Raw genomic sequence first — 72089 nt, 5'->3', positions numbered from 1 at the left:
GTACAACAATTTTTATGTCAATCCAATAAGTTTTGATCACTCAAACATGGCTAAGATCACAGCTCACTCAGATTTTCAATAAAGGACATATTTCAATCACTCAAGCTATCCTTCATCAAATGTGAATCAAACTTGAAATCAACTTATTTGAATACTTTCACAAGACATAAATCCATTCAATCCACTTACTAAATGTCATTTTATGAACTTATCCAACACAAATCAATCCAAACTTGATTACTAAACTATTTATCCATTCAAACATCTCATAGCAAGTAATATTGCATATTTATCCAATTCAATCAACTCATATGCACCAAAATGTAATGATCAACAAGAGATATACCTTAGTTAGCTCATGATCATCCACCTAGCAAGCTTCAACTCAATTATGTGCAAGTCATCAAATATATCCAATGAATCACTAACAACTTGAATTATAGCACTTGTACGATGTAGCACATTTGGACTTCACTCAATTATCATGGCATTGGGTTTGGATGTACACTAGGTGTCATATCTTGACTCAACATATGATGATCAATATGAAATCAATTGAATCAAGTCTCAAATGCCGATGGCACCTACAATCAATCATCCACTTTTTGATAGTACCCAAACAAGTTTGGGCCCTCTCAAGTTAGGAGCAACATACTTAGGCATAGCCTTAGTATGAGTAGCGGGATGTTTTGCAATTACAACCAATGAGGTACCATTGCCATCCTTCCTAAGCATAGAATCATCATCAATTGAAATAGGCTTAGGAGTGTTACCTAGGGGACATAAATGTGCCATGTGTCCCCTTTCCCGGTATGAATAGCACTTTCTCTTTGATTGAGCCTTCTCTTCCTTGCTCATGTGGTGCTTCTCATTGCCTTGCCTCTCATGAGTTGCTTGAATCTTTTTCTCAAGCTTGGTAGGACACCTCGATGCAAAGTGTCCCATATCTTCACACTTGAAACACTTGATGTGAGCATATATCTTCTTCTTATCATGTGTCTTGCTCAACATCTTGGCATCTTGAGTTTGCATTGGATGCCTTGCCTTTCTACCCCCTTTTTGTTTTTCTTTCTTCTTTTCTAAGTCCAAGCATTTAATCGTCACCATCATCATGTCATGATCTTCATTTACTTAATCACTTGGAGTAGTGCTACTTATCTTATAATCACTTTGATAAACTAGGTTAGCACTTAGGGTTTCATCAATTCACCAAAACCAAACTAGAGCTTTTAATTTCCCCTTTTTGGTAATTGATGACAACCCTTACATAAAGATATGAATTGAAATTTAATTGAATCCATGTTGCTTGTCCAAGCATATTTACCATGTGTAAAAGGATATGGACAAGTTTCATGAACCCCAAATGGTAGCAATTGCTCCCCCTACATATGTGCTAAGAGTTTAGATTATAGCTTGCACATATGCTTAGATAGGAAGTATAGGAGACAATGTCTACCAAATGATGCTAAGGTATAAGAGATGGACCTTTGAAGCGTGATACCAATCGGAGTGCACTAATATACCATCCTTAGCACCATTAGTAACTATACATACACAAAAACTAGAATACCACATGACATCAACATTAGAAGCAAGGGTCTAGTTTCTATAAAATAAACATAAGTCTAGTTACTTAACCTATGCATGCTAGTTTTTCATTTCATCATTCAAACCTACAACTAGCATACACCACACAAGCATGGATATTGAAATTTAAAACTTGTGCCATGCTAGAAAATATATGAAATGCACATTTAAATGCAACATACAAGTTTATGAGCTTGCTCTCCTTACAATGTTATTTCATTTTATTGAAATTTAAAGCTTGTGCCATGCAAGCAAATATATGAAATGCACATTCAAATGCAACATACAAGTTTATGAGCTTGCTCCTCTTACAATGTCATTTCATTTGTTTGCTCCCCCTATCTTACTATCTTTGTCAATTTCTCTTTCCCTTTGTCAACAATTAGCACAAAAGGCGAGCTCAAATTTTAGATAGGTTGGGGTGAAACCATGTGAAGTGAGGATCATTTTCCCAATTTGGTTCAATCTAGATCACTTGCAAAAGATATTTCACTCGGTTTGATCCAAGGGCAAGCTTCTTCACACCTCTAAAAGAGGGTTATCATGCACCATGTTGAGTTAAACACTTATAGCTCATTTTCTAGATCAAGCACTAGGTTTACAAGCCCACAAACATGTCATATGCTACCACTAGATCATTTCAAGAATACACGCAATAGTGGTACCATACAAGCATCAAATTCATTTGATTTTCATGAATGAGCTCAAGGCAAAGGTGAAATTGATAGGAGTTTTTTGGTTTAGTGATCAGGACACTTAGAGAGTGTGATCACATTTAGGATCGATAGCCGTACTATTAAGAGGGGTGAAACTTGTATCGAAATGCGGTTATCAAAGTGCCACTAGATGCTCTAACTCATTGCATATGCATTTAGGATCTAGTGGAAAGCTAATACCCTTGAAAATATTTATGAAAATATGCTAAGACACATTCATAAGGTGATACACTTGATGGTTGGCACATTTGATCAAGGGTGGAGAAGTTGGTAAAATGAAGGAGGTGATAGTCACTAAGAAAAAGTGACCGGACGCTGGTCACGCAGTGACCGGACTCTGACCCTGCGTCCAGTCAGTAGGCGCGTAGTGTTGGCCGACCTCGGTCCCCTGATCGAACGCTGAAGAGGCTGAGGGACCGGACGCACAGTGGGTGCGTCCGGTCACCTAGTGACGTATGCTGACACAAGCAACAAAGAGAGACCGTGTTGATCGGACGCTGGCCTGGGTCCGGTCATATGCCACCGGACGCGTCCGGTCATGAAAAACCATCTCTAAAACCTTACTAGAAACGACCGGACACAAGTGATGGTGTGTCCGGTCACTTCGAGCAGCGCGTTCGATCACAACTTAAGTGCACTGATAACTGTTGAGATCGTACGATCAGCATTTGAAGTTGGGGACACATGGCGAATATCTAAGGACCGGACGCTGGGGTCCTACGTCCGGTCAAACCGATCGGTGCGTCCGGTCGCCCCGATTTTTCAGGGGGCAGAGGAGCCAACGGCTCTATTCATGGGATTCTCTATTTAAGCCCCATGGTGGGCTCAAGCTCATTCTCTTGGTCATTTGCATTGACATAGCAACCTTATGAGCTTAGCCAAAGCCCTCCCATTCATCTCCATTATTGATTCAACATCTTTGTGAGATTAGGAGAGAAACCAAGTGTATTGCTTGAGTGATTGCATCTATAGGCACTTGGTATTCGTGTTTCACTGCGGGATTCACTTGTTACTCTTGGTGGTTGCTGCTACCTAGTTGCCTTGGAGCAGTGAGGATCGTCGAGCGGAGGTCGGTGATTGTCTCCAGCTCCGATCGCGATGATTGTGAGGGGTCTTGTGCCTTTCTCAGCGAAGCACCGAAAGGTAACTCTAGTGGAGTGCTCGTGTCATTGAGTTACTTCACTTCTGGGTAGGTTCTTGCGGTGTCCAATTGTGTGGACGAGGTTCGTGCAACCCCTCTTAGCCACCGAACCACCAAGTGTTGGTCGACACAATAGGGACTAGCGTGTCGGCAAGCACGTGAACCTCAGGAGAAAAATTGGTTGTCTCTTGCCCGTTGGTATTCTCCCGGTGATTGATTTAGCATTCATATTGTGATTGGTTCACTCCTCTACACGGCGGTATAATCACCTTACTTACTCATTTACATTCCCGCAAACTAGTTGTAGCAAGTTCTTTAGTGTAGCTAGAATTAGGAGCTTACTTTGTAGCTTAAGTTTATCTAGTGGAGCTCTTTAGTGTAGCAAGTGTGAGAGCTCTTAGTGAGTAGTGACTTAGTAAATTATGTGTCTAGTGATCATAGTAACTAAAATTGTTGGATAGGTGGCTTACAATCCTTGTAGAGCTAGAGCAAGTTTGTATTTCGCTATTTATCATACTAATCAAATTGCTCTAGTTGATTTATAGATTTTTAAATAAGCTATTCACCCTACTCTAACCATATTAGGACCTTTCAAGGTCGCTAAAATGCTAAAAGAATATAAAGTTTCGTCTGCATATTAATCGCGTACCGGGTTTGTCGCCTCACAAAAGTCATATGATTCTTGTATGGTGTCAAATCAAGATTGTTTTTATATTAAAGTTGATGAGATCTACAAGTTTTTCGTTTTGAGATTTTTCATTTGAGATCGCTAATATACTAAAAAAAAGTTTAAGGAGCATATTAATCGCATACCATGGCTTGTCTTTTTAGAAAAAAAAAATTCATGTGTTCTTATATGATGTCGGATAAATATACCTTTATACGAAGAGCTACACCTTTCGTTTAAAAGTGCCTTTATCTAAGATAAATCATATAAGAAAGATATTATTTTTCTAAGAAGGCAGATCTGGTATGTGATTAATATGTTTCTCTAAATTTATATTAGTTTACGAAGCATCTTATTTTTTCGTCCCACCTCTCCTAACTATCTAGGTGGTGGAGAGTTTCTTGATGCATACTCATGGATTCTTGATGCATACTCATACGAGTAACGTGTTAGGACAACTCGTGTCTATCAATGATAGATATCATCTAATTTCAATACGTATTGGGTCACACCCTACGCATCTATGTAATACGAACTTATGTCCAGTGCTTATACAAGTTAGAACAATTGCTATACGTGTTATGTTCGGTTGCAATGCATGTTTTGGGTAGTAAAAACACCTACTCGACCGCTCCGGAAACGTTCTTTTGTTCGCATCTGTGAAACGCCCGCTCGGCCACCCGTGAAAACTCCCGCTTGACCACCGGTAGAAACGAAAACACTGTTTCCCCGTTTTGTAGTCAGCCCCGTGCATTTTTTTTCTTTTATTTTACTATTTTTTCTTTTGTAAACATAAATACTAAATAAGAAACAATATTATAGATCGATCTTTGAACTCTTTAATGTTGGTTTTTTATGTTGTTTTGATTAGGAATAAAATTTATTTTTATTATAATCTGGATCAATTGATCCAACTAACAATAAAATTGTAAATTGAAATATTGAACCATTTATTATCCAATCTAATCTAAATAAATGTATCTTCGAGTTATATGCATATACCAGCGTAATACTCAACAAGGGTTGGGATGTAGAAATCGATAGAAATGTTTATCACAATCATCAACCGACGGACCAACCATTCACACTATATCAATTAACTCCTTACCGACTATAATTAAATATTAGAATTACATACTTTTATGGGTAAGAAATTCACGTAACTCAACATTTAATTCTACCAACACGTGATTAAAATAAAAAATAAGATTATTATGATATATTTACGAGTAAATAGCTGCCTTATAATGGAAGAAAAAACTTATCAAAAATGTATTTTAATTTGATTATGATGGATCATAAATTATAGTTTTAAAATTTTATGGAAAGGGTGAAAATATAAATAGATATGTAACATCTCATCCTTGCTGTCTATGCCCCGTTTGGATCCTTGAAATTAAATTTCTTCTAATGATTATAATTTAGGCACAGATTAATTGAGCTAATATAGTTGTACGTGGAATATATTTATATATTATTGTTAGCTATAAATGAAGATATTTAGGGAGCGATTTAAACAATATGCGATAAGTTGGAGAGTAAAAACATATCATGGTGATGTATAGAATCAATTACATCTTCCACACTATGAATTTAAGATGAAATAGGCTTATATGGGAATATAGAAAAGTTATAGAATGTCAAATTTTAAATTAAATAATCTAATCTATTAAGTAGATTCTAATTCCTCTAAAATAAAATGATCCAAACAGCCTTTTTTTTCTCCCCTAAGGGCATGGGAAAAAATTGCCTGTTTCGTCAGCTAATGTGGCCTCGGTGTTCACATCAGGTCATCGACCCCTTCCAAGACAGGGACGGCATGCTTCGTGCGCTGCCAATGCCAGCTACCGATCGCAGCGCCCATTCACGCTGCTTCGGTCCGTTTCCTTCTTCCCGTGCGGCCGTGACCGTGATGATGATCAAGCCATCAGCTGAGTTACGTGCACCAGCACATACAAGTGGACCCAGCAAAAACAGGACCCAGCTGTCATTGACCGAGAGCAGGACTGGCAAGGTGTCCGCACGTTGGCTGCCGGGACCACCGCCTCGATGAGCAGTCACTCTCGCCTATAAATGGCCAAACGGGCCGGTCCGACAATGCCCGGCCCGAGCTCGGGCCAAGCCCGACCCGTGCCGTGCCCATCCAGGTCTCGTGCCTGGCATTCGGTCCAAGCATGGCCCTACGGGCCAAAATCTGTGCCGTGCCGGTCTAGTAAGCACGGCCAAATCCACGGGCCGTGTCAGCCCACAGCCCGGTGCCATTAAAACACCTCAAACTGCTTCTCTCATCCAACACTTCTCTATTTTCCTAATCACATTTCACAATTCATTCACATTTTAGTATTTTACATTCACAAGTAATAAACTTATCACAATCACATATTCTCAATTCTAACAAAAGCTACCAAAAGGAGACAAGAGAATTAAAATAACTGAATTATTTGTGCAATGCTGCCTCATTAAAAATCTTTTTAGGTAAAACTCACCGTTGTGAGAAACCCTAGAAAGAGAAAAAAAAAGTGCAACACATCTCTTAATAAGTCTTCCATCATTGTTCAAAGGTCCCAAGTCACACTGTCACAGTCACAGATGACAGATACAAAATGGAGATAACAGATTAACAGAGCACTCTCTCCTCTCTCAACACTAATTACCAGCTGCCCTAGATGTACCAGCCCCAGATGAACCAGCCTCAGCCCCAGATGAACCAGCAGTACCAGCAGCCCCATCTGCATCTTCATCGAGGTATAGATTCTTAAAGGAGTCCTCCAACTCTTGGTTGTCAACAACATGTTGTAATCTGCTTTCTAGGTCTAACACCCTGAGCAGTACAGTAGTGCTTAAACATAGCAATTCTTTGATTAGAGGAATTTAAGAAGTTAATAGCAGTTCTAAAATCTTCTATGTAAGGTTTAAACTTTTTTAAACCAGATTTTACAATAAGATTAATATATGACAAGCACAACGTTGATGCATAACACTGTACTTACGCTTAGAAGGATCAACAGGTTCAGGTGTAGGATCAGGACCAAAATAACCAACAAACATAGGTGTCAAAGTTTTCATAGCCTTAACATTAGAAGAAGCATTGTCTAGGGTTATAGAGAAAATCTTATCAATGAGACCAAACTCCTCAACCACACAAGCAATTCTTTCTATAATATTTTTTCACCAGTATGTTTCACCTCAATTAACCTAAGCCTAATAACATTTTTCTGTAACTCCCAATCAGCACTAACAAAATGAGCAACAACACTAATGTAATCCTCCTTAACATTACCAGACCAAATGTCTGTGTCAGAGCAACAGAGGAAGCAGCAGACAACACAGAATTCTTAAACATATTACGACGTTCAGTAAACAGTTTACTCAGATATCTAGTGGTGGTCTGTCTAGATACATTTTATAGGTAGCTTTAGTGTAGATTTTTCTACCATTCACAGTCTCATAGATTTCATCAAAATCAGCCCACACAACAGATTTACGCTTACCAACACCAGATCCAAAAAAGAGGTACCAGCAACAGATGGAGTTGAGCCGTTGGAGCAGACCGGGGTCCCAGTCGTCGTTGCCCCTTCACCACCGCCGCCGTCCAGATTGATCGGAGCAGTAGAGCCGCTACCGACATGGTTATCGAACAAGGCAACAACGTCCTCATGGGTGTCGTCGTTGTCCTCAGGAGCCAGGTCTATCGCGATCAGATCGTCGTTGCCGGTGAGCGGCCAAATGATCTCGTCATCAGCACCAGCCATGGCGCCCTCAACCGCGGAGGGCTCTCCAGCACCGTTCCTCAATGGTGCGCGGGGCCACCTTGGTTGCTCTATGCCATAGCTAGAGGACGACGCATCGGCTACCGACCTGCGCAAAAAGATGGAGGAGGAAAAGAACATATCAGAATAGATCAATCATCATTCATCAATGTAAGAAGAGGAGGGTTAGGGTTAGGGCTAGGGTTAGGGTTAAGGTTTGTACCTGCGCAACCGGAGTCCAGTGCTGGAGAAGACGAGGGCCACCCAAAGAAGACAACATACCAGTTAGAAGGACGATGAGCGGCGGAGGAGGGGCAGACGGGGACACGAACTCACATAATCACCGAGATCTAGAGGGGAGATAGGGACAGGGAGAAAAGAGAGGCGGAGAGGGAGGGGATCAGGTAGGAGAAGTAGGGAGCTGCTCGCCGACGACAGGCGGATCGTCGAGGTCACCTCATCGGAGTCGGGGAGGATGGAGCCGAGAGCCCGAGACGGCGAGGGCAAGACCGCGAGAGCGAGGCAAGACGAGGCGCGGCGGGATGAAATGAGCTAGGGTTCAGGGTGAGGGAGAGCCGCCGTGACGCGCCGGCTTATATATGAGGGGGGAGGCGGTGACGCGGGGGAGCGCGTGGGCCGTGTGGGCGCTGGGCCTTGGGGGAGGAGAGGAGAACTGAGGAGGGGGAGGCCAAGCCATTGTCGGGACGTCTGTTGAAGGCTGGGCCGTGCCGTGCCAGCCCACGGGCCTGAGCAGCGGCACACGCATGGCCTGCTCCCTCAGGCCGGGACAGCCCGAGCCCGCTGACCATCGGACCGTGTCATGCTTGGTCCGGGTTAAAATTACGTGCTTCGTGTCGGACCACCGTGCCTCGGGCTACATGAACAATATTACTCTCGCCCCCCGCACACGAGGAATGCGGCGGCGTGGTCCCCGTTTCACGGTGACGATTGGTGGGGCCCACCCTTTCCGGGTCCCGGTGGGGGAACCTTTTATGCGCCGTGCTGTTCTCCTCCCCCGCAGTCGACTCGACACTGCTGTAGTCCTGTTCCTCTTCCGCCTCAATCTCACTCCTGCAGTCCTGCGCTTCCTCGCCGTGCGGTTCCTTCACCCTGATCCTTCTTTGGCTTCGCGGTTCATGGCGATGTGGAGGGCCGCCGCTAGGCAGCTGGTCGACCGCGCGCTCGGCTCAAGGGCCGCACACGTAAGCCAATCCTCCCTACCCTACCTTTCTCGTCGTCTTCGTTTTGATCGGATATGGTTACCCTGTTTCTGTTTTTGCTGCAAATTTCTCGCGTGCTCGTTGATTCACCGTGGCTATTGCGCCGAGTTTATCAAAACGCGGCAACTTTCCGCTCGCGCTTCTCAGCTGCGGGTGCGGGACGGGCGAATTTTCACTCCTTTCAGTGTTGCCTGTGCTTCTTTTCAGGATTCTCTGTTCATCTCATGTACTATCAGTCTTTTCTTTCCCTTCCTTGTGTATGTTTTTTTCCTCTTGGATGAAATTTAATAGAGTTTAGTTCACATCAGATGTATTGCTTGTGCCGTGAATTTCAGATGATGGAGCGGTCCGATCTATCTATGACAAGAACTTTGAAGATGTATTCTCATTGATTGAATTCTTCCTTTGTTCTGCAGACGTCTGCAGGCAGCAAGAAGATCGTCGGGGTGTTCTACAAGGCCGGGGAGTATGCCGACAAGAACCCAAACTTCGTCGGCTGCGTCGAGGGAGCACTAGGCATCCGCGGCTGGCTCGAGTCGCAGGGCCATCAGTACATTGTCACCGATGACAAGGAGGGCCCCAACTGTGGTCAGTATAGCCCAGCCAACCCCCCTCCCGCCCCAACCCCCACCCCAAAACCAAGGATTGGAGTACTTCTCATTTATCTTAGGGCAGCTCCGACAAAGACTTATGAGCTAGCTTTAAGCATTTTATTTTATATTTCAATAGAAGAGAAAGAGAGAAAATATATCTCTTGATCAAGAGCTACTGAAACGTAGAAGCTAGCAAGCCTACCATCATGATTTTAGAACACCGAAATACTCTCTCGGTCCCAAAAAGAATGACATTATAATTTATAAATTTAGTAAAAGTCACCTCATAAGTTTGACTAAGTTTGTAGAGAGAAGTATTATTTGTGATCATATAAAAGTACTATGAAACTATATTATTGATACACTTTTTCTATAAATTTACTCAAACTTACAACAACAACAACAACAACAAAGCCTTTAAGTCCCAAACAAGTTGGGGTAGGCTAGAGTTGAAACCCAGCAGAAGCAATCAAGGTTCAGGCACGTGAATAGCTGTCTTCCAAGCACTCCTATCTGAGGCTAAGTCTTTGGGTATATTCCATCCTTTCAAGTCTCCTTTTATTGCCTCTACCCAAGTCAACTTCGGTCGTCCTCTGCCTCTCTTCACGTTACTATCCTGGCTTAGGATTCCACTATGCACCGGTGCCTCTGGAGGTCTCCGTTGGACATGTCCAAACCATCTCAACCGGTGTTGGACAAGCTTTTCTTTAATTGGTGCTACCCCTAATCTATCACGTATATCATCGGTCTGAACTCGATCCTTTCGTGTATGACTAAACCTGTAAGATATTTTTTTTGGGTATGGAGGGAGTATTTCTGAACTCAAATTGAACATTGCTGGTAATTCAGTGGATGAAGGTAACAGCATCCGCAGTCCATACTGGGTAGCTTGGCAGTATACATAACGTTGCAGATGTCAACTGCTTCTGTTTCTGTAATTGGAATGGAGATTTTTTTTTTCTGATCCATGGAAAGGGAGAATTTTTCTTCTTAATTTGGTAGGGCCATTCTGTGACCAAGTGTCTGGTTTAGCCCAACTGTTCGGAAACTGCAGTGGCATTGACTGTCATGTTGTCTTATTGCTGTATTACTTAAGATGCTTATGCATGTCAATTGTGTACCTATGCTTACTAAGATGAAATATGTTGATATACAATTTAGTATTTACTCACTCCATCCCGAAAAAAATGCAATTCTAACTACAGTGCTAAGTCAAACCATCTTCAGTTTGACTATTTGTTTTATAAAAAAACTAGTACTAATGGTATGAAACAAGTATCATTAGATCTATCATGGAATATATTTTTATAATGTATTCATTTGAAGTCATAACTGTTAATATTTAAAATAGTTTTACTTAGAACAGATCTAAAATTCAATTGTTTTTGGGACCGATGCAGTTCTGAGAAGGGCGGGCCTGGTGCAAGTGGTAGAGTCTTACCGCCTGTGACCGGAAGGTCTCGGGTTCGAGTCGTAGTCTCCTCGCATTGCACAAGCGAGGGTAAGGCTTGCCACTGACACCCTTTCCCAGACCCCGCATAGAGCGGGAGCTCTCTGCACTGGGTACCGATGCAGTTCTGAGTCTCCGAATCTTTATGAGGGACACAGGCCAGTGGTCTGGTGGTGTTGGCAGGTTATTTGTAAATCTGACTCTTGTAACGAGGGGAACAGACCAGTCGGTAGGCTGTGTAACCTGGGCTTGAGACCAACTGGCCCATCGCCTTTTTCTAGCCCATGGCAGAACTTTGATACAATTTTCATGAGACTCTGGTTCTCTACTTGTTTCAACTAAACGATTTCTGTAATTGTTTCCAGAACTGGAGAAGCACATTGAAGACATGCATGTCCTGATTACCACCCCATTCCACCCAGCTTATGTCACTGCAGAGAGGATAGAGAAGGCAAAGAATCTTGAGCTTCTTCTCACGGCTGGAATCGGCTCCGATCATATTGATCTTCCAGCAGCCGCTGCTGCGGGGTTAACTGTCGCTGAGGTCACTGGAAGTAACACCGTCTCTGTGGCAGAAGATGAGCTCTTGCGCATTCTGATTCTGCTCAGGAACTTCTTGCCTGGGTACCAACAGGTAGTTCAAGGCGAATGGAACGTAGCAGGCATTGCCCACAGAGCTTATGATCTTGAAGGAAAAACTGTTGGGACTGTTGGGGCTGGTCGTATTGGCAGGCTCTTGCTTCAGCGTCTTAAGCCCTTTAACTGCAACCTGCTTTACCATGACAGACTTCAGATTGACCCAGAGCTTGAGAAAGAAATTGGAGCCAAATTTGAGGAGGACCTGGATGCTATGCTTCCAAAGTGTGATGTGATTGTGATCAACACACCTCTTACGGAGAAAACAAGGTTTGTAACTTTGTATTCATCATGTACTTGTCATTTCCAAAATATTTTAACATACGTATTTTCTGAGTTTTGTTTGCTCTTTTGTTCAGAGGCATGTTTAACAAAGAGAGGATTGCAAAGATGAAGAAAGGTGTAATTGTTGTGAATAATGCTCGAGGAGCAATCATGGATACTCAAGCAGTCGCAGATGCATGTTCTAGCGGCCACATTGCTGGTACTTACTGCATTAATATGTTTTCTTTCTCCTTACACAACAGTGTTGCTACACAAGTTAGCCTGATTCTACTGAAGGGGTCCATGAAGTAATATTAGTTTCCTTAAGCTTGGCATGCTTTGTGGCTTCAGTATCAAAACTTCAAATGAGCCGTTTTGCTTTCCTGAAAAGACACCCTGACTACATTTTATCTGAAGAATAGGGAAATAATGCAATCTATATTCCTACATTGACCAGTACTTTCTGTAACATGGAGCATCCCATTCCCATTTCTCAGGATACGGTGGTGATGTGTGGTTCCCCCAGCCAGCACCAAAGGATCACCCCTGGCGCTATATGCCAAACCATGCCATGACCCCTCACATCTCTGGGACTACAATTGATGCGCAGGTCAGGTTCTGATTTTTCTTACCTGAGTTTGAATTCTATCTAATTCTAATACCTCATAGGAAACTAGGTCTGCTTCCTGCATTAGCTTAGTTAGGAGCACCGTTGCAATGTGTCATCAGGGTCTAACATGACAATGCCCTACCATAAACTATGACTAATTTATATATTGTTCAATTAGCCCCTCAGACATGGTTGCTCTTGCGTTTCTGTGACATCAAAAAACAATGGACATGGCAGCAAAAGTTTGGTTGTCATGATTGTACCAGTGCTGAATTTCTTGTTAGAATGGCAATCACCTTAAGGCTTTACTGGATTAAAATTGTACTGAGAACTGGAATAATTAGGTAATAGTGTGTCTGTGTACCTTGAGTCCTTGACGACATGTACAGTGCAGTGTGCACATGTACCATGGAGCCAGACTGCATGCACACTGATATGTTTTCTGTCAGTGCAGCTTGCACGATATTTGCTATTCATTCTCATACTTGCTGCTGACTATTACGGGCAAACAAACAATTCATGCAGCTGCGTTATGCGGAGGGTGTGAGGGACATGCTGCATCGGTATTTCAAGGGCGAGGACTTCCCGGTGCACAACTACATCGTCAAGGAAGGCCAGCTTGCCAGTCAGTACCAGTGACCGTGCGAGATGTTGCTGTGCTGTATGGCTTTTCTGGGGAGAAGCTGCGAGGAAGAAAATGCTGCCGCGTTACTGTATGATGAGTAGCTCTGAGAAACCTGTCAGCGGCCACCGGCCTGTAATAAAAGAATGCCTTGCTGGTATCTCACCGGATCTTTTTTTCCCTTCTCTGTCAACGAACTGCATGCGCACTGTCTTTTCTCGGCTGTGACATGATAGTGTTTGGTTCAACCTGCGATAACGCACATGGTAACCAACTGCGTGCTATGTCATATGTACTAATTTTACAAAAAGTTTTAATAATTGTTATAATCCATTTAAAAGTTCTGATTTTTTTAAATACATAGCTTTTATTATATACATGACAAATAGTATATTTCTAAATACACAGCCTTTATTATATATATATATATATATATAATATCTAGGTGCATAGAAAGAGTTATATTTAGAAAATCTAGACGATTTATAATTTGAAAGAGTTAGTAAATGCTAGAAAATTATATACATGCTATTTTTGTGTCACGCTAGTCCAAGCATGGCCCAAACTAAAGGTCTAGCCATGCCACCAACACGCCTAGACTTCCCTTAAAAAGAAACACGTCGAGATCCTAAACCCGAGGATCCCTCGTATTCGTAACGTGCTGATACAGGCCAAAATTGCTTTCGGCCATAAAAAACCATGTCACGACTCACCCTCGGGCCTTATTTGCATGCATGTATATTTACTTTAATACACGTGTGTTGGAGTGAAACAGAATGAAACTTAATTTAATTACACTCTAATCCACTTTAACACATTTGGATTAAGACCCGTACATACGCATCCAAACGAGACCTCAATTAGCATAGCCCATGCTGGGCTGTAAGCATGACAGGTCGCCCAGTAACCGCATGGAGGATGGCATTGGCTAGCGTCTCAACAGGTGAACACTAACATAAGGATGTAGTTCGACAAGCTGGGGAGGCCCTTGCGCTATCACGCTGAACATAAGGAAATGGAAAGTGAAGAATGCCAAGCCGACAGCGTTGTGGAAGTCACGCAAAGCAACCTGACTACCAGTTTCTCTACTTTACATGGCATTTTCCGGACACTAGGGGTACAGTACAGGATTTTTTTTATATACATGCACCCTCAACTTTCCCCATGTAGGGCGCAAACCCACACCTAGAGACTACTATGTTGTCCGTCCCTCTACAGCAACATCCAAAATCAGTAGTTACCCAGTTCTGTCAGCATCAGTGGCGTGGGGAGAAATTAAGGTGGAGCTAATTCCAGTAGTGACTACGCATGTATGAAAGGAAGTTCCATGTCTGCATGACAATATGAGCTCCAACTACCTACGTACAGCATGTGCACAATTGCAGGAACCAGTTTGCTTGCATGTATGCATGCAGATTTACTCGGAGGCAAGGGGGGGCAACAACCCAGTTTCGCCTTAACGTCCACCAGTGGTCAGCATTACTCACTCAGATGCTTCGGCGTTGTTGGCTCGGTTCCATCATCCTCAATCTTAGGTTGACCTTCCCCACACGACTCTGTTACACCCTTCTTCTTCAGTTCAGTTTCTCTGCACAAGTGGAGTAAATGGCGAATTTGGTCTCTAAGCTGAGATGGCTCCTCTGGTCGGAACCACCGTTTGCCAAACTAACAGAAAAGAGTAATGACAGAAGTGAGTCACAAACATCCATGTCCTATCTACGTACAAACAAAATGAGTGAAACAGCACAATGATGACTGACCATAGAATAGTCTTTCTTCTGAAACCTTTCAGGCGCCTCCTGAATAAACCGCTGCATATAGTACAGCACAAATAGGCCACAATCGTAATCATTTTCCTGCTGTGGCACCTAGCAACAAAGAAGGGATATCTATATGGAAATCCAGAAGATATACTATTTGGAAAGACGTGAGGATGTTTTGACAAGTGATAATGTATAAGAACCATGGACAACTAATACATATATCTAAAGAGAACAATTGTACCCTGTAAATTGGTGTGATTTTGCTCATGCTGTGTCTATAAATTTACTCAATTGCTTATCAGTGTGGATAAACTATAGGATAAGTGAATCTAGATCTGGGATTCACCATGGACCAACTCCACCATGGATCTCCCCATAAGACTGTTTGGCTAATGCAGCAGCTCCAGATTCACGCAAGGGCATTTTGGTTGGAATAGCCTGTTTTGCCCTTGGCTGTGGTGTTTCTCACTGTCTCATTGACACTCGAACCCAAAAGCATCGGCTTCTCCTTCTCCCATGCGTTTCTTCCTCGCGGTGGGTGGGCACGGCACCTGCGGACGGCCACGGCCGAGCGCGACTCCGGAGCGTGGCGGCAGGGCGGGTGCTGGGCGTGGCGGCGGCGGCGGCGGCAGCGTGAAAGCTCCGGTGGTGCGCGGCTATGGTGCCAGGAGCAGCCTGCGGTGGGGCACGGCTCCATTGGTGCTCGCGGTGCAGCTCTGGTTGGGGCTCGGGCGGGGGCTCCAGTGGGGCATGGCTCCGCTTGTGTCGGGCGCGGGCTGCGGACACGCAAAGAAGAAAGGAAATAGAACAAAACAAAGCGTTATTTATGTAACCAGTGGCAGTGGTGGGTAATTTTCCCCAACTCCACCAAAGCCCTGAGGAGCTTCACCAAAATGGTAGGAAATTTATGGTGGAGTGGAGTGGAGCTGAGAATAGTGAATCTAGAGCTAGTGAATCTCTACCAAACAGACCCTTACACAATACAATTTTTACCGATCTGTTCATTTTTAATGTTTTTTATGCCAAGGTAGAATATAGTTCTCTGTTCAGCAATATAGTTTCAAAAGGATGCTCTTTCTTCTCTGTTCCTTTATTTTTACAAGGAAAAATATAATTTCACTGGTTTCAGCAATATGGATTGTAATGACAGCATTTTATAATGTTTGTTGAAGCTAACCATTTGTAATGGCCATGACATAGCTAGTATTAGGATTATTGTATGACCATATTGTTGTACCTGGCTACTCGTACCACAGGTTATACTATTCACATGTAGGCCCTGTTTGGATTTATTATCAGATAGTAGTAATCTAGCTAATAGCACATATCTAATATTAGCTGGATAACAATTCACTATCTACCTGTTAGGTGAGAGGGAGTTTGGATACCCAGCTAATTAATAGATGCATGTGCCAATACGGTGAGCTCTCCTGCGTCCGTCAGTGCGTGCGTTCCCGTGAAGAACAAAACCAGGGGCGTTTTGGTGCTCCAGATGCCGATTGTGATTATCATCGTTTGCTTGAAGCTACAAGCACGCGTCCACGCTGATCACGTCCAGCCATCCAGCGCAGACGTCCGCGTTGTTGTTGATGACAAAGATGCCGCCGACGAACGCGCCGGCCGGCCAGCGCAAACGCCCACACTGATGACGAAGATGCCACTGACGAACGCGTCGTCGTCCGTGCGTCCACGTCTGGCTTTCACAAGACCTACCCGTGCTGCAGATGAGGATGACGCGGCACCGCAGCGGTGCAGCCAGAGGAGGCGAGCACCCCGGCGGCGCAGGTTCCTCGTGCACGAGCAACGCACAATAGAACAATAGAACGGCGCAAGTTCCTCCCCTCTTGGTCAGAAGCAAGACGGAGCCGCTTATGCCGCTGCTCGCCTCTGCTCGGCGACATAGGTCGTCAACGGGGGAGGTGTTGGCGGCGCTGCGGAGGGTGGAGCGCGAGATGGAGGCCGCCGCGAGGCCGGTGCCGGCGGGGGTGGTGTCCGGCTGCTGCTCGTCATCCCGGCGGCGGGGCAGCAGGTCGGCCTGCTCCAGAAGCTCACCGCCTTCGACATAGTGACAACCACCTGCAGGGGCACAGCTGACCGCTACCATCTCCAACATGACCACCGCCCAGTCAGGAGCTCGACGTCACCCCAACCGCCTCGAGAGCACCGTGCCCGCCGGCATCTGCGCGCTCGCCAGCCTCAGGAATTTAACCTACGCCGACAACTTCACCTCGCGCCCGCCCTGCGCCAAGGCCACCGTCGATGGCGCCTGGAACTGCATCCCCGGCGTGCCGGCGCAGCGCCCGCCGTCGATGCCGTCGATTGCTGCTCGCGCTGATGGAGCGAAAGGGGCCTGCTCGGAGCTTCTCGGCATTCGGTGACGCTGGTGGAGGATGCGAGCGCCCCAACAATGAAGGCGAAGGAGGCCTCGGCGACGCGACGCAGGCGCAGGCCGAGATGCAGACGCAGGTGAGCGCCATGGCGAGCACAGGCGGAGGAGGCGAGCGCCCCGGCGGCGCAGACGGAGAAGGCGGTGGCCCAGTGACGCACGGTGTTGGCTTCTCGGGCGCAGGCGCATGGTTGGATGGTGGGACCACCTATTAACTGCTATTATGTACTTTGATTCAACTACTGATATACTTGTTATCTATTCTATTATCTTATCTAGTCCGCTATCCATAGCTGTTTAGATCCAAAAGAGATAATTATTAGCAGATAGCTACTATCTAGAGGGATCCAAACAGGGCCGTACATGGCTATATATAGTCTAGGTCCACTCGCCCACCCACCCCCAAACCCTAGCCGCGCCACCCCTACCACGGCTGCTCGCGCGCCTCCTTCCCTCGCTGCCGCATTGGTGGTGGCTACTCCCTACCGCCGCCTCCTGTTGGAGGTACCCCTTCCCCCTCTTTCGCTGACGTGCAAGGTCGTACCACCCCCGACGCCGCCCCTCCCCCTCCTGTTAGTAAGAATGGCAATAAGCCATCTCGTACAAGCTTGTACCTTGTACTGTAGTGTACAAGCTTGTACCTTGTACTGTAGTGTACAGGTTTGTACTTTGTACCGTAGTGGGCTGATATCAGCCATGTTGCTAGAATGGCAATAGGCCATGTAGTACAAGATTGTACCTTATTTGGTACTTGCACTTGTAGTTTGTATATACTCTACACCCATGTTCCGCGACGCCCTCGACCGCGCAGCTTGTGAGCACGCGGCCGCCGAGCCTCCCCGTGAAGATGACGGCGCTTCCGCCGACGTTGAGGATGCTGCCTCCGACACCGGCTATCCCCTCAACGCGGCTCTTCTCTACCACGAGGCTGCGGCCCTTCTGAACCTGCACGGCCAAGCCATCGCCGTGTAGAACTTCGGGCTCTTGTGCCCCTGCTCCTCGACATCACCTCGACCTTCTACTCCCGGTGGTGAGAGTCCTTCCTCCTCACCCTCGGGAAGTTCTCCCAAGAGCGCCACGTCCTCCCCAACGCAGCCTCCCCCACCTCTCCTGATTGGGTCAGGATGGACTGCGTCGTCCGCACTTGGCTCACCGGCACCATCACCACGATCTTGCCGACACGATCTCCTAGCGCGGTGCCTCTGCTTGGGTCCTCTGGCTCGCCATCGAGTCCTAGTTTCTTGGGAATCGTACGACGCGTGCTCTTTACATAGACCAGGAGTTCCGCTCCTTCATGCAGGGTGACCTCCCTGTTGCTGAGTACTGCCGCCGCTACAAACAGATGGCCGAGGATCTCTGTGATCTTGGCGAGCACATCACCGATCGCACCCTCGTCCTCAACATCATCCAGGGCCTCAACGAGCTGTTCGCCGCCATCGGTCTCCATCTTCGTCACAACAACCCCCTTCCAACCTTCCTGCAGGTGCACGACGATCTCCGTCTGGAGGAACTCTGCTGTCTCTAGCGCTGGTGGCTCGAAGCCGCTTCCCGCTTCATCGTCTGTTGCATCAACTCAGCCCCAACGCCCCACACAGCAGGTGCCTACTGCAGGTGGACCCGGCAGCAGCTACGGCGGCGCCCCTTCCTAGCAGCGCGGCAAGCGCGACACACGGGGCGATGGCGCCCAGGGCAGCAGCGGCAACGGGGGCGGTACCAGCGGCAACGGCGGTTGGCCCAACTTCTACAACGCCTGGACCGCGGGGTCCTTCAGCACCGCGACCTCCTGCTGGACAGCACCCGCAGGCCTTCTTCGCTACACCACCAGGCCTCGCCACGCCAACAGGACAGTGGGCCGGCCAGTGGGGAGCACTTGCTCCCGTTCCCTACAGCTCTACTGTGGCAGAACCGCCTAATCTAATGCCTCACAGGAGTGCTTGTCTTCCATTAGACACTAAGCACTCAAGGGAGAACACTAAATTACTCGGTTCCGTCGGGCACACCCCAGGGGAGAACCCGAAAATCCACATTTTTACTATCAGGATCACAGATGAGAGAACAAAGCTTACATCATTCTTAACCATTTCATACATCCCTTTTAGTACAACATCAGAGTATAATAGTTATTGTATAACAGCGGAATGTAATCATATTATCAGAGTTATAAATAATTTAATGTACAGCGGAATTTAAACATGTGATCAGAATTATAGCGGAAATAAACATCTATTAATGATATGATGAAGTATTGATATATAAACTACTACAACAGATTATGAAACTTTCATTTATAAAAACATTTGGTGAGAGTTATAAATAAAAACTACGATCGCGACGTAAAGGGATCCTCGCTGAGCCCACCAGGAGGAATCCACACACAAGGGTCAGCTCTAGCATCAACCTGTCACCTGCAATAGGGGGAATAAAACCCTGAGTACTCAATTGTACTCAGCAAGACTTACCCGACAGGAGGAAAGAAAAGACTCCAAGGATATGCAAGGCTATTTGGCTCGTGGGTTGCATTTGCAGGAAGCATTACTAAGCGTGCGTCCTTATATTCGATTTTTATTAAAAGCCGCATTGGTTCATTAACTAACCATTCTATGTAAGCACCTGTGCTATTTTCAAGCAGGTGGTAAGCAATCAGATTTCCTTTTCCATCTTTCATCTTTCATCTTCAGTTCTTACTATGATGCTAAACCGCAGACAAGCCGTACCGGATAGCCCGGCGATTCGCGAATCAATGCCCCCAGCTGGGTACCCCGAAAACACACGCCCCGCTTGTACCCCAGGCACAAGCAGGACCAACCCATCACTCTCCTGTCCCGGGTGTCCAGGTCCCCGTCCAAACTGGGACTCCAAGCCCCCGCCCCTGAGTCCCGGACTCAGTGCGGTGCAAGAACCTCCTCCACCAAAACAAACCCTAACAGTCGGTCCGGAAAGAGCCGGATCCGCGACAAGAGAGCAACAAGTCTTCCAAGCGCCCATACACAAGTATGTGCTCGAGATAATAAGTCTGTGACCTGCCTAGAGTCATATGCAACGATCGGTCCTTAACCGACCAGACAGGGAAAAATAGTGTAACCAAGCTATGCCCCGTGTCCACGGCGACACAACTCCTTACACTCACCAATACACAAACCATATCCCTGCCCGGTCACCATTTTCCTTTCCACCATTTTTATATATTCCAAGTGATGATGATCCAATAATATATTTCCCTATATCTCGCGAGTGACAGGCAATCACTCGACTCCTACCGGAGTCCTGTAGCATAGCATTCTACACGATCCTATCATACTAGTAAGGCTCATAGGAATAAAGATATATATGCAAGTGGGTTTCATTCAACTCCTTAAACTTAATGCACAAATATAATTTAAACTGCAGAAAAGTAGAGGTTATGCACCGGGGCTTGCCTTGGTAAAATATAACCAAAAGTTAGCATTCTATCTTCGTGATATGATCACCATAGCATCATCTTTCAGCTACTCCAGTTGATATCATCGATCCACCGTTGTTCCTATTATGATATGTATTGATGCAAATGCATAGATGTAAATAATCAACGACAGCCGAAATTCTTAGAAATCCAATCACGCTTCCAAAAGTACCATTTCTCCAGTAACTCCCGATGACTCCACAATCCATCGACGTCCCTCCGTCGGCGTCGAACTCGCGGTACTCGGCAAACAGACACAATTAAATATTCACATAAATTCAACTGCGTTCCAAAAATTATGAAACTTTATGGATAGGTGGGGTTCGATTTTAGATGAATTTAGGAAGAAGAAGTGATGGAATCGGAGTTAGCATAGTGGAGATATTAATTGTGCAAGGTGGCCGCTAATTAATCACGAGGAGAGAAAATGAAACGTGATTAGTGGCCACGAGCTGCCGCTGGTTATTAGAAAGGGAAAAGGAATAAAGAAATTGGTGGAGTGGATTAATGGCTCATGACTCTTGACTTTACGTGTATAGGAGCTGAGTTGGTTCTCGGTTTTGCTACTAGCACATGGCATAGGACAAGCTGCTGCTGTGGACTTAAACAAAGAGCAGAGCGGGTATACGGCTAGGATTCTTCGAGAGAGACACAGAGAGCACCGGGCGTTTGTGCTCCTCAGCTCGTCCACCATGGACAACTGCTGGGCTTTCACCTGATGGCGATTCTAGCCATGACTTCCAAATCTAAGGGCATGGGAAGGTAGAAGGGAGGTAGGGGATGTATGAGGACTATCTACCATGGTCAATTACAGCTTGAGGAAGGAGATCAACAGAGCGTAGCCTTCCCAGGCAAGAACAGAGAAACTCGATTTAGAGAGTAAGATGGTGAACGGTGGAGTGGGATGGCTTGGCAGGCTTGGCGTGTCCTTTTAAAGGCAGGCGACGCGAAGGCGCGACAGCGATGCGTCGTAAGATTAGCGGCTAACTAGCTTGCTTAAAGGCAATAAAACGTTGCTGTGCACGCCGTGATGCTTCGGATGAACAGTGTTTCCACGCTGCTACAGCTACCGTGTTTTTACCGGGCTTATTACAGCAGATGGTGACTGCCTGACAGTAGTCGTCGTCGGATAGTGAGAGAAACTAGCTAGGCTGAACAACTAACTGCTTGCATCAATAGTCCCCAGCTCCCACACCACTTGCTTATGTGTGTGGCGTGCTGCTCATGCATCACATTCTTTTTCTAATAACACGTCATAGACTTGACCTTGGGGACAGCTAATTAATCCATGGGAGACTTTGGTGCTTGAGCTAGTACACTATAGCAGGAAGACATGACTTAGTTTATAGATGCATACTAAGGATAGTCAAGAGCTGTCAGAGGTCATGGAAGTCATGGTTCTCTGCAGGAAGCCGTGTTTTTCTTCGTGCTACAGTGTTTTCTGCGCGCTACAGTGATTTTCGCGATGCTACAGTGTTTTTCTGCGGGGCTGCATACCCGCCGTGCAAGACGTGCCAGCTACAGTGAAGCATGTTTGATTTCAGGCGAGTATGGTGCACGCCAAAAAAATAAACGAAGCTGCTGCGCTCTCTTTTTCGTCAGTTCGTGCTTAACAAAATAAACCCGTGAGTTTATATATATGTATCGTTCTATTTATTAATGGATTTTATTTTATTTATAAAAGTTGATTTTCATGCTTAATCTAACAGGACAAACCGTTCTCTAGAATCGTCGTCGGACATTCCTGAATATTTCTACGCACTGCGTAATTTATCTTGAGCGTTGATTTGAGTCCACGAAACTAAGTCACACGGGATTCACTTGTCGCAGCAAGTACGTTTTAAATTAAAAACCCGAAAAACTCGTTTCGGAAATTTTTCTTAGGCCTAAATCGCGGTGCTAAATAAACTCGTAACACCAGGGGTGTTACATCTACTAGCACTCATGCTCCTCTTGGCCCTCGCCGCCAATTTTCAGACAATAACCCTCCAGCAGCCAGCACAACGCGAGTGGTACTTGGTCTCCGATGACTCCAACCACATGACTTCTGATGCTGGTATCCTCTCCGCTACTCCTCATTCACATCACTCTCCATCCAACATTGTTGTCGATAACGGAAACCTTATTCCAGTTACCTCCACTGGTGTTGCTCACCTTTCACCACACCTTCGTCTTAATAATGTCCTTGTTTCCCCAAACCTTTTTAAAGATCTAATTTCCGTGCGCCAGTTCACCTCTGACGTGGAATTTGACCCTTTTGGCTGTTCTGTGAAGGATCTTCCTACTCGGAGAGAGATCGTCAGGTGTGACAGCTCCTAACACCTATACCCTTTGCGGCTTCCAGCTACTGCCCTTCATGCATCCACCTCTACATCCTTATGGCACCAGCGTCTTGGGCACCCCGGTCATGAAGTTTTGTCTCAACTAGCACAGTCTTCTGCCATTCTCTGTAATAAAGTGCTAGTGACCCTCTTTGCCATGCTTGTCATGCATCGTTTACCTTTGCATGCATCGTCATCCCCTGCCACTCTTAATTTCCAGTTAATTCATTGTGATTTGTGGACATCCCCTATTACTAGTGTCTCCGGTCACAAGTACTATCTGGCTATTCTTGACGATTGCTCCCATTATTTGTGGACTTTTCCATTGCGACTAAAATCGGACACCTTTACCACCCTTTCTAATTTCTTTGCCTATGTCCGTATGTAGTTTGGGGGTCACTATTCAGGGCATCCTGTGCGACAATGACCGCGAGTTCGATAACTTCAGCGCCCGCACTTTCTTCCTGTCCCATGGCATTCACCTTCATATGTCATGCCCCTACACGTCCGCACAGAATGGTAAAGCTGAATGCATCCTTCGCATCACTAATGATGTCGTTCGCTCCCTCATTTTTCAGGCGCACATTCCCCCACCTTATGGGCGGCGGCTCTCAGCGTTGCCACCTACCTCCTCAATATTCTGCCAACAAAGACTCAATTTTTCTACCCCACATTTCGCTCTTTTTGGTTCCCGACCATTTTATGAGCACCTTCGGGTCTTTGGTTGCACATGTTATCCTAACATTTCCGCCACTGCTCCCCCACAGACTTGCGCCTCGTTCCATGTTATGTGTCTTTCTTTGCTATTCCCCCCACCACAAGGGCACATTTGCCTTGATCGCCATACCAACCGAATCATCATCTCGCGCCACGTGGTTTTCGATGAGTCCTTTCCCTTCTCCAAGGACACCACTCCCCCCACCAGGTCCGCCTTTGATTTTTTTGGATGATTTTCCTAACCCGGTGCCGGCTCCCTTTATGCCGTCACCTTGTCCTGACTCTGCAGGACACTCTTGGCGCCATTCCAGCCCTGCCACATATGGCAAGTGCCCCGGCGTCGGCCCCAGGAACGGGGCTGCCAGACCTGGCTGCTCCAACGCCGGTCTTGGCTCCCTCCCGGCCGTCTGCGGCCGCACTTCCAGCAGGCCCCTGCTGCTACTTCCAACAGGTCTGCAGGAGTGGCTCTCCGGTGATCTTCGTGGTTCCCAGGCATTACCAGGGCCTCGTGTACACCCGGCGACCTCCCACTGCTCCGCCCCCGGCAACACCTCCAGCGGCTCCGCCTGCTTAACCAGTGCCAGCCGCTTCGCTCAGCCTACTCCTCTTCCTGCCGTCGCCGTCCCAATGCCGCCCGTGGCTAATCATCACGCCATGACCACACGCGGCAAGCATGGTTTCCGGCAGCCAGCTCTATTCACGGCTGCACCACTCTCCAGTTCCCCGGAGCTATCGTGCCGCTCTTGCTGACTCCAACTGGCGTGCAGCAATGGAAGCCAAGTACGCTGCTCTCCTCACCAACACCACCTGGGAACTTCTTCCTCGGCCAGCTCAGTCCAATGTTGTTACTGGCAAGTGGGTTTTCAAAAACAAATTCAACGTAGATGGTTCTTTCGAGCGCTACAAGGCCCGTTGGGTGCCGGTTCGTGCCACGCCGCCACTGCCTCTCATCCCTCGCCATATCAATGGATTCCTCTGCTTCAGCGCCATGCTCGGCTCCGACACCTCGGGCTCCCTCCCATTTGGATCAGAGACAGCGCCGCCGATCTACATCACCCCCTACACGATGATCGCCATCAAGTCCCATGTTCCCATGACGCTCGAGTTGAAGCACCCTAACTTTCAACCGATGGTCTCCCTTCTTCCTCTCCCTATGCAGCAAGTTCGGCCTTCGCTCGCACATCGACTGCACAACGGAGGCATGCCCGGCTGATCCATAGTGGACAATCACCGTCTGGCTCCTCGGCCTCAGCATTGCGCCCAACCAGACTGCTCGCCAACTCTAGGTCGCCATCGAGGGCCTCTTCCAACCGAACAAGGCTTCGTGTGTCATCTTCGTCAGTCATTGAGTTCCACTCCATGACCCAGGGGGGTCTCTCCATTGATGAGTACTGCCAGAAGATGAAGGCCAGTGCCAATGTGTTGTGTGACGTCGGCCTCCCCGTCCTCGACTCATAGCTCATCAACTTGTTGCACGGCCTTAATCCTCGGTTATCCGCCACCACCAACATCACCGACTCCGACTCGCTGCCCAGCTTTGCCACCACTCGCGAGAAGCTAGTCCTCGCCTCGCTATCGAGGATAAGGTCGCTACTAAGACTGTGCTCCACGCTAGCTCAACACCTTGCAGCTTGGCCTACTGACCAACCAGTCTCGGGAAGCGATTCTTGTCAAAGCACCGGTGGTGGTGGTGTTGCCCATGGTGGTACCGATGGTGGTGGCCAAGGTGGCCGCAACCACAAGAAAGGCAGTGAGCGCCGCAACAACAGTGGCGCATACCAGGGCAACGAAGACGATGGCCGTAACACTTACCCGCGCCCATCCCCTAGGTGTTCCCTAGGGCGGTTAGCCATAGTGGCGTCCACAGTGTCGTTCCCACAAGCGCACACCGCGCGCCCTAGCCTAGATCTCCAATGTGTCCATGCTGTCACCTAGTGCCCAACAAGGCACCGACGGACAGGAACAGATGGGGCTCATCGTCGCCCTAAACCGGCTCCTCCTGGGTCCTCAACACTGGTGCCACCACCCACATGTCTTCATCGGATGGTATACTGCTTTCCTGCCTACCTCATTCCACTTCCTTTATCATGTAGACAACGACAGCACCATCCCCACATCCTATCATGGCGCCACCACCTTGTTGGCAGCCGACACATCCTTTCACCTTAACAACGTCCTTGTTGCCCCTGCAATCGTTCCTGATTTTGCTTTCTGTTCGCTAGTTCACCCGTGATAATAATTGTTATGTTGAGTTTGATGCCTTGGGTTTTTATGTCAAGGACCAGCAAATGGGGCGTATGATTCTTCGCTACAATAGGGATCTCTACACTTTACCTTCGGTGCCACCTTACAGGCTGCAGCCTCAACACCTTGTCTTCCCCATGGCATCACCGCCTTCAATCATCCTGGACTGCAATAAAAGTTTGTGCTCCCTGCGTCATGCCCATCAGCTTGGCAAGCACATGCGGCTTCCGTTTAGCGGTTCCACTTCTTTTACTTCAGCACCTTTTGATTTGCTACAGATTGCGATGTATGGACATCTCCAGTTCTTAATACTTCGGGCTACAAAAACTATTTGGTGTTAATTGATGATTATTCTCATTTTTGTTGGTTGTTTCCTCTCAACCACAAATCCTATGTGCGCCACCACATTGTTGATTTTGTGCAAGCGGTAGAGTCTTACCGCCTGTGACCGGAAGGTCCCGAGTTCGAGTCGCGGTCTTGCATTGCACAGGCGAGGGTAAGGCTTGCCACTGACACCCTTCCCCAGACCCCGCACAGAGCGGGAGCTCTCTGCACCGGGTACGCCCCTTTTTAATGCCCATACTCAGTTTGGCATCCTGCCAAAGTGATTTCAGGCCAACAACGGCACAGAGATCGTCAACATTTCGACCACCTCCTTTCTGTCCAGCCATAGCATTGCCTTACGTCTCTCGTGCCCCTATATACCTTGCCCAAAAATAGCATAGTCGTACATTCATCACCAGATAACCTCCTAGCTTCTATACCAGAAGCTCCCTGATTATTCCTCCCTCCGCGTGCTCAGTTGCATATGTTATACAAACCTTAGTGCCACGATGCCACACAAACTCTCCCCGGATCCCAACTCGACACCGTTCGTGTTTCTCGGCTACCCCTCGTCACACCTGGGGTATCATTGCCTAGACATGTCTAGCTGCAGAATCATCATTTCACACCACTTCGTCTTTGATGAGTCCGTGTTTCCATTGGCCTCGGCACCTTCGACAGACTATGCCGTCATCTCTAGATTTTCTGGTCATGTCTAGCCGCAGAATCATCATCTCGCGCCAAGTCATCTTTGATGAATCTGTGTTTCCATTCACATTCGCACCTTCGGTAGCCTCTATGCCGTCATCTATAGATTTTCTTATGCTGGGTCTCTCCCCGACGTCAGCAGCTCTGCCATCTTGCGTTGAGCGGCTGCGTACTCCTTCGGTGATATTGAGCAGCCACACCAAGGACCCAGCGATTATCTACGTCGGGACTCTGCTACTGGCCGGCCATGAAGCTACACCATAGCCGGTTGCTAGCCCTCCAGTGCTAGCAACCAGCTGGTCACGGCGCTAGCGGCCCACCAACCGTGAGCAACACCTACGACCGCTCCACATGTGGGCAACGCCCAAGGACAGGTGGCACTTCAGCGTCGTCTACCGCCGCTGCCACATCTGTCACCTTCGGTTGTTCTAGTTTCCTCCCGCAGTGCCACCGGCGACAGTGGGCACCCCAACGCCACCACCGCCCTCACGTCTGATAGTGTGCTTCCAGATCGACAGCATGTCTTATCGCTCGACTTAACCTCTCCGATCGACTTAACCTCTCCGCCATGACAACATCGACGATCCTAGCGAATTATCGTAGTGCGCTCACCGACCATAGCTAGCGTGTTGTGATGGCAGCGGGGTACACGACGTTCATCGACAATATCATCTAGTGGTTGGTGCCTTGCCGCCCGAAGCTAATGTCGTGACGAGCATGTGGTTTTACAAGCGCAAGTTCCTCCGAAGACTCCCTAGACTAGCACAAGGCTCGATGGTGCAGGCTTCTCATAGCGGACTAGCGTTGACTAAGACGAAACCTTCAGTCTGGTTGTCAAACTGGTGACAATTCAAACCGTCCTCAATATTGCCACCTCGCATAACTAGCCAATTCACCAGTTAGACGTGAAGAACACATTCCTTTAGGGCCACTTGGAGGAGACTGTGCACTGCAAAACAGCTGTTGGGCTTCGTCAACCCCATCACTACTGACCAAGTTTGTATCTTGTAGCAATCCTTGTATGGTCTCGAGCAGCCTCCAAGGGCTTGGAACGAGCACTTTGCCACGTACATAGCAAAGCATCGGCTTCACCGCTTCCAAATCTCATGCGTCTCTCTTTGTTTACAAATATGGAAATAGAGTCACCTACCTAGTGTACGTGGATGACATTATCCTCACGGCATCGTCCCCAACACTCCACCACATCATCGAACGTCTCTACTCAGAGTTCACCATAACGGACCTCGACGACCTGCACCACTTCCTCACCATCTCAGTGATGAACGACAGCGACGGTCTGTTCCTATCGTAGAGCTAGTACGCTGTCAACCTTTCCAGCGTGCTGGCACGTCCGAGTGCCACCCGACAGCAACACCGGTGGACGCTTGGTCTAAGTTGTCGGGCAGCAACAACGCCCCTGTTGCCGACCCCTCGAAGTATAGGAGCCTCGCAGGTGCTCTCCTGTGCCTCACCCTAATGCAGCTCGACATGGCCTACACTGTCTAGCAGGTCTGCCTATTCATGCATGATCCTTGTGCACAGCACCTCAAGCAGATTCTACGGCACGTGAAGGGCTCCTTCTCTGTTGGCCTTCACCTCAGCGTTGGCGTCGTCGACTCCCTCACCGCCTACTCTAATGCTGACTGGACGGGCCTAGACACGCGGCGCTCCACCTCCAGGTTCTGTGTCTTTCTCGACGACAATCTGGTGTCTTGGTCTTCCAAATGCTCCTGCTCCACTGCTGAAGCGAAGAATCATGTTGCTACCATCGTGGCATCCAGGAGCTACACATCTCGGTTCCTTTGGCGACGGTTGTCTACTGTGACATCATGAGCGTTGTCTACATGACTGCCACATGCAGTAGTGCATTTCAAGGGACCTCCCATCCAGTTTCCCATGAAAAGAAAGCATTTCGAAGGGAACAAGGGATTACCTCAATTCTTTTCTTTTCTTTTCGACTTTACGAGGAAGATTCTTCCACACTGTTTCTCGTAAGGGACATTCTTCCGATGAAATATTCTCATTCAGGTAGCTCCATTCTTCTTTGAGAAATCTGCAAAAAAATATGTGAGCTACAAATAGAATGAAAATAAAACGCCACATGCCTTTCCTGCATATACTTGAGATGAAATACCACATATATAAATACTATCATGAATGTCTTCACACCTAGACAGGTGCATTGGTAACATCAACAAATAATAGGGCATTAGGCCGTTTCCAAGGCTTCCTGGTGTTGCAAACAGTGTAAACAAGTTTCATCCCCACGAAACTTGTTTCATCCCATGAAACTATCTTCATCTCTCTTCAATTAAACTATGCCACATCAGCTTATTTGATGCCTATGAAACTGCCATGAAACTACTGTTGAGACTGGCCTTAGGGCCCATACACTGGAAGTTAATAATCCAAAAACACCGCTAAAATCAGCATATTCCTGTGCTAAAATCATCATAAATAAAGGCAAAATGAGTACAAAAAAGTCAAATACAGCATGACAAAGCTTTCAAGATTTCTTACCTGCTAACAACATCGAATATCCATCTACTACTATGAAACTTCAGTGAATCCAAATGAAGTATGATGGGGCCTATTTGATCTTCTTTTGCTGGCATGCATATTATGATGAGGCTCCAATGTGTTCTAACCAATTGAAACAATAAGAGCACAAACCACAAAGTTCAGCTTTTTTAACAAAATATTAGAAGTAACATGTTACTATCGTACAGGTATGTAATCAGTGAACAGTGCTTAGATCATGCACCAATTAAATTTTAGACAATATTTTTTTTCTCAATTATGAAGGTTGTAATCAACAATGTTTTTTTGTAAAATCAAATGAATACATATACATTAATAAACCAGCAAAATAACTTCTTGACAATGAGTCCACTAATCTAGAGGCGAGTGTTAGGTTACTTTATTTAGTTTTCCTGTAAGCAAAATCACAGTAAATATTGGTTTAGCATGACACAAACCACATTATTCAACAAAGTGCATCATTTTCCTAAACAATCATAAATTATACAAGGTCTTGGTGCCGTGGTCGCTACTAGGCCCCCTGTGCAGTAGTTTGGGAGTTGGTCCAGCTGGTCGTAACATATCTGTCTTTGGTGCAAATGTAAAAGTTAGCCCTGTGATCACGGGCAAGTGGTGTAGGCGTGTGTGTGCGCGCGTGCGTGTACGCTGTGTATGGCTATTTTGGCCTAACTCTTCTTCTCTTAATGCAATGATATGCAGTCCTCCTGCATATTCGAGAAAAAAAAATCATAAATTATACTAGCTCTCATCCCAAATATAATTCCATTTGGACCTATCACATGAATTAAAGTAGGTGGTGCAAGACCATATTGCCCCTAGATTATTGTCATATCAAGGTGATCCTTGTTTATTCCATCAACCAGATGCATTTATATAGGTGAAAAAGAGGAAAATAGAGATAAAAGAGGTGCATTGGAGTTGTTGATAAACTTATATTAGGTCAACTGTGAGGAGAACTAATAAATGGATCTATATCTGGAACCACAGGGAGTATCAACAACAACAACAACAACAAAGCCTTTAAGTCCCAAACAGGTTGGGTAGGCTAGAGTTGAAACCCAGCAGAAGCAATCAAGGTTCAGGCACGTGAATAACTATTTTTCAAGCACTCCTATCTAAGGCTAAGTCTTTGGGTATATTCCATCCTTTCAAGTCTCCTTTTATTGCCTCTACCCAAGTCAACTTCGGTCTTCCTCTGCCTCTCTTTACGTTACTATCCTGGCTTAGGATTCCACTACGCACCGGTGGCTCTGAAGGTCTTCGTTGGACATGTACAAACCATCTCAACCGGTGTTGGACAAGCTTTTCTTCAATTGGTGCTACCCCTAATCTATCACGTATATCATCGTTCCGAACTCGATCCCTTCTTGTATAACCGCAAATCCAATGCAACATACGCATTTCCGCGACACTTATCTGTTGAACATGTCGTCTTTTCGTAGGCCAACATTTTACACCATACAACATAGCAGGTCTAATCGTCGTCCTATAAAACTTGCCTTTTTAGCTTCTGTGGTACCCTTTTGTCACATAGGACACCAGATGCATGGCACCACTTCATCCAACCTGCTTTGATTCTATGGCTAACATCTTCATCAATATCCTCGTCTCTCTGCAGCATTGATCCTAAATATCGAAAGGTATCCTTCCTAGGCACTACTTGACCTTCCAAATTAATATCTTCCTCCTCCCGAGTAGTAGTGCCGAAGTCACATCTCATATACTTCGTTTTAGTTCTACTGAGTCTAAAACCTTTGGACTCCAAAGTCTCCCGCCATAACTTCAGTTTCTGATTCACTGCTGTCCGGCTTTTATCAACTAGCACTACATCGTCCGCGAAAAGCATACACCAAGGGATGTCCTCCTTGTATGTCTCTTGTGACCTCATCCATCACTAAGGCAAACAAATAAGGGCTCAAAGTTGACTCTTGATGTAGTCCTATCCTAATCGGAAAGTCATTCGTGTCTCCATCACTTGTTCGAACACTAGTCACAACATTGTTGTACATGTCCTTAATGAGCCCGACGTACTTCGTTGGGACTTTATGTTTGTCCAAAGCCCACCACATAACATTCCTTAGTATTTTATCATAAGCCTTCTCCAAGTCAATAAAAACCATGTGTAGGTCCTTCTTATCCCTATACCGCTCCATAACTTGTCTTATTAAGAAAATGACTTCCATGTTTGACCTTCCAGGCATGAAACCAAATTGGTTCATAGAGACCCGCGTTATTGCTCTCAAGTGATGCTCGATAACTCTCTCCCATAGCTTCTTAGTATGGCTCATCAACTTAATTCCCCTGTTAATTAGTACAACTTTGAATATCCCCTTTATTCTTGTAGATCAGTACCAATATACTTCTCCTCCATTCGTCAGGCATCTAGTTCGATCGAAAACTATGCTTGAACAGCTTGGTTAGCCATACTATAGCTATGTCCCCGAGGCATCTCCACACCTCGATTGGGATACCATCTGGTCCCATCACCTTACCTCCTTTCATCCTTTTCAACGTCTCTCTGACCTCAGATTGTTGGATTATCCGCACCAAGCGCTTATTGGTGTCATCAAAAGAGTCATCCAACTGAAAGGTTGTGTCCGTATTCTCACCATTCAACAATTTGTCAAAATACTCTTGCCGTCGATGTCGAATCTCATCCTCCTTCACAGGGAGTATATATTATTTTAATTATCTGCATAGTCAGTTAGTCAACATAAAGCATGTAGAATGAAATACTCTCCTTTCTTCACTTCACATTATGAATGTACATGATACCTAATAAATTAAGGCTAAAACATTTATGACTGTACTACTCTGTTTTTTATAGCGGGTGCACATGTTTCGTTTGCTTGTACTGCTTTAGAGGACGTATACAGTTTTCAATGAGCAAATGGTCAAGTATATCCCTCCCTTTGCAACTTTGCAAGCAGCATGTGCTCCTGATTGTCCGCAGAGTGCATGTGGTATAAGCATGATGGTACATTTAAGTCCACGGCTGATGCTCAGCTGATGCTTCTGGGCGATTGGTTCACACGCACATGCATATGTAAGGCCTAAGCAAGGGTATATCATCTAACCCCACATCCTTGGTCTCAGAGAAAAAGGGAATGATGCCTTCCATTCTCTAACATATGAAGTATAGTTAAGCTTATGATTGTCAAGGTGCCTGCGGTACAGGGGCAAAGGCCTCTGTTAGACATGTTAAGCATATGAAGGCCCATCTAATATAGGCCCATATGTCCCATGAGGCTCCTATATACAGTCATCTCCACTAATGGAATTACCATTCTCTCCAATCCCCAAGATTAGTAACATGATACCAAAGCCATAGTTCAGGGTTAGGATTAGGGCATTAGGCCAATTTAATCCACCTATATGATCCATTTTTTTCCTTAGGATCCAACCGGTGCGGCCCATCGTCGTGTCCGCCAGATGCCAGCCGCATCAATCGCTAATCCGCGCGCCGATCCCCACGGGCCCGTCTGCACCGGACGCCATCTGCGTCAGTCGCCAGTCCGTACGCCGATCTCGAGGGTTCCTCACGGAACCACTTCGGCCACTCGTCATGACCCCGAGTCCGCTCGTCGGGGCTTCCCTTTCGCGAGCCGCAGATGTACGCTTGCCCGCCGTCTTCCACGCAAGGACACATCCGCCCGCCCGCCCGTCGTCTACATGCGTGGCAACAACGACAGTCCGCGCGGTTCTCTTCATCTGTGCCTGTCTTCCGTCGATGCTATCCACCGTCTCCAAGCATGGCTGCCTTGTTTTGCTTGCCTCTACTTGTCACCCATCTATTGAGGCTCCTTTGGCCCATTCGTCTGCTTGAGAGCATCTTCATCGGCGTGCAGAGGTTCCACAGAATCAATACTGCTGCAGTGCTGCTGTTTCTAGTTGCAGAGATCTTGGTAACTGTTTCTACCCCGACACTGTTGTTGATCAAATCCTTGTCATGTCTAACATGTTGATCAATGCAATTGTTATCAATATCACCCTAGATGGTCACAACTATGTGTTCTATGTAGAACTGCATTGAGGGGCTAAGGCTTACTTTTTCACCTAACTGATGATGCAGCTGTGTGTCGGGAGGATGGTAGTAACGCTGCTGCAGTAAAAGATTGGGAGATTAACGATGGAAAAGTGATGGCTGCCATGGTCAATAGTACTAAACAGTCCATGATTATGAGTCTCTCTAAGTTCAAAACAGCCAAAGCTATCTGGTCCAATTTTGAAGGAGCGCTATGTTCAGGATAGTGGTGCTCTTATGCATACCCTCATGCAGCAAACTTTGAGCCCTTGATAGTCTGCTCATGTTCAGGATAGTGAGGCTCAAGATAGTCCGCTCCAGCTTCATGCTTACTCGGACTCCACTTGGGCGAGTGACCCAACAGATCGTCGTTCCGTCACAGGATATTCCATTCTTCTTGGCTCTTCTCTTACATGGATGTCCAAGAAACAAGCAGTTGTATCTCATTCTAGTACAAAGGAACTTTGAGCCCTTGCTACTACTACAGAGATTGTATGGCTTCGATGGTTGTTGGCTGATTTTGGTATTTCTTGTGATGCCGCCACACCTATTCTATGAAGCATGAACTTACCACGCATATCGATGTCAATGCCTTCTTTACCTGGTCTCATTGTCATCAGAAAACCATTGCTCTTCAGTATGTGCCTTCTGAGTTGCAGTTGGCTGATTTCTTCATTAAAGCACAGACACGAGAGCAGCATCAGCTTCACTTGATCAAACCCAATGCTCCTCCACTTCCTCATTGAATTTGAAGGGGGGTGTTAAGTATATGAAGGCCCATCTAATATAGACCCATATGGCCCATAAGGCTCCTATATATAGTCATCTCCACTAATGGAATTACCATTCTCTCTGATCCCCAAGGTTAGTAACAAGACAAAGTCATTGTAGGTCTTTCTGTTGTGGTCACTTTATCGCCTGGCCAGTGGCAGTGTGGCGCATACTCCCTCTGTCCCAAAAAGAGTGCACATCTTGCTTTTCGAGGGGTCAATCAATTTTATGTTTGACTAGATTTATATCAACATTTATATCTCAAAATAGGGGACGAAGGTAGTATATTCTTCCTAGTGGAGGTGTGCAGGTGTGTGTTGCACTCATTTTCTTTCTTCTGTAGTCAAACGATACATCATACATGGCCAGTTCAAGGAAGTCCGGAAAGCACGGCCAAGACGCCAACTAGACATAAAAGGGAATCTTCTGGAATCACTTATTATTGGCAACAATTACTTTAGCATCAACTTGGTCAACAGCTACGTAGTGGAGGTCTGATATGATCTGACAGCCATTCACCCGTGTAGAAAGGATAACGCAAAAGCAGTGTCACTATTCCATATCCCAATTCCAAAGTTGTGGTTCAGCCATAGGTTTGTAAGGCTGCACAAACTGTGACTATGGAGTAAAAAAAAAATCACTTGAAGGTGTCATGCTTCTTGATTTAAATACAACTAGATGTTCTTATTAACAAATTTGCAATTTACTGCAAACCAGGCAGTTTGACTATTTTGTGAGTCGTGACAGTCATATGCAGGGATGGTTGCTGTGCCAAACCAGACTGGACCAGGCACTTCCAGGTTTTGATAGTAGAACCACTTTTACAATCTGTTTTCAAAATTGTAATTGGCCAACCTAGTAAAAGAAATGCTGATCTCGACCATGTGAAGCAAAAGATATCTCAACCCCACAGTAACATCGAACAAAATCACTTACTCTGCATGCACAGGCATCAATATATATGCCTTTCGAAATATATCTACACCCTTCCACCATCTTCTCAACTTCAAAAAGTAAGTGGTCTTGTCCTCCTTCAGATTAAGAAATAAAAGAAGTCAATCAACAAATTAACACATGGATACCATGCCAAATATCATAATAAAGGCATCAAATTCTGAATTAATTATGAGGTTAAAAATGAATTACTCTGAGTAAATGATAAAAAAATCCATAGTGTGGCTGGGACACTCCAATTATTTACCAATATTTTAATGTGCACCCCTCCAAAAAAAAAAAAGGAAGTGTGACTTTCCTAGGTATGAAGTATTAGAGATATGTATAGTCCAACACATGTATATCATGTGACTTATACTTCAAGTTGTACTTTGACTATATATATGAAAGTTACCTCCCACATTGCGTGTGAGGTGTTCCCTACATGGTATCAAGAGTCCGGTTCCCCTTCCGGCTCCTTCCTCTACCCTAACTTTTCTCCCGCGCTGCTGACTCCACGGCCACGCAGACACCCACCTCGCAACGCCCCTGCGCATGATCTCCTTCCCCTGCGGGCGATCTCCTCCGCACACACGTGTCCGTGAGCCCCACGCCCCTCTCCCGCATGTTCCTGCTATGTCCATTAACTCCATGGCCTCCTCTGCCACCAGCGGCGCCTTGGGCCATCTCCCCGATAGGCCAATCGTCGTCGCTACCTACACAATGATTGTTGTATGCTCTCATGTTCCTATCGTCCTCGAGCTAAAACATCCCAACTTTCATAAGTGGGCGCCCTTCTTCAAGTCCCTACTGGGGAAGTTTGGCCTTCGCAACCACATTGACGGAACTGTACCGACCAACACCAATGATCCCCAGTGGGTCCGGTTATGGACGATTCCTGCATCCACAATTGGCTTCTTGGATCCATCGCCCCCAACGTCCAGGACCTCGCCATGGACAGACGTTTAGCCCGGTGGTCATGTCAGCCACCATCCATGCCATGCTTAGCATTACTGCATCATGGACTTAGCCTATTCATCGTGGGACTAGCGTATTCATCAGCTCGACGTGAATAAAGCCTTTCTTCATGGCAAACCTTGTGGAGACTGTCTACTACCAGCAGCCGTCTGGCTTCGTTGACCCTTCGGCCCTTGTACGGTCTCAAGCAGGCTCGTCAGGCATGGCACCAGTGGTTTGCTTCGTACATCTGCAACCACGGCTTCACAACGACAAAATCTGACACGTCTCTTTATTTATAAAGATCGAGATGATGTCACCTACCTACTGCTCTACGTCGCCGACATCGTCTTGATGGCGTCTTCCCTAACCCTCCTGCGGCGCATCACCGACCGGCTCAGCTCTGAGTTCACCATGACGAACCTTGGTGCTATCCACGACTTACTCGGCATCTCCGTCACGTGCTCCTCCGACAGCCTCCTCCTGTCCCAGCGATAGTACACTAACTCTCGGGACAAGCTGTCCGCGACTGACAGTGCTCCTGTCAAGAGCCCCTCAGAGTACCAAAGTCTTGCTCGTGCTCTACAATACCTCACTCTGACTCAACCAGACCTCATCTACACCATTCAGTAGGTTTGCCTCTTTATGTACGACCCGGGAGAGCTGCACCTTGCTTTGATCAAGCGCATGCTGCATGTGAAGGGCACCCTCGACTGCCTACTCTGACGTTGACTGGGTCGACCTAGACTCCCAACGTTCTACCTCTGGCTATTGCATCTTCCTCGGTGGCAACTTGGTCTCCTAGTCTTGAAGCGGCAGACTACAGTGTCCCGTTCTAGTGCAGAGGCAGAGTATTGGGTTGTTGCACATGCAATTGCTAAGCGCTGCTGGCTGTGACAGTTGCTTCAGGAGCTCCACATCTTGATTCCTTCGGCGACCATTGTCTATTGCGACAACGTTAGTGCAGTCTACATGACAGCCAATCCGGTTCAGCATCGTCGCACGAAGCACATCGAGATTGACATCCACTTCGTCTGCGAGAAGGATGCTTTGGGGAAAGTACGCATGCTCCATGTCCCATCCACACATCAGTTCATGGACATCATGACTAAGGGACTGCATGTGGTGACTTTAGGTCCAGTCTCTGCGTCTAGTTCCCTACCGCTGTGACTGCGGGCGGGCATTAGAGATACGTATTGTCGGTGCAGAAAGTGACTAACACGTAAATATTTATAGTTTTGCCGTACGTTGTGATCGGAGGTGGCCTAGCACTCAATGACATAGGGTTTATACTGGTTCAGGCAACGTGCCCTACGTCCAGTTTGAGTCGGTCGGTGACTTTATTCCTGAGCCTAGGTGCTCGAAGTTTGCAGTGGGGTTACAAACGAGAAGGAAAAAGATGAAGGGTACAAGACGTCCGGTCGGACTCCGGTCGGAAGGGCCGAGAGTGATGGGAGCCCCGCTATGAGCTAGTGTTCAAGCGTGTGCTTGTAGTTCGAACCTGGCAGTTCTGTGGTTGTGTACTAGTGAACTTGATCGATCTAATGAATCTGAATCAACTCGAATGTTGGGAGAGAGCGCATCCCCTTTTATAGATGAAGGGAATGGCCTTACAAGTGAGAGGGAGAGAGTACGTATGCTTCTAAACCTTGTTGCCCACGCCAGGGGGTATAGGATGATAGTAGGCGCCCACAACACTGTTGGATGTTAGATGCACGTGGGAGGTTGTGTTGTTTTCTTCGGGTATAGCAGATGTCGGCGCCTGCCACACTGTCGATGCCCAGAGACATGTGAGGGGTTTTACCATGTTCGTCTGGTACAGTAAATATCGACGCCTATAACACTGTCGATGCCCAGAGACATGGAGGGAGCCTTACCGTATGGGAGTTAATGGCGTCCACAATACTGTAGGGAAAAATATCGGTGCCTACAACACTGCTTAGGTTCTGTCGTGTCAGGGGGTCGCAGAGTAGTGTTCCCGCAGGTGTACAAGGTACAGACCACGGTATTGCGGTTTGACTTGTGCGCCCTGCCTCACTTTCGCCGTCCGTTTCCTGGTCCTCACCGAGCGGGCGTCCCCGGTCGGTTAGTCCCAGTCGGCCCTGACGCGTCAGCCGGAGAAGAGCAGTGAGCAGAGGTTTGGCGCATCTCCGGTCGGAGACGAGGATCGGAGTCAGAAGTAGTGCTTTGGCCAGGCCTCCCGGTAGGAGAGGCCGTCCGGAGGCGGGCTGGAGACTGAAGCAAGCGCTCCGGTCTGAGAGGTGGGCCAGAGTCGAAAAACGGGCGCCGTTCCTCCTCGGCCAGACCTTCCGGTCGGTGATTGGATCGTCCTTTTGATCTGTCGTTTAGATACTTGGGCCGGCCCACGAGTTGCGCGTTGTCTGCCTAGGCCGAGCCTTTGTTGGGAAGCTGGTCCGCGAGGGACCCCGGGTTTATGAACCCGACACGTATAGTCTAACACATGTATATCATGTGACTTGTACTCGAAGTTGTACTTTGACTATATATATGAAAGTCAACCCCCCAAATATATATATATATATATATATATATATATATATATATATATATATATATATATATATATATATATATATATATATATATTGGGTGTGAGGTGTTCCCTAATTCTCTGCATCAGTAAATCCCTTGGTTGTGATGTTTATTATTCCTGGATTGAATTCCATTTATCTTAGAGAATCATCTGGGTTTAGGTGTTCATTCTCATAGAATGTGGAATATGTACTAGAATACACTGTCAAGCAAAAAAGGCACAACATAGATTTTTGAACTTTGACAAGAAAGTAAGGAAATCATCAAGTAAAAAGTTCCATACAAAAAGTTACCTTTGTTTTTATGGCTTCAAGTTTGCTAAAGAAGTATGTGTTAAAAATGTGATACTCGCCTCTTGGTCTAATAATTGATGGCATTGGTCCCTGTAGATACCTACAAGAAAGCCTAGTTATGATTATCACGAAATAGGTCAGAAAAGGCGACTACAAACTTCCAAGCAATATAAGAGCACAAAAAAGTAAACCCTCATTCCCTAGAGCATCAAAATCATAAAAAAAATAACTACCACCCGAAATCACATCTGGAAATGTTCAGTTACTACCACATGGGGGTCATAAAGCTCAAAGCCTCAAAGCAGTCAGTTTACATTGGACCCTTTTTTTTTGAAAGATCTACATTGGGCCATTTTGGAAAGCAAAAAAGTCACATGACAACCCAGGTATGACAGTCGCGTGCTTGAAATTATATCCATATTTATATTTATAAAATCATGATATACAAGTATCAATGTAAAGTTTGCCTCAAAATTTGCAGTATCGTAAGCTTATATCAAATTTGTTAATTGGACAGAGCTACATTTATTATAATAGTGGCACAATATCCATGAATTCCCTTTTACAAATCTATATTGAGTTCTTCCTGCTAGAAGCTGTTAGATGATAGATGCTTAGGCTGTGTTGGAGTTTCAATATGTAAACAGCGCGGATGTAATCTAACAAACTAGATATAACAAACTATCTTCTTTTTAATGCAATGACACACAGTTCTCCATGTTCAGAAAAAAAAAATTGAGTTCTGCCTGCTAATGCATCATGTTGCCCAGATATGTGGTAAGCATTATGTAAAACATGAAATTTGATAATCATGTTTAGAATCATAGCATTGTATTCAGTCGGATAGCATCTTCCTGTTAAGCTATTTTCCTGTGTCAAAAGTAAACTTGTAACATGAGCTACTAACTTGTGCTAGATACCCTTTCTAGAATCAACTAACTACATCTGGTTCTAAATGTATGTCGTTTAGGACATCGATACGGTCTCCAATATGACACTTTGCTTGCAATTTTTATGAAAGAATATGTTTTACATAGTGAAAATTGTATAGTATGAAAGTATTTTCCATGAGCAATCTAGTAACATCAACTGTGTTGTCAACCTATGCTGCTCTTTATATATTGATGGTCAAAGTAAAGAAGTTTGACCAATTAGAATCCTTAAACGACCTACATTTGGGGCCGGACAAGTAAGTCTATCCCACAACTCATGTAAAAGCATAAGCTGGTCTTTCGAGGCCTCATTAAGAAATGCTTGGCATCAATGCTAGAAGATTAAATGATCTCAAAATGTGGTAGAAGTTCCAAAACTCCCAGGTCTTGAATGTTCCATGTTGATACATATGCCAAAGGTGAACTAAATCTAGTCTACATGTATAAACTCATGACTAAAAAAAAGGGCGTACCCAGTGCAGAGAGCTCCCGCTCTGTGCGGGGTTTGGGGAAGGGTGTCAGTGGCAAGCCTTACCCTCGCCTGTGCAATGCGAGGAGACCGCGACTCGAACCCAGGACCTTCCGGTCACAGGCGGTAAGACTCTATATGTATAAACTCATGACTACATCGCCGAATTTGATATGAGCAACTGAATTTATTAAGCCCATTATTACTTGTCAAGTCTCAACAACATTAAAAAAACCAATGCTTTTAGCAAGCAAAGGAGAACAGTGCTTACATGATGTAAAAGTTCATTATAGGTGAGGACAGCAATGATTCAGGCTGGAGACATCTGATGTCATCAGAAGAAATCTCAACAGAACTAAGGTGTTCCCTGTGAATACGGCAGAAATAAAATGGCGATGAAGTGTGTGTCAAAAGAAGATCAAAGAATCTAGATTAACTGCAAACCTTGAAGGATAGTATAGCTTCTCTGTATCCCTGAAAAAATGGTGTTCCAACATTAGGCAATAACATAAGATACTAGCGCAAAACATAAGAAGAGTTGCAGATGCCAAGATATCAACCAGCCGTCTAAGTATGCATAGTTAATAGCCTATGAAGTATGATGTATACGTTTACACTTATGATAATTATGACATAAGCAAAAATGACTAACTGTATCTGAACATTTACCAGTTATTATTGGATGTTTCCTGAGCAGATTCTAGATGGGGTGTATCTCCATCCAAAAGAATAACCTCTTCCTGAATCACAATACAGAAATGAGATAACACTTTGTGGGAGGAGTAATCTAATAAATAACAGTGCGAGAAAAGCATTTATCTAACAGTGCCTGGAAGTTCACATGTGAAGATCTCTACTTACAGTCACAGACCATAGGATTCATTTTAGTAACACTCCAGCAAAAACAAAAAAAGGGTAGAAGTAAAGCATTTTACCATATAGGATAGCACAGGTTGTAACTTCAAACTAAGGAAGCCCTCCTTTGGTCTTTGGCTGGTGCTAGGGGACTGTCCCCGATACACAGCTCTTGATGTTTAGAGGGTCTCTGGTCATGGTTTTCTTCTCAAGCATAGGTGATTAGTTCCAGTCAGTAAGTGGAGGTGTGTTGGTGTTGTGTTTGTGGGTGTGGGTGTGTTTGGGTCTCTGTATGACTCCTTTCTCTTCTATTAATACAATGATACGCAGCTCTCCTGCGTATTCGAGAAAAAAAAAATCCTATCCCTATTTTTTGTGATGGGATCATCCCAGCTCGTGCTTGGTTGGAGGAATAAGTCCATTCCAGTTTTTTTTTTTTTTTTTTTTTTTTTTTTTTGTATGAAGGATTAGGTGGGATGGGATGGATGGGGTTTTAACACCATTAGCTAGTAATCTGTCAGCCCCACCTGTCATTCTCTCTAAGCCTACTCTTAGTGTCTTCTTCCTTTTCAGGTGAGCACCGGCCACTGCAATTCTCGTGCAGAGAAGGCACCACTGCTAGAGATGTTCGGCCTGCCCAAGATCTCGCACCGAGATCTCACACCGCCGCAAAGAATATAGCACTGCTGTCAGAGATCTCACGTGGCCAGAGGTCGCCCCAGCGGAGATCTTGCGCAGCCAGAGGAGGTCGTTGGGCCTGCTCCGCCATGCGCTGGAGCTTCGTCCTGCTCCCTCGCCGTCGATCCTTGAGCTTCTCCCACCCGTTGGCGCTCACCCAAGTGCTCCGCATCTTCTCTGCCCCTCTCCTCTGCTTGCCTCGAGCTCGGAGCTCCACCAGGCCAGCACCTCACGAGTTGACCATGCTTCCCCCCGCAGTCGCTAGCTATGCCACCTGGCTCTTCCTGGTAGCCATGCTCGCACCTGACCACGCAGAGAGCGCGCGTCACGCCAGCTGTGAGGGATGGCTTCGTCCACCCAATTTGAGAGAACCGAGCTGCCCCGCATCTAGAAAAAGATATACCTTTCCAGGGATGAATATTTTCTCTACTGATACTCCTAAGTCCTAAGGATCCTGATAATGACATTCAAAATGTTCAGGTTCCTACGAATCGAAAAATACTAATCACAGATTTCCAGTTCAAAAAGGATGTTTGTGTTTTATTGAGTCTGGTCTCTAAGATACATCTTAGACTGCTGATTTATTATCTGGAAATGCTGACCCGTTAAAAATTTGTAAAGTTAATTTTGTGCTCATGGGCAGTGACACACAATATCTAGACTATTAAAATTGCTGGTAGATGTCTCCTCCAAGAAGTTTCTGCATGGAGCCCTAGTGTAATCCCATTGAAATGACATTAGCATCCTAAAAGGGCGTACCCAGTGCAGAGAGCTCCCGCTCTGTGCGGGGTCTGGGGAAGGGTGTCAGTGGCAAGCCTTACCCTCGCCTGTGCAATGCGAGGAGACCGCGACTCGAACACGGGACCTTCCGATCACAGGCGGTAAGACTCTACCGCTTGCACCAGGCCCTAAATGGCATCTTTTTTTTTCTCGAAGACGTAGGAGAGCTGTGTATCATTATATTAAGAAGAAAAAAGGGTCAACAAAACCACAAACAAACATAAACACTAACACCCACACACACACACACACTACACACCACTCTATTGTTTTGTGATTACAAGCGCGCCTTTAGGACTGAAACAAGCGACCGACACACCCAGACGCCAACCTACTACTCTTCATGAGCCAGACCAGTCAAAGAAGAGAGGCTTCCTGCGCCTGCTATCTCCCAAAGACACCGTTCATCACTAGTGATGCTGAGAGCTCTTGACATGCTAGGAGTCGCTCCATCGAATACACAAGCATTGCGATGTGTCTAAATGGCATCTTTGCCACATAGTACATGTACATCCAGCAGCTTCAAAGGTTAATATGGGCATTGCAGCAGTGGTACCCCACTCCACCCTTATCCAATTTTCCCCTGTGGCTGGGATGCCTATTTCTTTGAAATCACTGGATAAATGCTCTACACAAGTGCTTAGCTGGCAGCTATGGCGCATTACTTATAAACATTGTTGGAATGATTTCCATGCTGATTTTTTTCCATATCTCATTTTTTTTAATACATAGCCCTCTGTTTGGGGAGATATGTGACTTATAAATCAAGTAGACTGGTGTTTACAATTTTCCACTAGCAGTATCTGGTGCAGATGGCTGCTGGATCTTAATGAAGCTATTTATTTGATGTTCATAGCATTCTTTTTTGTGTTCCCTACATGGGTTCACATTCAAATGTAGCAGATTCCACACTCGAAAATATGCAGTGCATCGAAAAGCTTCAAGAAAAATATGTAATACATGAGTACAGTACACCATATGCTACATTATAAATTGAAGAGAATACGCAAAATTTCTGACAACGCATGTGTGTGATGCAGTGCGTACAGTACTCATGTTACTACATCCATGATTTTCAAAAATAAAAATTGTTACTGCACCCAAGAATAGTTCTTACAAGATAATAAGCTATAAATGCAAGGTTTTTCTCCTAATCTTACTACCATCCTGCAGGATATTAGTGATGAGACGCTGCTATGGTGTATGTCATGAGCCAAAGGGCTCCATAGCATATATGCATGATTGTTCGCTCATGGTCACTAGTTGTGTTTAAGGTTTTGTTGGCAAGCCCCTTTTTGTAACTTCTTTGCCCCTATAGGGGTTGTAAGAGTCATCTAGACTCCTTTTCTTCTTAATATAATGATGTGCAGTTCTCCTGCATGTTCAAGAAAAAATACATGCAGTGCACCATATGTATCTGTTGGTAGCTACCAATATGGGAAGTAGCATATTACAAGGAATATTCATAATACAGTCAACTACTTGTCTTTTTTAGTTCTTTCAACTAAGGATGAATTCAAGACTTTAGGTATGCGCTTCACAACTACAGGTATTACATTTAACTAAAAGACTTTCATGGCCAAACTAAATAGTTGTACACAAACATATGATCATATACTGAACATATTAACAAGCACATACAAACTTGAAATTTATTCAGACAGAAGGGTGATATCAAATGTACACTAAACACCAATGCTGCCTAAACTCACAACACAAAATTTGCTCTCACATCTCATCACTATGTTTATTGCTTTTAGTGCAAAGGCATATCAATATTTCTTACTCTCCAGTAGCCATCAAATTAAACAGATCACCACAGAAGAAACATGCATGATGGTTGATGCCTTTGATGATATAGAATGCTCAGTGCTTTAAAGTTGAAGGGTCTAGGTTCATAAGCGAATATGTGACATGAACACCTATGAATCAGTATTTCATTACCCACAGTTCGAAAATATAGCAATCTAGTAATCATTTCCACATTACCGATGAGCTTGAGGCAAACACAAACAAAACAACTTTCCTTTTCCATGTCCAAAAACTAAAATGCTTGAGGCTCTACCAATTATAGTAATCAAATTAAACAGTCCAGCATAAATGCTACATAAATATAGCAGTCTGGGTGTGTGTGTTTGTGTGTCTATATGACTCCTTTCTCTACTATTAATATAATGATACGCAGTTCTCCTGCGTATTTGAGAAAAAAAATAGCAGTCTGGTCTCTGGTGGTAAAAAAACAAGCAATGCACAAAATCATGATGGCAAGAATGTCAAAAGTCCATACTGACCTTTCTTGATCTCAGTCGCATTGAAAAGTTATCTGGATCAGCTCCTTTCCTAATAAAAGTCAGTTAGATTACTCATGCAACAACAAAATCCGCATAATAAAAAACAAATTACAGCAGCTAATCTACTCCTATAGACATGCATGAGAAGTGGTCATGTAGAAATAATTGTACTGTAACATATCCATTAATCAGTGCAGATACAACTGCATAGCAAGACATGCTATCATCATGGTCCCCATATTCTATTGTCCTTTCCAGCACATGATAGATTAGCACAATTTATCATATGCGATTGCCAACCTAAGGCTAGCTCAGCCATCCGACACTCTCAAGTAGACAAGTACATATTAAAAAACTAGAATGACAAGTGTATACCTCAAAATTGCATTTTGGAAGTCTTATTAGATTATTTCCAAGTTTTTTTTTTGGCAAGGGGGAACGGCGAAAAAGAAATATCATCTTGTAAAATGGGCCAAAATAACAAAACCCAAAGAGAAAGGGGGCTTAGGAATTAAGGAGAAAGGGGGCTTAGGAATTAAGGACCTGAGGAAATTAAATATTAGTCTTCTCTACAAATGGTGGTGGAATGTGGAAAACGGGAGTGGAATTTCGCAGGAGATTGTGAAGATGAAATATATGAAGAATGGTGGTATAGCACACATCAGCAAAGGCAGCAACAATTCACCTGTGTGCAATGATTTGCTGAAAGTGAGACATATTTACCTAAGTAGGAGATCCATGTTAGTGAAGGGCAGGCCTGGTGCAGTGGTGAGAGCTGTCTCACTGAGTCACCAGGTCGCGGGTTCGAAGCAGCCTCTCCGTAGATTTTGCGGGGGGAAGGCTTGCCTCGATTTTTCCCTTCTCCAGACCACACTCATGTGGGAGCCTCCAGCATTGGGTCTGCCTTTTAGGAGATCCATGTTAGTGGGAAATGGAAAAGACACTAGTTTCTGGCACGATAAGTGGTGTGGACATGTATCCCTCAAGGATAATTTCCCACAGTTGTTTGAGATTAACAAAGAGCAAGTTTGGTCAGTGGCTACTATGAAAAATAGGAATTGGCGTCTTACTTTTAGGAGATGGCTTCATGAGGATCTCCAAAGCCAGCTAAGGAGACTACAGGACATTCTGTATATATGTAGTGTTAATGATGAACCATGGTGGAAAAAAATTATTTTTTGAACAGTGGTCCCTCCAATGATTTTCCAGAAGTGAGCATTAACTTAAAACTTAATATTTTCACATGGTCTAGCACCTATCCAAAGTCCAAACTGAATGCAACAATAGTTCAGAAAAATGAATGAATTGGTTGGTGGACCAAGTTCACAGAAAAAAATATATGAAAAAGCTGGGAGAGCAATTATATGTCATTCAATGACCTGTGTGTATTTTGTTTTTTATTAAAAAAGGTAAATAACACACTACCAAGCATCCTTGGTTAAATGGAAAGTCTTCTGAATAATCTGAAACTAAAGGAGAAGAGAAGGGTTCAATTGAAATTTACACCCCTAAATATTACAAATTAAAGTAACTTTGGTTATTCATATGTGCAATATAATTAACAATTAATTGTATAGTTGCAGAACATATATTTTATATTTCATTTATCTAAATATGCAAAAAAATAACTAAACCAATTATATTCCTTGATTACTTCTAGTTAAATTTGAAAACATGTTTCTTGGTTCCACTAGTCAGACCTACTTATACTTACTGAAAAAGTATAAATAAGGTACAGTACAGCATCTTGCATTTTCTTTATAAACAATCAGGTGGGAAGCCTGAAAACTTGTCTTATCATAATATCATCATCAGCAATGCGAATATGCAGATTCTTTTTTACTATGCAATGTTACTTAATTAAATGAAATTCCAAAACTCCAAAAATGAGAAAAAAAGAGAGATGTTCACCTTTTACGAGAGGGTGTGGGAACCTCTTCCCACATTATATTGTGGACATTGCTGTTAGAGGCATCACCAGAAGATGTCTTCCCCATGTTCTCTGAGGTGTCCAGATGCAACTCTTCATGAACTGAATTCATTGGTTGTGAAGAGGCTTCACAAGAGTCTTTCTCTTCACATAACTTCCCCTTGTTTCCTATCAAAGTGCTAGGCTTGTTTGGGCTCCTACTTTTTATTTCCAAACTAGATATGTTGATGCCTGCCTAATGTACATAACATAAACATTTGCACAGGAAAAAATATATATTTAAGTAACATAATAAGATATTCACCTCTTTATCCGCTCCAAATGAAGACATGAAATCAGCCACTGATGCTTTAACTCTACTGAGGTCACTACGCAAACCTACAAGAAGTTAGGAAATGCATATCTGAACAACAAAGAAATCAATCATGAAAAAACAACCATATAGAAAGAAAGGGGCAAAGGGTATACAGATGGTATAAACAGCTTGGTCAGCCAAAAAAACAATGTTATCCAAACTGCTCAAAACTCAATCAGCATACTGCTTTTCAACCTTCCACCCTTCAACAAGTAGTTGGATTTGTGGGTGGTGGAAAAGATAAAAGCACGCACAACATTCAGATTTTCTTCATACTTGGTCCATACACTGGCGATAATTTATCTTCATTGTATCTAGTCACATGGCCATAACAGTGAGTCAAAAGTGTCAATTTCCAACTTCACAGATATGAATTCATTGTGATTGTAAGCGCAGATTTAACTCCGCCTATGGTGGGGCGCCTTTGGTGTCCCAGCATAGCAGGTCCCAAGCCCTGGTAAAGGAGGAGGGTTGTGTTAGACGCGGCGAGCTAATGTATAAACTTAGCCAATTTAATGGAGATGAAACCCAAAAGAATCCCGTTAGGGCGTAACCCTCTTAGCGACGCGCCATGTTGGAACCCGGATATGGTGTTAAATGAGCAAGGGCCGGGTCGTCACCCCCGTGACGCGCCGTGTCGCGATCTGGACATGATGTCATGTGAGTAAGGATCGGGTCGTCGCATCCTTAGTGACGCGCCACATCGGCGCCCGGGTGTGGTGCAAAATGAGCAAGGGTCTTCACACCTACCTCGGCGGGTGCGAAGGGTAAGGAAGCTAGTCGAGCTAACTAGGATCTGTTTAGGTACCTGGAATGTACGGTCCCTTACAGATAAGTTAAGAGAGTTAATGGACACAGCGGTTAGGAGGCGTGTAAATATCTTATGTGTCCAAGAGACTAAATGGAAGGGGCAGAAGGCGAAGGAGGTGGACAATACCGGTTTTAAGCTCTGGTACACAGGGACAACTTCAAATAAAAATGGAGTAGGAGTTTTGATTAATAAGAGCCTCAAGGATGGTGTGGTGGAGGTGAGAAGGCAAGGGGATGTGATCATCTTTGTTAAACTTGTCATTAGTGATATGGTCTTAAACGTAATTAGTGTGTATGCCCCCCAAGTAGACCATAATGAGAGTGCTAAGCGGCTTTTCTGGGAAGACTTAGATTGCTTGGTTACAGCTATCCCTAGTAGCGAGAAACTCTTTATAGGGGGTGATCTTAATGGCCATGTAGGTACATCAAGTGCAGGTTTCGAGGCCGTTCATAGGGGTTTCGGAAATGGTAGTAGGAACCAAGAGGGAGAGGAAGTCTTAGACTTCGCCATAGCTTTTAATCTGATGATAGCTAACACTTTCTTTCGTAAGAGACGGTCTCATTTAGTGACCTTTAGTAGCGGCAAGTACTCTAGTCAAATCGACTTTGTCCTTACAAGGAGGGATAAACGAACATGCATGCATTGTAAGATGATACCTAGAGAATGTGTGGTCGCTCAACACAAGCTGGTGGTGGCTGACTTCCGCTTTCTGGTGCAAGCACATGGGAACAAACAAGCGAGGGTTGCTAGAACGAAGTGGTGAAAATTAGAAGGGGAGGCATCAAAGGTCTTTAAGGAAAAAGGCCATTGAAGAGGGCCCTTAGAAGGATGAAGGCGATGCAAACAACATGTGGGAGAAGATGGCAACATGCGTTAGGAAGGTTGCTTCAGAGGTGCTTGGAGTGACCAAAGGGAGCAGATGCGACTTGAAAGACACTTGGTGGTGGAATGAAGATGTGCAAAAGGCTATTAAGGAAAAAGGAGTGCTATAAGCGCTTGTATCATGACAGGTGTACAAACAACATAGAGAAGTACAAGGTGGCAAAGAAGACTACAAAACGAGCGGTGAGTGAGGCAAAAGGGCAGGCCTATGAGGACCTTTACCGACATTTGAGTACGAAGGAAGGAGAGAAGGACATTTATATGATGGCTAGGGCTCGCGATAGGAAGACAAGGGACTTCAACCAAGTCAAGTGCATAAAGGATGAGAGGGAGCAACTCTTGGTGAAGGAGGATGAGATCAGACATATATGGCAAGAGTATTTTGATAAATAGTTCAATCGTGAGAACGAGAACACTACCGTTCAGCTGGACGATTCATTTAATGACACTAACAGGCGCTTTGTGCGGAGGATTCAAGAATCGGAGGTCAGAGAAGCCTTGAAAAAGATGAAAGGGGGTAAAACGATAGGCCCTAATGGTATCCCAATCAAGGTGTGAAGATGTCTCAGGGATATAGCTATAGTATGGCTAACCAAGATGTTCAACAATATCTTTCGATCGAACGAGATGCCTGAGGAGTGAAGAAGAAGCATATTGATACCAATCTATAAGAACAAGGGAGATATCCAAAGTTGTACTAATTATCGGGGAATTAAGTTGATGAGACACACTATGAAGTTATGGGATTGAGTCATCAAGCAGCGCCTGTGAGTAACGACGCAGATATCAACAAACCAATTTAGTTTCATGCCCGGAAGGTCAACCATAAAAGCAATCTTCTTAATAAGACAAGTTATTGAGCGGTTTAGAGAGCAGAAGAAGTACCTCCACTTGGTTTTTTAATTGACTTGGAGAAGGCTTATGACAAGATTCTAAGAAATGTTATATGGTGGGCTTTGGACAAACATAAAGTCCCATCATCAAAGTATGTGACCCTTATCAATGACATATACAACAATGTTGTGATTAGTGCTCGAACAAACGATGGTAACACGGATTACTTCCCGATTAAAATTGGACTTCATAAGGGTCAGCCTTAAGCCTTGGTAATGGATGAGGTTACCAGGAACGTACAAGGAGATATCCCTGTTGTTCACTGATGAGGTAGTGTTAGTGGACGAAAAGCCAGACAGGAGTAAATAGAAAACTAGAGTTATGGCGACAGACCCTTGAGTCTAAAGGTTTTAGATTGAGCAAAACTAAAACCGAATACATGAGATGCGACTTTGGCAGAGCTGTACAGGAGGAGGGAGATGTGAGTTTGGAAGGTCAAGCAGTGCCTACTAAGGATACCTTTCGGTATCTGGGATCAATGCTATAGAGGGATGGAGATATTGATGCGGACGTTAGCCATAGAATCAAAGCAGGGTGGATTAAGTGGCGACAAGCTTCTGGCATTCTCTATGATAAAAGGGTACCACAAAAGCTAAAAGGCAAGTTCTATAGAACGGCAATTAGACCGGCTATATTGTATGAAGTAGAATGTTGGCCTACAAAGATTCGACATGTTCAACAACTAAGTGTTGCAGAAATGTGTATGTTGCGATGCATTTGCGGTCACACAAAAATGGACCGAGTTCAAAACGATGATATACGTAATCGCCTAGAGGTAGCACCAATTGAAGAAAAGCTTGTCCAACATCGGTTGAGGTGGTTTGGCCATGTCCAAAGGAGAAATCCAAAGGCACCAGTGCATTGTGGAGTCCTAAACCAAGCTAATAATATGATGAGAGTTAGAGGAAGACCGAAATTGACATGGGAGGAGGCAATAAAAAGAGATTTGAAAGCTTGGGATATACCTAGAGATTTATGTTTGAATAGGAGTGCTGGGAAAGCAGCTATTGAAGTGTCTGAACCATGACTTGAGGCTCTTGGTGGGTTTTAACTCTAGCCTACCCTTACTTGCTTAGGACTGAAAGGCTATGTTGTTGTTGTTGTATAGTTTTGGCTATCATATAGCTTTCGGTATTCATTTGCTTTAACCCAGTTATTTTAACAATTTCTAATCTTCTAGATTCAATCATTTGAAAAGGTATATAAAAAATCTTACAATGTCAGGATTATTCAGTTACATCAAACGTTGAAGGCTTGCCACTAACACTCTTCCCCAGACCCCGCACAGAACGGAAGCTCCCTGCACTGGGTACGCCCTTTATCAAACGTTGAAGAGAAAGGTTAATCAATTAACCAAAAGATGAATAGTCACTTATCAACAAGTCCCTCAAGTACAACATGAGAGCCCTCAATGAAAAATTTATTATTTCATTGAGCTATGCAAACTTGCATTGCATTTTCCATGTTAGTTTTGTGAAATTACAGTGTTTATGTTTTATTTAAAGGGTTACGAACAAGAAAGCCATATATTATATTAAGGAAAGAAATGCACATGAAAAGATGCCCTAAAGAAGTTACAGATAAACAGAGTAGAGTGATAGTTACAAATAAAATAGTGAGAAAAAATTATAAAGCCCCAAACTAACATAAACAGACAACACTGAAACTGCAATAAACAACATCATTAACTGTAGAATGTGAAAAACATAGAAAGGATAATCATCATTGATTCAATATTGATATAATGCACTGAATATTCGTAAATGCAAACATTAAAAGTATGTAACCCTGCATTTTACTATTTGAGAGTATGTAATCATGTTATGAACAATGAATTTCTATAAAATGGTATTTTGAAACTCCCAAGTCTAGAAAGTTGCTAAAACGATATTGCATCAGTAACGTACCAGATGATTCAATACACCTTGATCGGACTCTCCTTTCACATGCTTCACTACCCTGCAAGAAAGAATTCCAGAACAAGGCTTACCAGGCACACAAATCCACTTACCAAACCTTTACTATATTGTACAATTATCGCATAGCATCTGCTGGGCACAATTTCAGCTACATATGCTAGGCATTACCAGACAGTAAGACAAATTGATCATATACTCTAGCAAGTTCTAATTTTGATTTCAGATTCTTTGTGAACGTCCAAGATTGCATAGCATCTTTGCGTCACTTCTGCTTAGACTTCAAACGGCTTGCAGGCATTTCGTTGAATAGGACCTTGAAGTGAAGCACAACTCTCCACCTCCTCCCCCAATTCATCCCCCACAAAGTTTTTTACACCAGCTTGGAGCACCCAGAAAATAGAACCTCTAATCTTAATACCTCCGCCCACGAAGACAGAAACAGGAAAGAATAAGAGCGACTCACCGGCGCTCGTGCCCCGTCGCCTCGGGCCTGGCGGCGGTCTTGCTCCCGGTGGATGGCATCGAGTGTGGCGCGCAGCTTCCTGCCGCGGTCAGGTAGGCGTTCGGACGTGCCTTCGGTGAGCAGGCCCTGGAGGCGCTGCGCCTTCTCCCGCAGCGATTGATCCGACAGCTGCTGCGCTATCACCTCGGCATCAGCCCTCTCCGCCTCCTCCTTTTCTTCGTCACCGGACCCCACCTCGCCGCAGTGGAGCTTCTCCGGCGAAGCCGCGGCCATCGGCATTCACCCGGGGCGCGGCTTCGCCTCTTTACCAGCCGGAGGCGGAGAAATTGCGGGAGACAGCAGGAGTCCTTTTTTTTTTATTTGTCAGGGCATGATGCCTAAATTTAGTCCGCTAAAGTTTGCCCGTAGCTATTCCATCTAGCAATGAGCATCTCCGTCGTCGTAAGAAAACTCGAACACAAAAACTAATTATTGGCAAGATACAAAACATATTTTGAAATTTTCAAGGTCTTCTCTCAAACAGGAGAAAATTCAATCACCAATGAAAAAAATAGCGGATATGATATGAGGGACCGTAAAAAAAAATTCTCATTTAGGTTAGGTTTAGCAACTGTTGAGATCTCTAAAATAATAGTTTTTCCTCATCGAGGTTAAGGAAAGAGGACTGTTGTAGATGCTCTTAAGCTAGTAAAAAATTAGCTGAGTCTATTAGCTTGAGCATCCAAACAACATGGCTAAAGTTTAGCGGGGAAACTTTTAGACCCTGTTTGAATGCAAAGTATTTTTAAAGTATTGAAGAAATATTATGGTTTTACAAAATACTTTTGTTTTTAAAAGCTACTGAGTGTTTGGATGTAACAAATTTTGTAGTACCTAAAACCATGATTTTGTCAAAACTGTAATTCTTTTGGAGTTTTTGAAACTCTAGTCATGAGCTCTCTTTTTCTAAACTACGGTTTTGTGTCTATTTGGCATATAAAACCACAGTTTCATAATATTACGGTTTTAAAAACCGTACCATCCAAATAGACCCTTAGCTGGTTAAAGTTTTACTTTAAAATTTTAGTTAGCTAAACTGTAGTTAGGTGCGTTCAAACATACCCTTAATTAGAACCGTCCCATTATTTATAACTACAACGGCATCCCAATAATTTCATAAAGCCACTCTCAATCCTGATCGTTTTTAGTAAGATTAAAAAAATACTCTCCATCCACTTCCAATATTTCCGCGTTTGGCAAAACATATCCAATCACGTGCAAATATACGCATGCGCATCGATCGGCCAATCTGAAGATAGAAGGACGTGTGCAAGAATAAGTAGGACAAGATTCTTAATGTCAATATACAGGAGACAAAGAAAGAATAAAAGTGATTGGGGTGATTTGAAATTGTCTAAGAAATTGTCTTTATATTTTTACAGGAGTAAGATTTTAAAAATCATTGGAGAAACCTAACAGATATACTTCTAAATATTTTAGCCACTTGAAAAACTGATTGATTTACCAATTAACTTTTTGAAAACTATTGGAGACGCTCTAAGATAACTATTATTTATCATATTATAAATTGTTATGCCAATACAATTTATTTCGCATTTATGATATAGCCCTCTGTTTCAAATTAGACGTTTTGGCATTCGTAGATAAATTATTTTTACTATACATCTAGACGTACTAAGTGTATATAAAAAACTATATATCTAGACAAATCAAAATGACTTATAATTTTGAATAGAGAAAGTACTCTTTCAATTCCAAATTGTAAAATATTTTAACTTTTTCCATATATATTGTTTTATTATGTTTCTTGACATAATATATATAAGTGACTAGAATTGTGCTCGTGCGTTGTAACTGAAAAAGATAATATCACGATAATGAAAACTTCATTATGTTGTAGCCAGTTGTGTAAATTAAATTGAACGAAAATAAAAAATGAAGTTATTTATGATATATATACCTTTAGAAGTGCATGGATGGCAAGCTTTATGGTCTCTTTGCCGGAGGTCTCCTTGTAGTTCTTTGAGGTAGGGTAAGATTTAAAAGCATCTCTAATAGAATAGTAAAACTTGAGTCTAAAATATAGGTTTTTTAGTTTAAGAAAAAATAAATTAGCCCGGTTGGTTTCGGTGAAATTTAAATTATGCTGATGCTTATGGTAATTTATTATGAGAGAGAAACACTGTTCGTTCACTAAAAAATATTTCTAAAATAGTACTACAGAACAGGGCGATAGCTCTTCAAAATAAACACACACCACAACAGATACTCTACTTTGCATTCTCTATCATATGAGAGGTGCCACGTCATTTTATTTTCTATTGATCGTCTAGCATGCATGAGGGCATGTTTGGCACAGCTTAGCTTCACTAGTCAAGCTGTTTTTTGGAAAACAGTTTCATAAGCAACTTTTTAGGTGAAGCTGAGCTGTTTTATAAAAACTGTTTGGCAAAACAACTTCACCAACAACTTTATACATGGATGGAAGAGAGAAATGAGGGAGAGAGCTAAAATAAGCTACTTTTTTCAGTTTCATCCTAACTTATGTCTTTTTTGAGATGGAGAGAAAAACAATTTATGGGTGAAGCTATTTTAGAAATGAGTGTTTGACAAATAAAATAACTAACTGTGCTAAATAGGCTCTGAATACCACGCGGGGCCGGGATGGACCCGTACATCCGATGGTCTGGAACTTGATTGCCTCGGCATTGAAGCAGCCCATGCTTTCGGTTTGGCAGGTAGAGCGAGTAGAGCATGTCCACTCGGATGAGCAAAGATGCTACTGGAGCGTAGACGGAAGAACGTATTGCAGCATTGACGCTGCACGCAAAGTTTGCCAGCCAAGCAGTAGCCGGTGCCCGTTAGTACCCAAGCCAAGGCTCTTCATCATAGAACCGTTGTCAAGCGGCGCATCAGTGGTGACTAGTGAGACGCACGGCCGTTAGCTTCACTGGAAAACCATAACTAAAAGTAATATTTGCTGATTTGCTATAAGAAAAAAAACACTATTTTTTTGCTAAAACAGCAGCAGCCCCAGATTGCCGCACCACCTAGTCCACCGTCACGAGCACAAATTGCCACCGCTAGTGGTTGGGAATTAGTAGAAGCAACAGCTGGCGAAGGAACAGGCCATTGCCGAACACGACAATCCAGACTTGCACCGCCGTGGTGAAGCTGACAGACTGAAGATGATCGCATCGCCGGAACCAACATCAAAATTGAGGATCAAGACCATGGGTAATCGAGTAGACAATCAAACAAGATGGATCTGGAAGGAGAAGAAGAACACGTGGGAGAAGGGACGCACACGAGGGAGTCACCTGCAGGGCCATCGACGTCGAGCAAGCACGGCTCGGAAAGTTTACCGAGCGAGAAAGCCGGGACAAAGATCGACTCGGAGACACCGTTGGAACCATATTTTCTCTCTCAAAATGCCAACTCAGCATTTACGAAAGGATAAAGAGAATCTACTGGAGATCATGCATGCATTTGTCTTTTTAGATCATGCATGCAATTAGTAGTTGTTTTCTAGATCATGCATGCATTTGTCTTTTAATTTTGTTCGACTCTAGAAAAAAGAATTGGCCAGGGGTCATGCGGATTTTTTTTTGTCTCCGCTAATCTCTATATACCTATGAAAACATGACGTGCAGGACACAGACATGGCGTGACCCTCGCGCAATAGGGCAGCGTGTGACCTAGCCCCGCGCGTGTGACCAGCACCCAGTCCCACCCCCACTCCCTTCCATTTTCAGGTGATATATCCATCCGTTGCTAGCCACCACCTCCTCTACACCGATTTTGCAGACACCGCTTACTCCATCAATCCAAATCTGCTCCTCCTCTCAGCAGATTGGCTGCTCCTCTCCGCCGATTTGCTCCTCCTCCGTGCAGATTGGCTACTCCTCTCTGCACTAAACACATGAATGCAGGTAATCTCCTCCTCCCCAATTCTTACCTACCATTGAAATCGATCTTTGTCCCTCCCTCTGCGATCGATTTGTGTATGCATCTAGATCGGTCGGTGTCATACAGTCTAGATGTGGACTTTAAGGTCCAGTTGCTTGTTTTCGCCCACATATTACATATTAGGTGGAACGATTGGACCTCCTCTGAACAACTAAGAGAGGTGCAAACCAATGTTGCTTCTGTAGGTGGATGGCATTTCATTGTCTAAAATAGGATTCAGTCTATGATGGTGCCCATTCTTGTAAAAACCGTGAAACAGACAAACTTGACAGTAACAAAACCTGTAATCGATGGCTGCGTCGTCATATTTTTTGGTTACATCCATGACTCTGGATGCTCAGAAAATTGTAGACATCTCTATGTAAGTCTTAAAATGGCATATTATTTGTTGCAGATAGTACCTAGTTATAATGAAGTTGCTCCACATTGCGGAAAATCGTTGTCTGGTGTACATAGTACATTATTGGAAATGGCATTGTAGTTATTATTTGTTTGTCGCAAGTTCTTATCTGAAATTGATGTAGTAGTGATGTAACCAGTAAAAGTTTCATAGGAAGGATACACTACTTTCTTGGACAAAACAAAGAAATTAAAAAAGGGTGTTAATGGTTATGTATTGTGATCAATAGATAGCCCAGAAAGCATGATGGTTTCCCCATGAAGTAACTTTTTTTTTCTCAAATACGCAGTATCATTGTATTAATAGTAGAGAAAAGGAGCCATACAGAGACCCAAACACACACCCGTGAAAGGATCAAGATGCCCAAGAGGGGGTGAATTGAGCTAATTCTAAATTCTTTGCAATAATTAAGCCTACACTTAGCCCACTTTACCCCTTGTGCCTAGAATATGTTTCTATTGTTCTACCATACAAAAGTTTTGCATCCTAGGTTCTAATCCTACTCTAGCATGTCAATTCTAGGAATGTAAAGACATGAAATGAATTGCTCAAATATAAATACTCAAAGTAAAGAGAGGGAAAAGAACGCGGCGATGTTTTCTCGAGGTATCGGAGAGTCGCCACTCCCCACTACTCCTCGTTGGAGCACCCGCGCAAGGGTGTAACTCCCCCTTGATCCACGCAAGGATCAAGTGCTCTCTACGGGCTGATTCTTTGACACTCCGTCGCGGTGAATCACCCACAACCGCTCATATCTTGAGTTGAGTCATCCACAAGCTCCGCCGAATGAACACCAAGCTCCCAATCGCCACCAAGCCATCTAGATGATGGCGATCACCAAGAATAACAAGCACAAATTCTCACTTGACCAAGCAAAGCCTAATGAGAAGGGTGGATGCACACTTGCTACTCTCTATTCACTAATGAGGACCTTAATCTTGGATTCTCAAATCTCAATCACCTCACTAGACTCTTGCTCTTCCTTGCACTCCAAATGTGTTTCTTAGTTGAACATGAAAGGATCAAGATGCCCAAGAGGGGGGTTGAATTGGACTAATTCTAAATTTTCTTGCAATAATCAAATCCTACAGTTAGCCCAATTAACCCCTTGTGCCTAGAAAAGTGTTTCTATTACTCTAACGCACAAAGGACTTGCAACCTATGTTCCAAACTTACTCTAGCATGACAATTCTATGAATGTAAAGACAAGTATTGAATTGCTCAAAGTAAATGCTCAAAGTAAATAGAGAGAGAGGAACACGGCGATGTTTTGCCGAGGTATCGGAGAGTCGCCACTCCCCACTAGTCCTCGTTGGAGCACCCGCGCAAGGGTGTAACTCCCCCTTGATCCGCGCAAGGATCAAGTGCTCTCTACGGGTTGATTCTTCGACACTCCGTCGCGGCGAATCACCCAAAGCCGCTCACAACTTGAGTTGGGTCACCCACAAGCTCCGCCGGGTGATCACCAAGCTCCCAATCACCACCAAGCCGTCTAGGTGATGGCGATCACTAAGAGTAACAAGCACGAACTCTCATTTGACCACTCGAAGCCTAATGAGAAGATTGATGCACACTTGACTACTCTTGATTCACTAATGAGGCTACTCTCTTGGATTCTCAAATCTCAATCACCTCACTAGGACCTTGCTCTTCTTGGCACTCACAAACGTGTTTCTCAGCTATTGGAATGAGCAAAAGTAACTCCACACACGAGTGGAGCTTCTATTTATAAGGCAGCCTAAAAAACGAACCGTTATGAGCTTCTGCGGGGTGACCGGACGCTCCGGTCATGTTGACCGGACGCTCTGGTCAGTTCAACCCGCATTCCAGTGATAATATGTTGACCGGACGCTGGCAGGGTCCGGTCACCACTGACTGGACGCGTCCGGTCGCATTAAACCCTTACTGGAACCTTACTGTACTCGATCGGACGCTGAACCCCCAGGGTCCGGTCGCAGATTCCCTTTTCTGGAACCTTACTGGAGTCGACCGGATGCTGCCTCTTAGCGTCCGGTCACTTGACCTCTCCAGCGTCCGATCGCACCGAACGTAGTCTGCTTGATCAAATGAACTGATCGGACCCTGCAGCCAGCGTTCGGTCGCACCGGAGCCAGCGTCCGGTCAGCATTTGACCCTCCATTCACTTCTAACTCTCGATCATATGTGAATGAAGTTTGCTCCAAAGGATCATAGGGCTGTTGTGGAGCTACCTAGTGCTAGTTTTAACAAGTGTGCACCACACCTAACTCACTAGACTCACCTAGGTCAAGCTACCCGTCCATACCCCCCTTAATAGTACGGCCAAAGGAAAAAAACAAAGTCCTAAACTACTCTAAGTGTCTCTCCAACTCCAATTAATACTTAGAACTAGTCATCCTTAACCTTGTCGTCCATCCTTTGAAAACCGAAACGATTTCCATCATAGGGGCATGACCACCTCGATTGCCCAATCGATCTCCATTACCATGACCTAACTTAATTGCCTCTGCAAAACACAGGTTAGTCATGTAATCTTGTATTGTCATTAATCACCGAAACCCAACTAGGGGCCTAGATGCTTTCAATCTCTCCCTTTTTGGTGATTGATGACAATACCACCTCGAGTATGTGAAAGAGTGAGGTTTTTGACGGGCTTGGTTCATATAAGCTTTTGTCGATAAGAACAAAAGAGTTAGGCAAGCTTATATGACCCAAGCCAACACAATGTACTCAAGGGATATGAATTAAGTATGAGTACAAGTAACAACACTCATTTGCATCGGAGTATAAATGCGGAAGCAAAGGCAAATGAGCAAAACACAAGTGATATGACATATAAATAATGTAAAGTAGAGAGCACACATGTCATATATCACAATCACGTAGATATCACTATCACATAGATATAATAATATGCATAAAAGTAACACACGAATGCATAATAGTAATAGTGTATCACACAAATAAAACTCCAAATGTATATAATAAGCTAATAAAGGATAACTAGCTCCCCCTAAATGTCGCTCCCCCTGAGTCTACATACTCGAACCCTCTCCCCCCTTGGCGTCAAACACCAAAACCTAAGGGTCGGTCGACGGGGCTGCAGCAGACGAGCCGAGCGCTGAGGTACGAGGGGCAAGCTGGAACTGGGCGCCATCATCATCTGACCCTGAGCTCTGTACAGACTAACCCTCTGTGGTAGGAAGTGTCGCTGAAGCGGTCTGGGTCTAAGCTGGGGTAGGTGCGGCCTGTGATGCTGCTGGTACGTCTGTCGTAGGATCTGAAGATGCGACAGAAGACGGGAGCCTCTGAGTAGTCATGACAACTGGAGCTGCTGTAGAAGGACCGGCGACATGCATATGTGGTGGTGTAGGCATGCCTGTCAACTCACTGAAGGATGCTCCAAGACTCCTGGAGACTGACGTGTCAGGCACAAATAGCGAGGAAGACTGATCCGGTGAGAAGCTCGTATGATATGGTGTGAACTGTGGGGCTACCACTGGTAAGGACAACCACCGGGACACCTGAACTGTGGGTGAAGCAAATGGAGCTAGAGGTTGTCCTTGACTCTGAAGCCCACTGGGCTATACTGCTGGAGTCGTCGTGGTGGTGGCAGGCTGAGCAAGCTGGGGTGAAGGCTATGGCTGTGGGGCCCCAAGTGCTGTTACTACATGCTACATAAATCCCATAAGCTGCTGCTGCATGAGTAACTGCTGCTGATGCATCTGCTGCTGCTACTACTGGAGGATCTGCTACTACCGCTGGAACTCGTCCTGACGAGCCTGAAACTGTGCGAAGTTGGCAGCGGTCTCCTGTGCCTGTCGTGCCTGATCCTGCTGCATCCGCTCAAGAATAGCAATCAGAGCGGGGTCCGTCTGCGGTGCAGGTGGAGCTGAGCTAGAACTGCCGGCCTCTGCATCATGTCTGCGTGGAGGCATCTGAGAAATCGGCTGATAGTCATCATCTGAACTGTCACTAGACTCGGTCATCTCCTGCTGTGCCTCAAGCTACTCCTCCTCAGTAGCGGCTATGCCTCTGATGATCTCGTCCTGCTGAGCTGCTGACTCTGGAACATCTGGACGATGGCTAGGCTGAGTGGGTGCCTATGGTGTGCTGTGCCTGATCCTTTGTGTCATGTTATAAGCTAGAAACTCAGTGGTGGCACCTCTGTACTCGACAACCATCTCTGGGGTCCTAACCTGCATAGACTGGAGCATCAGGAATGTAATCCAATGTGCATATGGAAGCTGTCTGTGACCCTTGAAGCCCTCAGCTATAGTATCCTCCATCTCTGATAGAAGGAGGTCCCAAATGTCGAACACGGTCTGCTGCATCAGGGCATTGAGGAGCCAGAGCTGTAAGCGAGTCAAACCCTCTCTGTATTCCAACCTGGGAAGTAGTGTCCTCCTGATGATAGCCTCTAGCACACGAGCTATAGGAGTAAGGTCACTGGGTTCCTCCTCGACCCCTCACCAAAGGGCTCCTTGAAGCAATGGCGCACAAGATCTGTAGGGGGCACCATCCCTCCATGAGGACGCCTAGGAGGCTCCTGCTGTCCATAACATACCTCATGCAATCTGATAGGCTGATCCTATAGCCTCAGTATCTCCTGGGCCCTAAAACTCATAACCCTATAGTCTCTACCGTTGAATGCAAAGTGTATGAAGTTATGCTATAGGTCAACGTAGAGTGAAGCATAAAACTGCCGAACCCAGGATGGTACATATACTCCTGTCCAGCCAATCAGATCTGTCAGCCCCGGCAAATATGACAAGTAGGGGTGGATATGCTCTCCGGCTGCTGCCACAATAGACTCTATACTGCAGACTCTCTGAGATCTGAACACTACCCCACTGTTGAGATAAGCATTGTAGAAATCCTCCTGCAGTGGCGTGTAGAAACCCTCTGCTACTCTCTCATCCCTCCTCGGAAAGAACCACACGTCAAACTCAACAAACCTCAGTTGGCGAACCTGTCTGGCTGTGGTGGCCCTCAAGTCAAGATGTACCACTAGAGGCAGACCCTGTGGTCTAGGCGGTGGGCGTGAACCCCTACGCTGTGTAGCTGGCCTCGGTGGAACTGTAGCACTAGTACGACCAGAGCGGCGTAGCTAGGGTGCTGGCTCAGTCTCCTTGGCCTGCTGGCCCTCCTGAGTCTCCTGAGCTGGCTGAGGCTCTACTGGTGGGGGCTGCTGTTGTGGCTCCTGCTGAGACTCCCCCTAACGCTGAGGCTCCTCAATAGCCAGACGACGTCCTGCCATCATGACAGTCCCAGGTGGACTACCATGAAGTCGCTCAATCTCCCTAAGTCTGCCCTGCGCGTCTGGTGCCAGATGATTTGCTATGACAACTCCACTACGAGCACCACCTCTCTCGGCACGCTCTACGGCCTTAGTGACTGCAGCTGCTCTCGCTGTCTCTGCGTCGGGGGTACTTGTGCTTCTTAGATGTCACCTGCTTCGTTGCCTTGCCTTTCGGTCCTACAGGCTGGCGAGGCGGGGGCCTCCGATCGTCATCTCCTGGACCACCCCCAACATTCTTCATGCGAGCCATCTGATCTGACAAGAAGATGAACTGCCGCTGATAAAGATCAACTGTCAAACTAACACTCCCGAGGCTTGGCCTCGATCCATACTCGCGAGCTTGGCTCCGAGTTGACTGACAACTACCACAAGAACCTCAACGACATCGACTCACTGCACGATGGAATAGACGGATATACAAATAAATACAATATATCTAATAGATGCGAAAACCCTATGAAGCAAGCAATGGAGGTACGAAATTGAGGCGACGGGCTTTCTACCTGACGAACCGGCGATCCGAGAAAAGAAGAGACGTCACGTGGGGAACCTCGGAACCGGCTAGGGTTAGGGTCGGCGAAGCACTTCGATGAATTAGTGGCCCTGGATGATTTGAAATCAATGCTTGGAAATTGATCTAGGTCACAGCATTGAAAATTGAAAGGTTCAAGATCAAGCAGAGTGGATGCTATGGCCTTACCACCGAGGAGGCAGAGCTAGGGCATGGCAAGTGCGACTACGGTGGCGCTTGGAGCACGAGATCAGACGGTGGCACGGTGAGGCTAGCCCAAGTACGTCGGCATGCCAGATCGGTGGAGCTAGCTCGTTGGCTAGCGGCGTCGGGCGCACGGGTGCGGGAGGCGCGCGCGTGACGGCGGACGTGTACGGCGGGCACATGGGAATGGTGGTGCGAGGTGCTCGGCGCAGGCTCGGCGGCATGGAAGAGCTGTGGCAGCGCGGAGCTCAGGCAAGGGAGAGCTACGGCGGCTAGGGCTAGATCACGATGGATGCGGGGCAAAGGGTACGGTAGATGAGATTAAATAGGTCCCCCAACGCGACAAGAAAGGAAACGGAAAAAGAGTCCTGAAGCCGCACGAGATCCACTGACTGGACACTCCGATGGTAGCGACCGGACGCTACCACCCAGCGTCCAGTTGATTCCAGAGAGGTCCAATTCCTCTGGAATCGCGACCGGACGCGTCCGGTGGTCCATGACTGGACACAAGCAGGGTCCGGTCAGCTCAGCCTGATTCTCCTTCAAACGACCGGACGCTGGATCCCTTCCTGACCGGACGCACAAGCGCAGCGTCTAGTCACTCCTTCAGCTTCTGTTCACCTCCTATGAACTGACCGGACGCTAGACAGCAGCATTCGGTGCAGCGTTCGGTGGTCCTTTTCCAGCAATTCTTCAAAGTTCCTTCGCGCTGCCTGTTCCCAATCAAGTCCCAACTTGAATAAGATCCAAATAAACACCAATTGGGACTGATGTGAGTGACCTCTCTCAAACCCTCATATTTTTCAAAATATTTTGCCTTAGGCTATAATTCTTTTTAAGAAAATAGGCAATAAGAGGGCAAATGGAACAAAACGACAAAAACAACATCCATGCAAATGCAATACTTGTAAGTAAATCTAGTTGCTTGTCAAGTTTGATCCAAGGTTAAGCTTGTTCACACGCTTTTCGGTGGTTATCTTAACCATGTTAGACAAGCCCTATATGCATTACCAAAAATCAAACATGTTGTATATTACAATGAATGCAAGGGACAACACAAGCTCAATTTTTAGTGAAGTTACTAAAATCAAGTACATTGAGCTCATTCCGTAATCTACAAAATGTAGCCTCATCTAGCGGTTTAGTGAAGATATCCGCTAATTGATCCTCGGTTCTTACAACTTCTAGTGATATATCATTTTTAGCAACATGATCTCTTAGAAAGTGATGGCGAATATCTATGTGCTTGGTGCGAGAGTGTTGAACCGGATTATTTGTAAGTTTTACCGCACTTTCATTGTCGCACAAAAGAGGTACCTTTTCTAGAACTACACTATAGTCTAGCAAAGTTTGTTTCATGTATAAAATTTGTGCACAACAAGCACCCGCGGCAATGTATTCCGCTTCGGCGGTGGACAAAGCCACACTATTTTGTTTCTTGGAGGACCAAGACACAAGTGATCTACCAAGCAAATGGCACCCTCCGAATGTGCTCTTTCTATCAACTTTGCATCCGGCATAATCCGAATCGGAATAGCCAACTAATTCAAATATAGCTCCTTTGGGATACCAAAGGCCAATGCTTGGTGTGTGCTTAAGGTACCTAAGAATTCTTTTTACGGCAATTAAATGTGTTTCCTTAGGATTAGCTTGAAATCTAGCACACATACACATACTAAACATGATGTCGGGCCTAGATGTGGTTAAATATAACAAGCTACCAATCATAGAACGGTAGAGAGTTTGATCAACCGGGTTACCTCCCTCATCTAGGTCAAGATGTCCATTGGTAGGCATTGGTGTCTTGATTGGCTTACATTCATCCATCTTGAATCTCTTGAGAAGATCTTTTGTGTATTTCTCTTGAGAGATGAAGATGCCTTCTTTCATTTGCTTGACTTGAAAACCAAGAAAGAATGTAAGCTCACCAATCATTGACATCTCGAACTCCTTTGACATCAATTCACCAAATTCTTTGCATGAGTCTTCATTTGATGATCCAAAGATGATATCATCAACATACACTTGACAAATGAAGATATGCCCATCAAGCTTCTTGGTGAATAGTGTGGTGTCGACCTTCCCAATGGTGAAGCCCTTCTCAATGAGGAAGTCCCAAAGGCGCTTATACCAAGCTCTTGGGGCTTGCTTAAGCCCATATAGTGCCTTGGACAACCTATAAATATGATTAGGATATCTAGGGTCTTCAAACCCAGGAAGTTGATCAACATAGACTAGTTCATTAATAAAGCCATTTAAAAATGCACTTTTCACAGCTGTTTGATATAGTTTCATTTCATAATGTGATGCATATGCAAGAAGGATACGGATGGCTTCTAATCTTACAACCGGTGCAAAGGTCTCTCCAAAATCCAAACCTTCAATTTGAGAGAACCCCTTTGCAACTAGTCTTGCCTTGTTCCTCACAACAACACCTTGATCATCTTGCTTGTTGCGGAACACCCACTTTGTTCCGATGACTCTTGCACCTTTTGGTCGCTCTTCAAGAGTCCAAACTTCATTGCGAGTGAAGTTATTCAACTCTTCATGCATGGCATTGACCCAATCCGGATCTTTTAAGAGCTTCTTCTACCTTAGTAGGCTCATAGCAAGAGACAAAAGAGTGATGAGCAATAAATGAAGCAAGTTTTTGAGATTGAGTCATTACACCCTTTGATGGACTCCCTATGATGAGATCCTGTGGATGATCTTGTAGGAGAGGTGTATTTCTTCTGTTGACCACTTGAGGAGGAGGTTGTGGAGCATCAACATCTTGTGCTTGTACCACCATTTGCTCATGGGAGATATGAGTATCTTCATTTTCTACTCTCCCATCTTTTTCACCATCTTGTGGCACACTTGATGAAGAAGGTTGATCAATGACTTGTACATCATCTTCATCGTCTTTTGGCTTAATGTCTCCCACTGGAATATTCTTCATAGCCTCCCTTAATGGTTCATCACCTACATCATCAAGATTCTCATGTGCTCCTTGGGAGCCATTAGATTCATCAAATTCCACATCATATGTTTCTTCAACCAAGCCGGTGGCATGATTAAATACTCTATATGCTTTGGACTTTGATGAGTAACCAACAAAAAAACCAATATCACAACATCTTTGGAACTTCTCTAGGTGTTGCCGCTTCTTGTAGATGTAGCATTTGCAACCAAACACCCTAAAGAAGGAGACGACCGGCTTCTTCCCATTGAGCAACTCATAAGGTGTCTTGCCAAGGAACTTTTGAAGGAATAGGTGGTTGAATGCATAGCATGCGGTGTTGATTGCTTCCGCCCATAGAGCTTCAGGGGTGTTGTACTCATCTAGCATTGTCCTTGCAAGAGTGATCAAAGTCCGGTTCTTCCTCTCAACTACACTATTTTGTTGAGGAGTATAAGTTGCGGAGACTTCATGCTTGATCCCAACTTCATCACAATAAGCTTCAATATTTGTGTTGTCAAATTCTTTTCCATTGTCACTTCTTATCTTCTTGAGCTTCACTTCAAATTCATTTTGAGCTCTCTTGGCAAACTTCTTGAAGCAAGATGCAACTTCGGATTTGTCATGAAGGAAGAATACCCATGTATACCTTGAATAGTTATCAACAATCACAAGACAATAGAGATTCCCTCCCAAACTCTTGTATGTTGTTGGTCCAAATAAATACATGTGTAGGAGTTCTAGCACTCTTGTGGTTGACATGAAAGCTTTGGTTGGATGAGTATTTGCAACTTGCTTGCTGGCTTGACATGCACTACAAAGCTTGTCCTTTTCAAACTTCACATCCTTCAACCCTCTCACCAAATCATTCTTCATAAGCTTCTTGAGTGAGCTCATCCCAACATGAGCAAGTCTTCTATGCCATAGCCACCCAAGTGTTGTTTTGGTGAATAGACAAGTCTTCAAATTTGCATCTTCGGAGGTGAAGTCCACTAGATATAAGTTGTTGTATCTAAATCCATTGAATATCACTTGATTGTCATCTACCTTGGATACAACAACCTCCTTCTCGGTGAACAAGCATTGGAAGCCAAGATCACATAATTGTCCAACGGATAGCAAGTTGAAGCTCAATGAAGCAACATAGAGCACATTGGAGATGGAATGATCATTCGATATTGCCACTTTGCCCAATCCTTTAACCTTGCCCTTTGAGTTATCTCCAAATGTTATTTTCTCTTAACCATCTACCTCTTCATCTAGTGAGGTGAACATACGAGGATCACCAATCATATGTTGAGTGCAACCACTATCAATAACCCAATGACTTCCACCGGTCTTGTAGTTCACCTACACATAAGAGATTCAAGCTTTAGGAATCCAAACTTGTTGAGGGCCCTTCACCTTCTCAACAAGTGACTTAGCCACCCAAATCTTCTTAGGCCTATTCTTGTTAGGGGGTCCTAAGAACATGACTTTCATCTTTCCACTAGAGTCCTTTCTAAGCATGTAGTGAGCATTGAAGGCAAAGGGTCTAGCATGCTTGGGCAAGGGTTGTGGCGGTGGAGTTTGGCACTCATGAGCAAAGTGGCCTTCTTGTCCACACTTAAAACATCTCTTTGGCTTTGGCTTTGGCTTTGATTGTTGTTGTTGAACTTGAGCCTTCTTCTTCTCTACACTTGCCACATATCCAATGCCACTTCTATCCATCTTCATGACGGTGTTCATGAGTAGCTCACTTTGGAGGTGCTTGCCTCTAGCAAACTTGCTCAACCCAATCTTGAGATGCTCTTTCTCCAACTTGAGCTTCTTATTTTCTTCCTTTAGAGCATCATCTTTCTTCTCTTCCTTGAGCTTCTTGTTTTCTTCTTTGAGCTTCTCATTCTCAAGAATCAACTCTTTGTCGTGATCAAGAGTTTCTAGCACAATGGTGTTGTGGCTTTTCATTTCTTCAAGATCTTTCATGAGCTTCTCATTTGTGTTCTTGAGCTTGACATATTCATCATAGTCATTGCACTCAACCACTTGCTTGCCTTTGCCACTAGATCCTTGCTCAATGCTCTCATCAATCAAATCATCACATGAGGTAGCTATATCAATCTTAACAACATGGTTAGTAGCATCATGTGGCTCATTTGGTAAAAATTCTTGGGCAATGACAAGAGTATCATGATTGATCTTAAGAGTTGTATATTCATCTTTTAGCTTGTTGTGGCTAGTGATGAGCTCATTGTGCACCCACTCAAGTTTATCATGTTTATCTTTAAGCTCTTTCTTAGAAGATTTGAGCTCCTTGAGTTTGGATGATATAGCATCATTAGTTTTTCTAAGCTCATCATTAGCCTTTTCTAATGTGTCGCACTTTGCTAAGAGTGAATCATTTTTAGCATCAAGCTTTTCATTTGTAGCTCTACTCTTTCTAATGATCTTAGTATATTTTCTTAGTATTTTGACAAGATCATCATATGAAGGTGAATCATCATCATCGCTATCGCTATCATCATCACTAGCTTGCTCATCATTACTACTATCACCATCATTTGATACCTTGCGTTCACCCTTGGCCATAAGGCATAGGTGTGTAGAGGATGATGGCGGTGAAGATGAAAGATCAATAGCAATGGTGGCCACCTTCTCATTGTCACTATCATCATCGGATGATCCACTTGATGAATCAATGTACGTGAGCCAATCACCGATGATGTAGGCCTTTCCACTCTTCTTCTTCTTGTGGAAGTCTCTCTTTTTGCCATCTCTCTTCTTGTATGGCTTGTTCTTCTTCTTCTCATCTTCATCTTCATTGCTTGAGTCATCTTTCTTGCCCTTGTTCTTGTTCTTGAACTTATCTTTCTTGAGCTTTGTGCATTGATGAGCGAGATGGCCAAGTTCGCCACAATTATAGCAATCCATCTCGGAGATAGGCTTTCTTCTTGAGCTTGTGAAGAACTTCTTCTTCTTGTCATCGAACTTGATGCCACTCTTGTTGAGCTTCTTTAGCATCTTGGTGGTCTTCTTCACCATGAGAGCAAGACTTTCATCATCAACTTCATCTTCTCTTGAGCTTTCATACTCAAGTCTTGCCTTGCCCTTCTCTTGGCTAGCTTTGAATGCTAAGTCTTTGTCTTTCTTCTTGTTAGAGGATGAGCCATCTTGTGGCGTGATGTGCATGTACATCTCATGAGCATTGATCTTTCCCAAGATTTGTGTCGGTGTAGCGGTGGAAAGATCACCTTGATGTAGCACGGTCACAATATGCCCATATTTGTCAATGGGGAGGACACTCAAGATCTTTCTCACAACGTCGGATGGTGACATTTGAGTAAGTCCAAGCCCATTGACTTCCTCTACAAGAACATTTAAACATGAATACATATCATTAGCACATTCTTTGGGAAGCATCTCAAATGAATTTAACTTTTTGATTACAAGATGATAGCGTTCCTCATGCTCACTCTTGGTTCCCTCATGGAGCGCACAAACGTCCGACCATAGTGCATGGGTGTCTTTGTGGTTCCTTACGCGGTTGAACACATCTTTGCAAAGGCCTCTAAAGATGGTGTTGCGAGCCTTTGCATTCCATTTTTCATAATTAACCTCATCGCCTTGTAGGTTAGTAGTATCCTGAGGTTTTGGGAAGCCTTGTGAGGTGGCTCTAAGAATACCAACGTCTAGAGCTTCTAAGTACGCCTCCATGTGGATTTTCCAATATGGAAAGTCATCTCCCTCAAAGATAGGAGGAGGTCCATCCCCATGAGACATCTTGCTCTAAGCAGTTAAGCTTAAAAACGTGAGCACAAGGCTCCGATACCAATTGAAAGGATCAAGATGCCCAAGAGGGGGGGGGGGGGGGGTGAATTGGGCTAATTCTAAATTTTCTTGCAATAATCAAATCCTACGGTTAGCCCAATTAACCCCTTGTGCCTAGAAAAGTGTTTCTATTACTCTAACGCACAAAGGACTTGTAACCTATGTTCCAAACTTACTCTAGCATGGCAATTCTATGAATGTAAAGACAAGTATTGAATTGCTCAAAGTAAATGCTCAAAGTAAATAGAGAGAGAGGAATGCGGCGATGTTTTACCGAGGTATCGGAGAGTCGCCACTCCCCACTAGTCCTCATTGGAGCACCCGCGCAAGGGTGTAGCTCCCCCTTGATCTGTGCAAGGATCAAGTGCTCTCTACGAGTTGATTCTTCGACACTCCATCGTGGCGAATCACCCAAAGCCGCTCACTTGAGTTGGGTCACCCACAAGCTCCGCCGGGTGATCACCAAGCTCCCAATCACCACCAAGCCATCTAGGTGATGGCGATCGCCAAGAGTAACAAGCAGGAACTCTCACTTGACCACTCGAAGCCTAATAAGAAGATGGATGCACACTTGACTACTCTTGATTCACTAATGAGGCTACTCTCTTGGATTCTCAAATCTCAATCACCTCACTAGGACCTTGCTCTTCTTGGCACTCATAAACGTGTTTCTCAGCTGTTGGAATGAGCAAAAGTAACTCCACACACGAGTGGAGCTTCTATTTATAAGGCAGCCTGAAAAATGAACCGTTATGAGCTTCTACGGGGTGACCGAACGCTCCGGTCGTGTTGACCGGACGCTCCGGTCAGTTCAACCCGCATTCCAGTGATAATGTGTTGACCGAACGCTGGCAGGGTCCAGTCACCACTGACCGAACGCGTCCGGTCGCATTAAACCCTTACTGGAACCTTACTGTACTCGACCGGACGCTGAACCCCCAGGGTCCGGTCAGCACTGACCGAACACGTCCGGTCGTAGATTCCCTTCTCTGGAATCTTACTGGAGTCGACCGGATGCTGCCTCTCAGCGTCTGGTCACTTGACCTCTCCAGCGTCCGGTCGCACCAAACGCAGTCTGCCTGATCAAATGAACTGACTGGACCCTGTGGCCAGCGTCCGGTCGCATCGGAGCCAGTGTCTGGTCAGCATTTGACCCTCCATTCACTTCCAACTCTCGATCATATGTGAATGAAGTTTGCTCCAAAGGATCATAGGGCTGTTGTGGAGCTACCTAGTGCTAGTTTTAACAAGTGTGCACCACACCTAACTCACTAGACTCACCTAGGTCAAGCTACCCATCCATACCCCCCTTAATAGTACGGCCAAAGGAAAAAACAAAGTCCTAAACTACTCTAAGTGTCTCTCCAACTCCAATCGACACTTAGAACTAGTCATCCTTAACCTTGTCGTCCATCGTTTGAAAACCAAAACGATTTCCATCGTAGGGGCATGACCACCTCGATTGCCCAATCGATCTCCATTACCATGACCTAACTTAATTGCCTCTGCAAAACACACGTTAGTCATAGTAATCTTGTATTGTCATTAATCACCAAAACCCAACTAGGGGCCTAGATGCTTTCAGAACAAATGGGCAAGAGACCTCCCTTGGATGAGTGGAGTAAGTATTTATACCCCCTCATTCAAAACATAACATTTGGAGGCTGATTTAGCATTCTGCAGGGTGATCGGATGCTCCGGTCAGTTATACCCGCCACTGTGTCAAAGAGAGCTGTCAGGTTTTGACTAGACTCTGACCTGCGTCTGGTCACAAAAAGCGCTCTCTGGAACCTTACTGATGTTGACTGGACGTTGGCACCCAGAGTCTGGTCACTTCACTGTTCAGCGTTTGGTCAGGTACTGGATCCTAACCAGCGTCCGGTCAGCACTAACCGAACGCGTTCGGTCAGGAAACAGACTCTCGAGAACCTCTTTGGAGGAAACAGACTCTCGAGAACCTCTTTGGAGTTGACCAGACGTAGGTACCCAGCGTCCGGTGGACTTCCACTCGGCATCCGGTCAGTACCAGACGACTGCAGTTCATCAAATGAACTGACCGGACTCACCCTCCAGCGTCTGGTCACAACCAGACTAGCATCCGGTCAATCATTTGACCCTACATTCACTTCCAACTCAAAATCCTTAGTGAATGAAGTTTGCTCCAATTGATCTTAGGGCTATTCCTGAGCTACCGAGTGCTAGGTTTGACAAGTGTGCACCACACCTAACCCACTAGACTTACCTAGATCAAGCTACTAGTCCATACCCCCCTTAATAGTATGGCCAAAGGAAAAATAAAGTCCTAAACTACTCTAAGTGTCTCTCCAACACCAAACAACACTTAGAACTAGTCCGTCCTTAACCTTGTCGTCCATCCTTTGAAAACCGAAATGATTTCCATCGATAGGGGCATGACAACCATGATTGCCCAATCAATTGCCATTACCATGACCTAACTCAAATTGCCTCTGCAAAACACACATTAGTC

General features: G+C 45.0%; 2 protein-coding genes across 5 annotated transcripts; one reads left to right on the top strand and one right to left on the bottom strand.

Moving 5' to 3' along the window:
• Nucleotides 1–8837: 8837 nt before the first annotated feature.
• LOC136528073 (formate dehydrogenase 1, mitochondrial-like) lies at nucleotides 8838–13525 on the top strand. The gene is made up of 6 exons (XM_066520971.1): nucleotides 8838–9062; nucleotides 9497–9668; nucleotides 11489–12029; nucleotides 12119–12243; nucleotides 12521–12633; nucleotides 13159–13525. Exons 1-6 carry the CDS (start codon nucleotides 8853–8855, stop codon nucleotides 13270–13272), a joined length of 1275 nt encoding a protein of 424 aa, XP_066377068.1. The 5' UTR covers nucleotides 8838–8852; the 3' UTR covers nucleotides 13273–13525.
• Nucleotides 13526–19678: 6153 nt separating this feature from the next.
• LOC136529412 (ubiquitin-like-specific protease 1D) lies at nucleotides 19679–52864 on the bottom strand. 4 transcript variants are annotated; one of them, XM_066522481.1, is made up of 13 exons: nucleotides 52489–52864; nucleotides 52014–52065; nucleotides 47469–47542; nucleotides 47146–47399; nucleotides 45235–45283; nucleotides 41300–41370; nucleotides 41075–41104; nucleotides 40902–40997; nucleotides 39230–39341; nucleotides 35430–35524; nucleotides 29678–29800; nucleotides 29091–29210; nucleotides 19679–19809 (listed from the first exon to the last, which is right to left on the bottom strand). In XM_066522481.1, exons 1-13 carry the CDS (start codon nucleotides 52765–52767, stop codon nucleotides 19806–19808), a joined length of 1359 nt encoding a protein of 452 aa, XP_066378578.1. In that variant the 5' UTR covers nucleotides 52768–52864; the 3' UTR covers nucleotides 19679–19805. The 4 variants fall into 4 exon arrangements, with proteins under 4 accessions (XP_066378578.1, XP_066378579.1, XP_066378580.1 ...); XM_066522482.1 differs by having other exon boundaries at nucleotides 39230–39329; XM_066522483.1 differs by lacking the exons at nucleotides 19679–19809; nucleotides 29091–29210; nucleotides 29678–29800 and adding an exon at nucleotides 34978–35105.
• Nucleotides 52865–72089: the final 19225 nt, after the last annotated feature.

Source organism: Miscanthus floridulus, chromosome 19, assembly GCF_019320115.1.
Source record: "Miscanthus floridulus cultivar M001 chromosome 19, ASM1932011v1, whole genome shotgun sequence".
Lineage (NCBI taxonomy): Eukaryota > Viridiplantae > Streptophyta > Magnoliopsida > Poales > Poaceae > Miscanthus > Miscanthus floridulus.
The sequence above is the reverse complement of the archived record's forward strand: the minus strand, read 5'-3'. Positions and strand labels throughout refer to the sequence as shown.

What these genes read in the sequence shown, in the direction of transcription:
- LOC136528073 (XM_066520971.1), top strand. Translation starts at nt 8,853, where the DNA reads ATGCGCCGTGCTGTTCTCCTCCCCCGCAGTCGACTCGACACTGCTGTA. An exon ending in CCTCTTACGGAGAAAACAAG is followed by an intron (nt 12,030 to 12,118) that starts GTTTGTAACTTT and finishes TCTTTTGTTCAG; the next exon opens with AGGCATGTTTAACAAAGAGA. An exon ending in GGACTACAATTGATGCGCAG is followed by an intron (nt 12,634 to 13,158) that starts GTCAGGTTCTGA and finishes CAATTCATGCAG; the next exon opens with CTGCGTTATGCGGAGGGTGT.
- LOC136529412 (XM_066522481.1), bottom strand. Translation starts at nt 52,767, where the DNA reads ATGCCGATGGCCGCGGCTTCGCCGGAGAAGCTCCACTGCGGCGAGGTG. An exon ending in GCGACGGGGCACGAGCGCCG is followed by an intron (nt 52,066 to 52,488) that starts GTGAGTCGCTCT and finishes TCTTTCTTGCAG; the next exon opens with GGTAGTGAAGCATGTGAAAG. An exon ending in TGCGACTGAGATCAAGAAAG is followed by an intron (nt 41,371 to 45,234) that starts GTCAGTATGGAC and finishes ATTGTGATTCAG; the next exon opens with GAAGAGGTTATTCTTTTGGA.